This window comes from Gossypium hirsutum, chromosome D05 (assembly GCF_007990345.1).
Source record: "Gossypium hirsutum isolate 1008001.06 chromosome D05, Gossypium_hirsutum_v2.1, whole genome shotgun sequence".
NCBI lineage: Eukaryota > Viridiplantae > Streptophyta > Magnoliopsida > Malvales > Malvaceae > Gossypium > Gossypium hirsutum.
In genome coordinates, this window is record NC_053441.1 from 34992995 (window position 1) to 35065083 (window position 72089).

A 72089-nucleotide genomic window follows, 5' to 3' on the forward strand; every position below is an offset into this window, starting at 1 on the left:
ATTCTTACTAACTCATGTGGCGGTCACTATATGCCCACATGTATACGCCAAAATAATCATTTAGGCTGATAACACTATGTCAGGCAGACTATTTACTGATATACTATAACACGCCAAACCCGATCCTTCAGGGGGATCTGAGTATAACGCTTCATTACTTAGAAGTCATTATCTTAAACTATTTCTAGAATAAACTTTGTAAAACCATAGTGTTTGAAAGAAACCTTTACTAAATATGGGGGTGAAAGAAACCTTTAATAAACCATAGTAGCTCAAAAGAACTTAGCGAGTTCTAGAAGAAAGCATAACAATAGTTATTAATACTTTGAACAGATCCTTTCAAGATTCAAACACGATCACACAATTCGCCAGATAGCGAGTACCATACATCGACAAACTATACGCCGATTTATTTTTCCTTTAGCGTATACAATACACCCATATGACCATTCAGACAAACCTTTTTCATGTTAGCCACGTACCCAAATCCATAGTCAAATTCATATCATTCATTCCATTCATATTCCTTTGGTTTGTATCCTTTTTCGTTGTTACCAGTCCGATTTGCAACATACATTTTCCCTACCAGAAGCTACACAACCCTTTTCATGTATTTCAATCTGCCAATCCAATGTACATTCCATCCAAAGCAATGCCATGAATATATTTTTTAAACACTGTTTTTAAGAATCAATCCATATAATTTTTGTCAGAAGCAAAATGTTGTGGTTTAAGCATGAAGAATGGTTCTATGACTATATTTTTTAAACACTATTTCTATGAATCAATCCATATATTTTTAAACACTATTTCCATGAATCAATCCATATAATTTAGTACTTACTGGAAACACAAAAATTTATGTGTTTTTACATGCCCTTTTTAACTTAAAATCATGCTATTTCAGTTAAATTCTAGTTGAAAAAAATTAAATATTATAAAATAATTAAATTATGTTAAAATATGAAAATGATGAATTTTAATTAATTTTATAGTTAATTTTGATTAATTTTGACTATTTTCGACAGATTCGCACAAATGGTGAAAATTGGCTCGGTAGACAATGCTAGAAGAATAAAACTGAGAAGCAATTTGAAGCATCGAGGCAAATTTATTTCTAGCCTAAGATGGTCCAAAAATGTGTGTTAATTCATAATATAATTAATTTTAATTTATTCCCAATTTAATTTGGGCTAAATAAATTATTATTAATTAATTATGGAAAAAAAGGGTTCAGTTGAACTACATTGGGTGAACCGAATCTAGTGAACCAAACCAACCACCAATTGGGCTGCCCAGAACCGTCCATATGCTGACCCAAATCAGCATTTTAGCTGACTAAATAAGATTGCAAAGAATCCCTTGAAGAACTTTCAACCTTGCATCCAAACCCCTCCAAAAAATGTGGCTTTATGGATTTTCCCCAGGCTATTTTTAGCAAAGTTGAATCTCTCAACTTTTCCATGTGTGTGGCCAGCCAAGGGGGGTCTCTTTGGTTGATGGAACTTTCTATTTTTATCAGCCAGAATCAACTATAAAATCCACCCCTTGCTGATCATTCAACTCATCCCTCACACTCTCATTCTCTCTTCTCCTCTCTCACTTTCTCTCAACTTTTCCTTCCCATTTTCCCTTTTGTTCAAAGTGTCGATTTCTTCTATTGGGAAAGAAGTTCTCATAAGCCATTGTTGAGAAGAAATTAAAGCATTCATAATCCACCTTGATAGCCGAGGACAACGGAGAATCAAGAACGGAGAAATCAGTCAAGGCACAGAGAAACACTGGATTTGCTTCTTGTTCCCTATCTCTTTAAATTTCGTTGTTGTTTTCACAAGCATGTTTATGAATATTTATGCTATTGAAATGGTTATTTTAATCAATCTAGCTTGAATTTAATCCGTGTTAGGTTGATTATATTTTGCCTGCTTGAATTATTGAAATTGTGTTTGTGCTGTTATAGGCCTTGGTAAGATGTTTGATTAAGTAAAATCATGCCTAAGTTATTCTTGAAATATTAATTGTTAGATAACTAATGAATTAATTATTAAATCGTATTAAAATTGTAATTAATCGACACAATACTTAATCAATGCATGTTTATTCTTCTAAGGTAGCTGAAGTTAATTTAGCATTGTATTTGGCGATACATATGCCTTGCATAACTTGCAAGATTATTGTTATTAAATTGTTTTAAGGTAGAAATACCCTGTTACCTCACTTGATCTTTTATATGCTTGTGAAGATTGATTAATCGCTTGAATTGAGATTGAAAAATGTTCAAGAGATTGATTAATTTAATAAGTATGTATGAGCAGTAGTTACCAAATTACCGAGTTGCCATGAATTTGTTCGTAGCAGTATAAACATAAGTTTAGTAATTCTAAGTTAAAGGAATGTAATTAATCCAACACAATTATATCATCTTGATTAAACCTTATTTGAAATTGTGCAATAGAACCTTTTTATTTTTAATTTTTTTACTTAGTTTTTAACCCTTATTTTTTAATCATCTTTAAACCAAAATATTTTCCATCTCCAAAGTGTTTTAAAATTAATTTCATAAATATTCTTTTTTACAGTTCTTGTGGGTACAATAACTCGACATTTACTTGTCACTTTATTACATGTTGCAATTGTGTACACTTGCACATTTTCGTCGTTCCACTTACCTTACATGAAATATAAAATAAGAATATTACACACATGGAAGTACGAAGGAACTCACCAAAAATCCAACAAAGTCTAGATGGCAGGACCTTTGCCTTTGTCACGCGGACCTTTTATAATGCCGTGAGCTAAAATATGGATAATTAAACTTATTAGATCATTACACTATTGAATACAAACATGCATGTAAGAATCATTAACACATAACCCAGAATCAAGAAGTTTCCTTCCTTACATATAAATCTAACACTTATGCATGTAGAACTAACAACACATATATAACTATGAAAAATAACCTAGGGTTCATCAATATTTACCAGAGAATTAAAAAAGAGTGTGGGAGTTGGTTGAGTACAGCAAACCCAACTTCAGAAAGATTTCTGGACTTAAGCTTTTCAAAGCGAGTGCAGAGAAAATCAAGAAAAGGATGAATACAAAGAAAACACAAAGTGTAACGACCCGAAAGTCAGTAGTGTAAAAAATAGTAGTTTCAAAACCTCATTCTCTATTGATCAAGTTCATTAATATTATTTAATAATATTTATGAGTTAATTATAATATTATATTAAACATTGGTCTGATGAATTTGTTAATTAGATAATTAGTTAGGGCACAAGTGTAACAACTCGATTTTAGTAGGACCGGCAATGGCAATCTTAGTACCCTAAAATCTGATAATCGAGTCTGTAAATATTATTCAACAATATTTATGAGTCTACCATAAAGTTAAATTGAATTTAGATATGATAAAATATCTAATTAGAACCACTTGTACTTAACTAACTGTCTAATTAGATATTTTTCTCTTTTCAACTCAAAATTTCGAAGCTAAGTAGGGAGAAAGGAAGAAGAACATTTTGGGTTCTTTGATTTCAAGCTTCAATTGGTTAGTTCAATTTAGTAATTTTCTTGTAATTTTTATATTTTCAAAACCTCGATAATATAAGCTAGCTAACCCATATAGTATTTTTCATTATTGTTCAAGATTGAAGATGTTGCCATTGTTAAATAATTGAATTTTGAATTGTTATTTTGGTAGATTTTAAGTTTAGTATTGAAAAAGGATTAAATTGTAAAGTTAATTAATGATTTTGTGCAATAGGGACTAAATTGCACAAATTTAAAAAATTAGGGTAGAAAATGAAAAATAGGAAGTTAAATTAGGCCTGAGTGAAATTGGTATAAAAATCAATGCTTAAATTTGAAAGTTATGTTAGTCCCGATTTTAAGGACCAAACTGAATAAAATGAAAAATTTGTATAAAATAGAAATTGATTGTGAAAATTGTTGTGTATTGATAATTTTATATGTTTATGCCAATCTGTAGCTAACATTGACCTGAATTTTTCGAAAAGGAAAGGAAAAGAAAAAGTCATCAACGAATAGCTCGGAGTTTACAGTTTGTATTTCTATAACCCGAACCTTTCCAAGTGATGCATTCACAAACTGTGTAACATGTTAATAACTTAAGGTAAGTTGGAAATGATAGGACGAGCTGAGTTGAACTGATTAAAATTAGTTTTTTGTGATAAGGACTAAATTGAATACATTTGAAAATATGATATATTGTTATAATTGTGCAATTTAGTTCAATTAGTGATGAATTATGCTGTCAGATATTTGATTTAATGATTGGTTGGTAAAATTATATTGTAGAACTAAGAAATTGAGCATAAATGAAATTGAAACAAGGGTGGATAATGAATATAAGTTTATAAGCTCAAAATTATGGATTTGATATTGTACGATTTAGTCAATTCTATTGAGATAGGAAAAAATGTATATGCTGCAACTATGATAGCTCGGTTTAATATATGTAAATAGATTTAATAATTAGGTGATGTAATAGGACTTGTAGATTGACATGTTAAAATGCATTATAGAATTTATATTATGTTTTAATATTTGATTATAGAAATACCACTGAGTTATACTCATTGTACGGTTATGTTTTATGTATGCAGGTTAGGTACTTTACAATTTTCTCGTCGACTTAGCATCCAGTGGCAAATTCCAAACTCACACGTTGGTGATGTGTTCATTTTGGTATTGGTATGTACCTAGGATGTCTTATGTTTGTATAATGTTTATATGGATTGTGTTGGTATTTTGAGAAATTATATGTATACATATATATATGTATAAGTAATGACAATGATCATGTTAATGGTATTTGGTTGGGTAGTTGGATTGAATAGTTCATAGCTTAATTTGTAACTAGGTAAGGTGTTATAAAATAAATGTGCAAAAAGTGAATCTTATGCCCATATTATGCTAGAAATGGTTTGGTCTTTTTGGTGCAAATAGAATGAAGTTGAATAGGAGTCAATTGGAGATTGTTTCAAATGGTTATTTTGGTGTTAATTGAATCAGAGTTTGAGGTGCCTTGGAGGGCATATTGAAATGGTATGCACATAATGTTTTAGTTTATTTTGGATTATTGATTGAGGTGTCAATTGTGGCATATTGGTTAGGCACATATGTTGGTTGTTATAAATAATTATTTTGGTTTGAATTTGATGCTTTTGAATTTGTTTTGATATGATTAAATGGTTGTTTGTTGCTTAAGTGAATGTAGGTTGAATGGATTGAATTGGAAGGTATTTTTCAGGTACACAGAGCTTGGCACACAATTGTGTACCCTACACGACTTAAGACACGACCGTGTGGCCTATAGGTTTTGGTTGATTTTTGCTAGTTTGTTACACGGCCCAGAGACATGGTCGTGTGATAGTTTTTTTGAATATTCACACTTTTGACCCAGATAGCTACGACCATTTCACACGGTCAGGGAAGACGACCGTGTGACCCCTATTTTTAAATGTTTCTTAACTTCTTGTTTGTGATTCAAATTGATCCTTGTTTAATACCAAATTGTTTTTAAGGTTCTGTATGCTCAATATAAACCCGAAATAGATTGAATAGCTATGTGATGCACTGATACTTATTTGAGATTTTGATAAATAAATTGCAGGTAATTGTTTGAAATTTGTTCGTAGCATTCTATTACTCGGGTTCGACGACCGAATCAAGTAAGGGTTACTACACAAAGTTTATCAGTAAAGACACCAATACCCTTATATACATAAGCACAGAAATAAGGTTTAGTGGAATATTCAGATTATTCCACTAACACCCTTGATTCTCATGATTAAGTGTGCTTATCATAATTTAAGTCTTACCAACTACTGTATCATAGTTCCATTCTAACCAATTCTCACTGGACTAACAAAATAATCTTACTAAAATAATAAACAGATCTATTAAACTATGGATTTAGCGACTTCGCCAAAACATATGGGGTGGCATATACACAATAAAAGAATTCGCCAAAACACAGAATTCACCAATTGGCACATATTGTGAATCCTATACTTAGTCATAACTAATACTTTACTTACTCAAAACTACACTTAGTACAATAAAAAATAACCAAATATAAGACTTCGCCAAGTGGGCTGTTATATATACACCAAAACTTTAGACCCGCTAGATCTGGGATGCTATACCAAATCTAGAAATGATTTTAAGATCTATTCTACTTGGGTACTATCTGATTTACTGTCAATCCAATCCGTCACATTTAGGTGTCTATATTTTAGGAGTTATTTGTTCTGATGCTCAAGACAAAGCATCTCACTAATTGGACTTGGTAGACAACATATTAATCTTTTTATCGGTTTGCTCATTTCTAATTAGACTAATGACATCTTTAGTTTCATCTACTAATATAAGTTGTCTTCTCGTATTACGACTCAACCACATTGTAACACCCCAAACCCAGCCTAGGAGTTATGGCCAAATCTGGCGGTGTCACATTGAGTTGTTTAGCATAAAACTTGTTGTCAGTGAAATCTTTAAAATCAATTAATCATTTTGTTATTAAACGGTGATTCCAAAATGGGTTGTTCATTTCCAAGCGTGCATCATTAAAAGCTAATACTTTTTAAACGTTATAAATTTTCCAAAATCTCATTTATTGCGAAAGTTTTTTTTTGGAAATGTTGCGAAAACGTGGTGTCTTTGAAAACAATTACCTTTTGAAAACCCGTCTTTTTCTACAACTAGCAGTTTATATCAGAGTAATTAAATAAAGACCTCAATTTAAAGTTTATAACTTTAAAGAGGCCTTTTTACATAAAAATACCCAAATTCAGTTACTTATAAATCAGAAGCTAAAAACGAAAGCTGATGCGGTTGTGTAGCCATCATCGAGTACCTTGCAACACCGACCTGCCTACAACTGGGGATTACCTGTACAGTTAAATAGAGGGGTGAGTTTATGAAAACTTAGTCTATAATCCCCAAACAAGCAAACAGTCAATTAAACAGTAGATAAATGTAGTTTGGGCCTGAGCCCGTTACAATAATAGTCCAGCTTAGTGTGGGCCTAAGCCATTTCCCGTAATAGTAAACGATTGGGCTTGAGTCCATCACAATGCCAATAATCAGTAGGTCATTTGCCCAATTTCAGTAATAGTATCAGTGAGGCCTTGGCCCATAACAGTAACAGATATCAGTCATGCAGTGAACAGTATGTAATATCATTAATCGATGTAGTAACAGTACAAAATCATTAATCAGTACAAATATGCAATTAGAAATCCTACCCAATCCAGCCTCTACACACCACTCCGTCCCGCCAAACACACCATGTGGGGATAAAATCGACCCACCCAGCCAGACACACCAAGATTAGCACTGGTTGCAGCACTAAACAGTATTGCATTAAAACTTCCAGTAAAATAAACGGCATATAGCCATCAGTAGGTCCACAGTCGTCTTAGGAGACTCGTGCAACCTTATTAGTATGGTACAGTTCCTCCAAATATAACAACTCATCCCCATAAAATATATCATGACATAATATCATACGTGTATACAAAATGTCATGCTCAATCATAGTCATACATATCATTGAGCAAATCAGTCATACATAACATAAGACCATAACAGTCATTTCATCTCCTAGGGGTATAAAAGTCATTTTACCCTATGGGGGTATTTCGATCATTTTATCTTATGGGGGTATTTTGGTCATTTTACCCTATGGGGGTATTTCGGTCATTTTACCTTATGAGGGTATTTCGGTCATTTTACCTTATGGGGGTGTTTCGGTCATTTTACCCTATGGGGGTATTTCGATCATTTTACCCTATGGGATATTTCGATTATTTTACCCTTAGGGGTATTTTGGTCATTTTACCTATTTTAGGGTTTCGGTACAAATATCGACCTCTCAAAAGGTACGTAGTCACCTCAAGCGACTCAGGTAACCTAAATGGTTATAATAGTGTAAATGGGCCCAAGGCTCATTTCTTGGCCCAAGTGGGCCCACACGCTCATGTAGCCTGTTCAGCCAAGATTTCACCATGGCTATGAGATCTACATATCCCAGTCCAATATTTTCCATAAATCGTGGATTTTATCCGTGTGGGGCCCACGAGCCCATTGAGCCCACACGGCCCATTTCGGCCCAACGTGACCTATTACGACCTAAGCCCATGAAAATGCTCATGGAGGCCTCCACAGCCTATCGCCCATGATTTGTGGGTTTGGCTTTCCACACAAGCGATCGCACACTGGTGTGGTCTCAAACGCCGTATTTTCGGCTTTTCGGCTTTTACCGTTCTACAGTTATAGTGGGGTGTTTACACACCTGATGCGATTTGTAGATTCCCTTTGTTCCGAACACTCTTATTCCAAAAATCAATGATCATCGCACCCTTGGTTCCCAGGCAATGTGCCAATCAACCTTGACCACCACCTACACAAGAGTCACCATCTTTATATTAGATTCATACTTGACAAACCATCTCAATTGCACCCCACTTACCACTCAATACTATTTGTCAAAAAGTAACAGATGACTCATTACCATACCATAACCACTTACCAACAACAATAAAACAGATTGCAAATTAGAGATGTAGCGTACAAAGAACCGAGGATCGGGATTAATCTATCAGTATTCGGCCAATGGAGAGCACTTGAGGGAGAGGAAGAGAAAAACAGTGCGCTCCCAATTGATCAATGAACCCTTGCTAAAGCCGAGAGCTATTGAGAAGATCTTAAAAAAAGAATAAGGGAGAATCGACTAGGAGAGAAAACTGAAAAGAAAAATGGTGAGGGAGGAGAGAAGCTGCATTCAGCCAAGGTTGAAAGAAAAGGAATGAAACCCGACTTCTAACTCTCATGAAATCGGCAACAACCTCAAATCCCAAAAATCCCTCCTCCAATTCGGCTACACACTCTCCATCCATTTCTTATCCCTTAATTTTCTACTATTATCTCTCCACAACAACAACCTCCCCAAATCCCAATATTCTCTCCTCAAATCTCTCCAAATATCCCTCCTCAATTCTCTCTATGACTAGTTCAAACTCCATTTAGCAGTATTTCAATCCAACTCTACAACCCACACGAATTAGGCAGCAAAATAAATACTCCCTTTTTGGTGTGCCACCACTCGAACCTTAGACCCTATGTACACTCCACACACCCCTTACCACTAGACCAACAACTCCTTTGTATCATATTTTAACCACAATAATTTAAGAACCTACTATCTAGATCCAAGGATTTTATTCACTTAAATTAAAACATTTGCATAAGCCAAGGCTTGAACCCCTAACTTCTCAAACACTTCCAAACACTCCTAAATCACTTGCCACTGAAGCAAACATTCATTTATGTCACTTCCTTGCACAACTAAAGATTTATGTGCAGTCTGCTAATTGTTCCCTTGTTCAAAACCTATTTCTTCTCGGCCCAAAATTCGGGGTGTTACACACATAGTACCGCTTAGTATTAGTTAAACATTAGATAATCAATGAGCTAATATTATCTTCTATTTTGCTTTGCATACAAAAACCACATGAGGATAGCATACAAAAGGTATTAATGTAATTCATGAATAATTTTATTAAACCAATCTGTTTGAAAAAATTACAAGTGTGCATTAACGAATATACTACACTTAGGGCACCAGATCCAAAACTTGGGCCTTATCCAATTTACTATCAGTCCAGTCAGTCACATCTATAACGCCCCAAAGTTTTTAATTTCGTTATTGTAAAAAAATATGACACAAATATTTGTTTGATTTAGTGGTTAAGTGTTCTGGGTGTGTGTAAGAGGTCCCAAGTTCAAGCCTTGACTTGGGAAAATTTTGGTATTTTTATGAATAAAGCCTTATCTCTCGTTAATAGGCTTCTAGTTAAAATTTGGTAAAAATATATCAGAATGGGCATGTTGGTCTGGTGGCTAAGGTGTGTGTTGGCGGGTGGGAGGTCTAGAGTTCAAGTCCCTGCATGAGTAAGGGAATTATTTTTTGTTGCTTGGCCGTGTGGCATGGTGGAGTCCTAGTCAAATTGAAATTTTGAGTAGTAGAGTTGTTGTGGGAGGTTAGGGAGAGAAGTAAGGAGATGAGTTACCAAATTTTTTAGGCATTATCTTTTTGTTTAGTTTTTTTTTCAAATTTTAGACTCTTTTCCACCTTTCTGATGTTTTCTCTCTTCTCTCTCACTCTTAATTTTCAGTTTTCCTCTTTTTTCTAAATAATAAATCATTGCTGCTGAATTTCCTTTGAATTCCCCTTCCGTTTTCGTTGTCTTTCTTCATCTTTTCCCCTTCGTGCAATCGTGCAATTGTGTTGTACGATAAGTTTTCATTTTATTAAACTCGAATGTTACTCTAGATAAGGGATTAAGGGGTGTTTTGTTGACTGTTTAGGAGTCGGTTGTGAGGCTGGAATTAACATTCGTCGATTTGACTTGAAGTGGTGATCGTTTGGTAAGCGCATAAGGTATGCGTTTTCTTGTGTTGTTTGGGCGAGGGGTTTTGGCTTTGAATTCGTTCTTAACTTTTTGAACTCTTCGTTAATGAGGAATGGTTAGTTTTACAGCAGCGAATCATTTCGGTTGCTATCTCCCTCGTGTTGAGTAGTGGTGGAATTGTGTGAAGTTAGAAGGTTTTTGGTGATCTCGGGATTGCGTAATCAGTGAAAATGATACAGGTGTGTACCCGAAACGCACAAAATGAGATTCGGCAAAAAGTTGAAATTGCTTGCCATCGAGAAATAAGAGAAAATGATGAGAAAAATTGTAGAGAAAGGAACTAAGGGTGTTATAATCTTGGAAATCAACATTTTGCACTAAAATAGTTTTAGGCAGCAGCAGTAGTCTAAATTTGAAAAATCATCTAAAATACTGGAAATTTAGTTAGAGGTTGAATAAAATATGAAATTAAATTTTTTTGAGTCTAGTTTTTCATGGAAGAAACAGTGTAAGCAATGAAGTTGTAAGTTATGAGATATAATGAATTTTGTGAGATAAGGTCAGAATGGTTTCGGGTTCCCCTGTTCTGACTTCAGAAAATCATCAAAAAATTAAAAAAAATAATTAAGGGCTTAAATTTATATTTTTAAATCCTTAACAAGTCTATTTTCAGGAAAAATAAATGGAAACAACATTCGAATTTCGTACTAAGAGATAAACAATTTTTAGTAAGGAAAGGTTGAAGTTGTCAAACAGAAAAATCGAGATAGATTTCAAGATTTTACTGTACTTATTTGATGAACTATAATATCTAAAAATTTTATGGTAGAAAGGTATTTGAGTCTAGTTTCGAAAACATCAAGCGGATCTTAATTTGGAATTATGTAGCTCAAGATATAAATAATTTACTGACAATGACTCAAGTAGACAGCTTTGAATGAACATATAAGTAAGTAGTGAAAACATATATGAATATTTAGCTAGCATGGGCTACATTAAAAATGGATCACATGGCCAAGGCCAATTTGGGCCGAGTGGGCCACACGGGCACACACGGGCGTGTGGGCCCATTTTTACCAGAATGTTTCTAAGGTTACACGGGTCGCCCAAGTCAACTGTGAACCTACTGTAAGGTCGATAAGCGCTACTTAGACCCCTAAATGTGTGAAATTGACTGAATGATATTTGTACTGAGCATGTTAATATCTGAACTGAATATATGTACTGAAATTGCATAATAGCATATCATTCATAGTATGTTGAATTGCATTGGGTTGGGGGTTGTTATTCGAAGGAAGTGTACTGAAAGGCTTTAAGCCTAATTTACTGGCAGCTCAGCTGCAAACTACTATTTTGTGCCGCATTCGGTACTACTTGAAGTGTATGGATGGGTTGGTTGATTATATCCCCACATGGAGTGTAGGGTTAGATGGAGATGGCGTGTAGAGGTTGGTTGGGTAGGATTTTGCTATTGCATAGTTGTTACTGCTACTGATACTGTGATGGGCTAAGGCCCTACTACATTTTTTTTGACACTATACTGAGATAGGCTGAGGCCCAAACTGTCACTGATACTGAAAAGGGCTTAGGTCCAAGACTGTTCAACTGTGCACTGTGAATACTGATTGTTTGTTTGTTTGTTTCCATGGGATTACACACTGAGTTTACGTAAACTCACCCTTTTTGTTTAATGTGCACAAGTAATCCCCAGACTTAGATGGTTCGGTGCGATGGAGGACTCAGCGGTGACCATAGTAATTTTTAGACTACATGGTTTTCAATTTACAATTTATGATTGATTATTATTGATTATTTGAGTTGTAATTTAAGGGCTATCTGGGACTTTAGTTTTAAATTTTGGGTTTTTATTTATTTATTTATTTTACTTTATGGATTTATATCTGCTGGTCATGGGAAATTCGGTTTTCAAAAAGTTAAAGTATTTTCTAAACGAATGATCACTTAGATTGTTTTATTAAAGCTTCCGCAATGAGGGATGTTTCAAAACAAATGTTTTAAATGAATAAAGGTGACTTCCTAAGTTCTAACAAAGGTTTACTAAAAATAATAGCATGAAATGTTTTCATCGTAACAATGAGGTTTCAAAAACACTATCATGTGACATTGCCAGATACAGCCATAATGTCTAGGCTGGGTTTGGGGTGTTACAACATCTATGTCTCTATTTTTAGGGAGTTAACTACTCCGATGCTCAAGACAAAGTATCTCTTCAATTGGACTTGATAGACGACATAATAACCTTTCAATCAATTTGTTCTTTTCCAATTAGACTAAGGACATGTTTAGGTTCATCTATTAATATAAGTTTTCTTTCATTATTACAATTTGACCACATATTACTACTTAGTATTAGTTAAAATTTAATTAACTAGTGAGCCAATATTTTCTTTCATTTTTCTTTGCGTGCAAAAACCATTGAGGACAATATATAAGGGTATTATTGTAATTTATGGATAATTGTATTCAACCAATTTGTTTGAAAAATACTTGTACATAGACAAAAATACTACTCTTAGGGCACCAGATCCAACATTTGTATCATTACCATATCCCAAACGTCACGAGGAGGGGTTTCAAAAGCTGCAAAACCATAGTCTATGCTTTCGATTGGTGTATGTCAAAGACCAATAATGAGATGATTGTAGTAGCATACTTATTTACCTCATTTACTAATGAAGTCATTGTCATTATTATTTTCTTTCGTTATTTTTTTGCATTAAATAAAATAATTAATAATAATGTTATGAGAATAATGTGGTTATTCTTACAGCTTCATCAGTCAAGTATTATTTTGAGCTTCGACAGTAACAATACATTGAAACTAATGTGTTGTTGATTGATGAAAACATGTTGTCATATATAAGAGATATTAAGTCAACACATGGGTATATGCCCGTAGAATAGTTTACTAGACTGACCCACCATTAGAATGTTTCTTGGATTATTATGTAATAATTACAAAAGTTCTCATAGTGACAATGGTGTATATGACCCTTATACTCGAGGTCATCATAATTCCAATATAGGGAGTTGTATACTTTGACACAGTCAAATGTTTTCCGTAAGTGGTTGTACTATAAAGATTTTTTTCTTTTTCTGAGGGTCTCCTAGATCATTTCTTAACAACCATCCACGGCTTATAATTCTCACATTCAAACAGACATGACCACTATTCCTTCATTACTGGCTCATTTTGCAGCATCTTGTTAATCCCTTTTGGTGGTGGTACCATCAGACATGCCTCCTTCAAATGACCATAAGTACCATAATGGAAGAAAATGTATGAAAATTTTTCATATTCAACCCTTTGTAATAAAGTATCAACCTTCATTTTGGAAACTAGTAGCTTTCTATAGGCACTGCCAATATTGCAAGTTGGCCTCTCATTCCAATATTCATCTTAATATAACTTTTATAACCTTACCAATAGTCTCCCTAATGGTTCTTGACAAGCTTTTTGTAATATAACTCACCAAGTAGAGTTAGTAATTTGATCCAAGTAATCACGTTGTGAGGGCATGGTTGCAATGTAGAGAATCTTGGACACCATGGTTGAACACAATTAGGTAATGGCCACAAATCACCCAAGACCCCTCTAATAAGACATTATATAATCATCCATCGAATTGAATTACGCCATGAAGTGGTTCTTTTCAATGTCCATAACCTGCACTGATTGTATAGGCTTCCACAACGTTAAAATTCTATTCAAGAATGTGTTAGAACCTATTCTCGTACTCAATAACAACTATCCAAGACATGCTTATTTCTACCAAAGAATGAACTCGTTCAGAAAACCGGATCGATGTCCATTGGAATTGAATTCATTAGTGCATCCCTAAAAGATGCCTTCTCACCCTCCAAAAGTATCATTGTTGAATCTCCATCATCAAGGGGATTCACCACTCATTTCTCAATCTTTTTTGTAGCCTTATCGATACTCCTTATAGAAATTGTCTCCCTCCCGGAATCATAAGCAGCCTTCCGTCACCATTTTACTATTTTTCCTTTCTATTCCAACCCTAAATTCAATTTGGTTCTTAAATATGTCTTAGGTTGTTGTTAACTTAGTGTTTAGGTAGTGTTTGGAAAATTGCTAGTAATTGGATTTGAGTGTAATTGCTTTTAATTACACATGGGTGACATGTTTATGTAATCACTGTAATTGGTGGATCCCATTGAATTTGGGTGTAATTAGAGTACCCTAATTACAGTTTCCAATTTTTCGGGGAGGGTGAGAATTGGAGTAATTATGTAGGTAATTACACGCAAATTCAATTTTAAAAAATATTTTTATACAAGTTTAAGTTATTAGTATTTGGGATAGTTATGGCCAAAAATTATTATATTATAAATTTTTAAAAAACAATTTAGGTGTATTTTATAACGTTATAATAAAAAATGGTATTATTTAAATCTTAATTTCTTTTTAAAGTTATGGCAAAAAAATTATTATAAAAATAATTTATATGTTATAACAATATTATAATATATTTATTTTAAAAAGTTATAATTTTTTTATAAATGCTATAATTATAAATTATATATATTATAAAATTATTTCTTCAATTTAAGTTTATTTAAGCTTTTATGATTAAAGGTACATACTATTTGCACCGTGAACTTAGATATTACATGGTAGATGTTAGTTATGCAAACTAAAAAGGTTTTCTTGCACTATATATTGGAGTATGATACTATTTGAGAGAATAAAACTAGAAACAAGCACTAGAGACGGCTCGCGAACACTTTAATTTGAGCCATTCAAGATTTCAAAATGTAACTGAGAGGACATTTGTTATTCTAAAAAAACATTTTCTATATTAATAACATCACCTTAGTATAGCATTAAAAAAAACAAAGTTGGATCGTATTAGCATATTGCATACTTTATAGCTTCATTCATTGGTGGATTTGGGATGATCCATACTTCGAAGAGTACATAGAAGAAAGAGATCTTGATAATCTTAATAATACAGATTCAAATGATGAATTTGACAACATTTGATGAAAATGAGCTTATGTTAAATGTTAAAGAGAGAATAACCCAACAAATATGGAACACTAGCACAATTAAATATAATTGCTTATGGTGTTTGTTTTTTCTTGTTATTTTTATGAGTAATTATATTATCAACTACTATTTTGGACCAACATAATAAATATGATGATTTGATTTTAATTTTTGTTACATGTTTAGAAATTTTTTTTATTGTGCTAATAATTTTTTTATAATAACCAATATTTTAAAAAAATATAAATTATGTAAGTGTTTAATTACAATTTGTACTACCAAATATGACATAAGAAATTACAATGTAATTACAGTTTGACAACCAAACATATCCAAAGAATTACAATTCTTTGTAATTATAAGAAAATATAATTACATTTTGTAATTACACTTTTATTCAATTACTCGATGTTTTTCAAATATATGTTAAATAGTTTGTTCCTATTAAAAAAAAGAAAATAAATATTACCATATGTAGATATCACAACTTCTTATATGAGCTAGCCAATTATAATCAAGCTAATAGCCGAGTTGACTATTAATAGCTATATATAATACAGATCGATCTATCCTCAAAATACCCGGTCAAGCAAATGAATCTAGTAGGGTCTAGTTCCCAAGGAAAAGAGATGGTAGGTTATTAATTTGGACAAGCTGGGATATAATATAATATAGAAGGATTGTGTTAATGGGATACTAAATTTAAGTTATTATTTTATGGGTAATTGTCTGCTCAGTTTATGGTTTACATGCTTTGAACCAAAACAAAGGAAAGAAAAATGAAAGAGTTGGTTACATTCCAGGTTCCAGCCGTCGTCAGCCACACTCCCGCACCCATGCATGGTTTTGACATTTAACAATTCGGAATCTCTTTCTTTGTGATTTCTTTGACAAAACTTCAACTTTTACTGTTGCATTTTCTTTGACATACTAATGAACCCCGAAAAATAATACTTGTGCACATTAATTATTTTCATTTCAGCTGACACCAATTCCATGTCCACTTTGATGGAAACATTGACTAGGGCTTAGCTATCTTATTCAATTCTAATATTATTTACTGTATTTTTGGTTCATTTAATTCAAATATAAAATATTCTTTTGTATAATTGATTAATTTTAAGATTATTTAAAAATATATTTTACAATTGTCTTTATTATAGAGTTTGCATTTTATCTTTTTAGCATTTATAAAGTTAAGAAGTTAAAACAATTTCAAAAAAATCATCAACATACTAATTAATCATATTCATATATTAGTCATGCATAAAGGTGCTTATGTACCGGGCCGGGCTTATGTAAAGTATTTATATTACTTTTTGAAGCTTGGGATCGGTTCGACTCAAAAAATAGGCATACTTTTTTGTCCAAGCTCCCGATTTAAGAAAAGTAACACGGATTCGACCCGGTCCGATCATATTTTATTTTTTAGATTAATTTTTATTTAAAATTGATTTTTTTTAAAATATATATAATACACTAAATCCACTAAAAATGTTAAAATAAAAATTTTCTAGCACATTAAAAAGTATTTATATTAAAAAATACTACCATAAATATAATAAATGTCTTATTATTTTAAAAACACGAATAAATATAATAAATATTTTATTGTATTAAATATAATTTTTATATTTTGGGTCGGATTATTTGGTTGGGTAAGTTATTTTAGGATTTGGACAACGGATTTAACTGTTATTAGATTGGTGATTTAATATAAATATAAATATATATAATTATTATTTAACATATATAATTAATATAATATTGTTTTATAACATAATATTTAAGCTGGGATAGGGCTAAAAACTCCATATAGAAAATGAGTCTTAAAATTTACCGAAGCCCATTTTTCGAGCAGGCCTTCGAGTTTGAGCGAGTGACCCAACCACTAAGTAAGTTTAATCATATGCACATATTATATTATCGGGTACAAATTGCATTTAAATTAAATAAATTTAGTTTTTGTAAAAATTTAAAAGATCAAAATTACTTTAAATAATATGAACTCAAGATATATGAGGTATGCATGTGATACATAATTTTGAGATTGTCATAAATAAGAATAATTTGAGCACATTTAAGCTACAAAAGCTATTTTAGCATTAGAAAATAAAATGGTTTAGTGTTGTCTAGAAATAAAGCTGGATGACTTAACTAAATCAAAATTTTGATACTAATCATCATCCATAATTAATGAATCAAATGCAATTAATGATTGTAATTACATGGACCATATAGATATTTTAAATTTATCTCAATTATTTGAAAATTTATAATATTTATACGATGATAATTGTAGTGAAAACTGTTATAACGGAAACTAAAATATTTTTAGCTATGAGATCAAAATATTTTTTTTAAATCCTAAATTTATCATTTAGCTATCTCATTAAAATAAAATAACTAACACTCAATTTTCTATTACAGTGCGAATAATGAAGAACAGATAAAAAAAAATTCAGAAAAATGAAAGGATAAAATGAATTTCACAACTGTATTCAATTTCCTGTATAAGAAAAGTTCCATGAAACAATTCAATATATTGAACATATATCCAGTATATGTCCTATTAATTCGTAGGTGACTTTTTTACTAATGCAAAACATTTTAATCGTTTCGGTGACTTTTCAAACAGTCGAGATATTCAATATATGAAATTGAATAATTATTTTCCATGAAAATTCGGCATACACATTAATTTCAATATTTATATTTGTGGAGTTATCTATCTTATTTTTTGATTTTTTTCTTCCCAGTTAAATTATGTTTGTAGCTTTCCACTTAAACTTTAATTAATGTAAGTTTTTTTTAATATTAGTTTCTCACAAACTCTTATCAGTGTAAGTTATTTTAATATTACTTGACCTACGAATTTAACTTATAAATAGACCCTTTTTCACCATAGAAAAGTAACCCATTACACATTTAGGTATTAACTTTTACAAGCTTTCAGAGAATTTTGTATTTATGTTTTTTAGGGTTCTTATTTCGGGTTTCAGGGTTTAATTTTATCTCCATATTTTGTACTCTTCGTTTTTTCCGTTTTGGCGAATTTATTTTTTCCCGTGATTTTTTATCCTCTTTGGAGGGGTTTTTCCACGTAAAATATTTGTGTTCGATCTTCTCAATTTCTTCTTTATTTTACTTGTTTGTTGTTTAATCGGGTTTGTCCTCAACAAACTGGTATTAGAGCTAGTTCGATTTCCGCATTCAACCTGTTCAGAGATGAAAACAACAATGTTTGATATTGATAAGTTCGATGACTTCACAAATTTCAATCTGTGGCAAGTTCAAATACCAACAATTTTGATTCAGAGCAATCTTGAGAATGTTTTTATAGAGAAGAAGGCTGCATACATTGATAAATCAGAATGTGATAGGTTAGATAAAAAAAACTTTATTCATGATTCAATTATATCGAACAAATAATGTGTTGCAAAAGGTTTTGATGGAGAAAATGATATTCACTTTATGGAAAAAGTTAGAAACCATCTATGCGAAGAAGTTTCTAGCTAATCGATTGGTGTTGAAACAATGTCTATACACATTCTGCATGACGGACGTGAGCACCTTAGAGGTCACAACAGCCAATTTATTACTTTTTTGAATGATTTAAAAAATGTTGAGGTTCAGATTGACGATGAAGATCAGACTATGCTGTTATTGTGCTCTTTACCCCCTTTATACAAGTCTCCATGGTAGAGATAATCTCTTATTTGAGGACGTGAAAGGTCATCTGTTGAGTAAAGACAAACTGGACAATGGGTTTGGTTCAGATAGGCAAGCCTTGATTTTGGTAGAATCAAGGAAGTGAGACAAAAGATGTCACTATTGTAAGAAGCTAGGTCACGTCAATGCAGATTATTACAAACTATTAAATAAAATGGTTCTTGAGAGCAACGAGGAAGATTTAGCTAGTGCTAATTTGGCCAATGACAAGAGTGATGATTTCTTGTTGGTGTCAACAAGTGAAAGCTTCAAGCTTACGTCCGAGTGAATCCTAGATTCAAGGTGTTCTTTCAATATGTGTCCCAACAAGGACTGATTCTCCATATACAGTTCAGTTGAAGGTGAAGTTGTGTGCATAGGAAATGGTTCACCCAATAAGGTAACAACTATTGGTATTGTTCAGATTAGGATGCACGACGAGACAATTAGGAAACTGTCAGATGTCAAGCATGTGCAATACTTAAAGAAAAATCTAACCTCCTTGGAAAATTTGGACTCGAAGGGTTGTAAAATTAACATCGAGTCAAGCGACATTAAGGTATCTCGTGGGGCTTTCATTTTGATGAAAGGTAAAAAGATTAACAATTTTTATGGTCTGGAAGGATCAATGGTGATTGGTGAAATTGGACGTCCCTCATCCGTTAAGGAGTTGACCCGTTTAATGCGAAGACAACTTGGTCATAAGAAGGAAAAATGTATGATCATTTCACATAAGAGAGGTTCTCTTTTGGATGCAAGTTTTGAAAAGATAGGATACTGTGTTCGTTGAAATCAGATCCGGGTCAATTTTGATTTGGCAATGCACAAGTCGAAGACTAGAAGTCTTTCAACTTCTAAGCACAACTTCAACTCAGTTAATAACTACATAGTTCGAGATACGCCTGTGACGGGCTTTGGCAAAGAAGACATTGTGAAAATACGAGTCAATGTGGAGATTTGTGGAGTTATACCCCATATTTTTCGATTTTTCTTCTCCCAGTTAAATTATGTTTTTAGTTTCTCACTTAAACTCTGATTAGTATAAGTTGTTTTAATATTGGTTTCCCACTTAAACTATGATTAGTGTAGGTTATTTTAATATTATTTGACCTACAAATTTAGCCTATAAATAGACCTTTTTCCACCTTAAAAAAGTAACACATTACATATTTAGATATTAGCTTTTACAAACTTTTAGAGGATTTTATGTTTACGTTTTTAAGGTTCTTATTTTGGGGTTTGAAGTTTAATTTTATCTCCATCTTTTGTACTCTTCGTTTTTTCCGTTTTAGTGAAATTATCTTTGCCCATGGTTTTTTATCCTCTTCGGAAGGATTTTTCACGTAAAATATTTGTGTTTGATTTTTTCAATTTCTTCATTATTTTACTTATTTGTTGTTTAATTGGTTTTATCCCCAACAATATTTTTTATATAGGGAATTGAATATAAAAATCGAGTGCTAGGTATTTTATTTTAGTAAGATATGATAAATGATAAATTTAAAGCTTAGGAACATTTATTATAATCTAATGGTTAAAAATATTTTAATTCTCATGTAATGATTGAGAATATTTTAATTTTCATAATTCTTATAAGCACTCTTATTTAATTATCACCTATTTATATAATATAAGTTTTTTAAAAAACATAAAATAAAACATAATATTTTATTTAGTTTCATGGGTAAGGCTGACAAAAATTATGAAAAGGAATGTTAAAATTGTCAAAGAAAAATGAAGATTATCCCATAATTTTATTACCCAAAAAGATGTGGTATTTGAAATTATTTCTTATATTTCAAAATTTTGATATAAATGAAAATGTTAATTCTCAAATTAAAATTTGAACATAAAAATATTATACTAAAATCTCTCATTACTCATAAAAAATTTACTAGGTTTTGCGGTCCAACCAAACTTAATTAGTCTTGAATTTAATTTAGATCGGTCCAACGATCATTTTCATTAATATGTATTTTGATAAAATATTTTTAATATTAAAAATATTTTATTAAAATATGGCATAATTTTTTATATTTTTAGAAAATTTAAAATTTAGTCTTTATATTTTTGTTTTTAAGAATTTAGTTTCTCTACTTTTTATATTTCAAAATCGAGGTCTACTTATGAACATTGTTAACATTTTTGTTAAATTTGTTAATGTGGTAATTTGAAATAAAAAGGGTAAGCTACAATAGTAGTCACCCAATTATGAAAAGTTACAAAATGGCCTGCCATCTATTCAATTTTGTCTTTTTTCTCACCAGCCGACTAACGGTGGTAGCTTTTAAAATTGGCATAATAGTAACTTTAACCATCAACATTTATATATTGTGCCAATTTCTTAATTCTAAAAAAATATAATGCTCAACATTTACAAACGGCGTAATTTGGTTTTTTTTGCAGTTTTGTTTTTCTTTGTGACTCACCTAAAAAGCTAAAAAAATAATTGCACAATGTCAAAATATCCAATGTCACAAAAACAAAAAGAAAAAATTACACAATGTGTAAATGTTGAAGGTTAATTTTTTTAGATGCAAGACTAAATTGACATAATTTATAAATGTTGAAGGTTAAAAGGACTATTATCTCAATTGTAAAAGTTGACACCATTAGCCAAACTGCTAACCAAAAAAGACAAAATTGAATAGTTAGCTGACCATTTTGTAAATTGATATAATTGGGTGACCAAAAAAGAAATTTTCTATTGGATGATCATTTTGTAACTTGTCATAGTTGGTTAACCAAAAAAAGAAATTTACTAATAGTTGGATAACTACTAATGTAATTTACTCTAAAAAAAATACTCATTTGATACTCATGTAACTAAAAAATTGATTTTGTAATGAACTTGAATTCAACAAAAATAATATTAACAATGAATTTTAAAATCTGAAAAATGTAAATTTCAAATTCTATCATTTTAAAAAATACACTAAAATATTTGTAAGAAAATTTAAATCTTTTAAATATTTAAATCAAATTTTGTACGGGTCAAAGTCATCAATACGACGAATCATGGACAATTCTAAAAGTACATAAAATGGTGAGTACGGAAGTGGTATGATTCAAAAGGATAGGACGGAATTTGTCGTCTTCGATTTGGAGCAATCATCGGCCCACGTTATCGGTCGGGTACTTCTAACCCCAAGTACACATATAAGCTATCAAAATCCGAAACCTAAATTTTATCTACACAATCAATTAGTAAAATCAATTAAAAATATGGAATAAAATCAATCTGTTACCAAACGGAAAATTAAGCTAAAATCAATGTTAGTTTTTCTTATAATTTTAAGATTTAGCATCATTATTCATTCTTAAGGAATGCAAACAAATTAATATTATAGGATTGTAATGTAATTTAATCGCCTCTTTCAAATCTATCCTCCTATATCAACTCCTTATATGTCTATAACAGTTAAAATTGGAATGATAGCCTCGTGTGTTTAATTTTTTCAAATTTAATTTTTGTTTTGTCCGCGATAACTCGGTTTTTGAGTTGGTTGTTAGTTGTATTTCTTCAATTCTAATCTGTAATTTTTCTTTTGTTTTTAATTCAATCCACACTTTCGTGATTTTTTGTTTTGTTCACTCTTTTCTTTTTCTTTTTCTTTTGAAATCAGTGTAGTTTTAATTTTTAGTTCCTATAATGTTATGGTGTTTATATGAGATTTACCAATGTAAGGGTATCACTAAATCTATTGAGAACCATTTTTGGATAGACTTATCATGATAGAGCACACAGTGATGATGTTTCTAAAATTGAAATATGAGATGAGGAATAAGAGGATAGACCATATGAACTTGACATTATTGATGCAGTGTTTTTCTTGGGGCTCTTGGTAGTGATTTCTTTGATAACCGAAGATCACCGTAAGATTTAGCAGATTATGGTGAGCTAGGATGCAATTTTCAGCGATTTCATCAAGGTGATGCATCTCTAATTTGTTTCAAAAGTTTATCAATGTTGCGATTATATTATTTTACAGACATGACATTTGTGCATCAATTTATAGTGTGTTATTTATCACTTGCATTATTTGTTATGTCTTTTTATATTCTTATTATCCATCATTTTTATCAATAATAATATTTTCTTAAAATTGAAATAATATTTTACAAATACATTGTAGTTTTGATTGCATAAGATTGATGAGTATAGTCATATCTTATCAACAAATCATTTCATCAAGATCATTAGTTGTTTTGATGTTATATTGTTTATTTCTTTTCTAACCTCTTATATCTTTTCCTTAAAAATTCCCACTCAATCTAAAAAGATGGCTAATCAATTTAAATACATGCAGTCCAAATAAAACAAATATCTCAAATTGTTATGATAAAAGTAAAGCATTAAAAGAAATGAACTGTTCAAAAACTATTGTAATTCTAAAAAGAAAAATTAGCTCATGATAGTCATTGAGAACAAAAAAAAAAAAGTCTAACCATCATCAACCATACAAGAAAAATAAAGAGAATTAAAAAAGAAATAAAAGATTAAGGTTTATTTTAGTATTAAGAAACATATGTTTTTTTTTTTGAAAAGTAGAAAACATTGAAAAACATGTATAGTTGAATTTTTTAAAAATTTAAAATATATGAAAATTAAAAAAAATTGAGTTTCACCATCATCAACCATACAAGAAAATAGAAAGAATTAAAGAAGAATTACAAATTTAAGGTTTTTTCTTATTGCAGGAAAAATATATTATTTTTTAAACGTAGAAATCATTGAAAAACGTTTTTGATTGAAAGTTTTTTAAAATGTTTTTTTTTTAAAATAATATATAAAAAATTAGAAAATAATAAAAAATTTATAAGACTCAAAAAATTGAAAATAAAGGTTTTTAAATTTAAATAAATTAACTCAAATTCAAAATCAAAAATACAAAAGTATTCAACTTTTCAATAATTTAATATTAAATTTGACCTAGGCTCAAATTCATATAAATATAATTATTTTATTTTATTTTTTATGTTTCTGTTATAAGAAGATAGGTACCAAGCATGTTTTAGCCTGGCTCATTTTCGGTTAAATTTGTTTGTGAGTTGTAATGTGTTGATTCTACTTTATGGTTGCTCAGACATATACTAGTGTTAGAAAAACATGTTGTATGGTTTGTTTCTACTTTAATAAATGAAATTACTGTGAGAACTGAGAATAATATTTACAAGAATATTTGACTAGTGTTACGAGTAGTGCCAACTGCTTCAAGGACCGTTGATGAACAAAGATGAACACAATAGTATATTTATGTAGTTTGGTTTCTCTACATCTGTGAGGCCTAATCTAGAGAGATAATCCACTTTCTTAACATCTTGTACAACAAGTGATCCAACTTTTAACATTCATCAATTTGGCCACCTCACTTTTGCACATAAGATCTAGATCTCTCTCCTCGAAGTTCACCCTGAAAACTTCAGTTCCAAACCAAGTAATTCACTTGTGTTCACACTCAATATACTCTCAATTACAACTTCCTTACTGAACTAATAATTGCTAAAATTCTTAGTACAAAACCTATACAAATCTCAAGTATTTAAATTGCTTTCAATTTGCTAACTTACTCGATCAATTACAATAAATCTACCTATCAAAGTAGCAAGATAATTAGCACGAAGAATTTCTTCAGTAAGTCTAGGATACATCTTGATGCGACGCGAAACTAACTAAAAATTTGACTAAGACAAGTGCACCTATCAATTAATAATATAGCTACGGTGAGCAAAGATATCGTTCCCATGAAGACTAAAAGTACTCGTAATTACTGTTTTTCTATTATTTAACCGAATAAATCGAGTGATTGATTAAAAATTAAAATCAACTAAATCAATTACCAAACGACCGCGACAAATAACAAAACACGAAAATGATCGAGTAAAAACCAAGAAGCGAAACAATATTCAAGAAAGATTTCACCTAGATTTCATTTGTCATTATCAATCTAACTTACACAGTTTTTTTACTTGGTATCTTGATTCATACAAATCTATGAATTATGCAAATATCTCTTTCGAAAGTAAGAACAATTGACCCTAAGTTGATTAATTGAAATTTCTTTCTAATTAAAACACCTATTATTGCATTAACTCGATCTATGGATTTCCCTATTATATTTTACCCTAATCCAATAGATTTATGTCATCTTATTTCTAGGATTGCATGCAACTCCACTAATTACGCAAGATCTACTATTAAATAGGGTTTATTCCTACTCTGATTTAAGCACATCAAATATAGATCAATAATCTAGAAATATCAAACCAAGAATTAAGCACACATAATTGAGAACAAGATCTAAGTATTTATTGCGTAAAATAAAAATCAAACAACAAAATCCATTATAGGATTCATCTCCCTAGGTATTTAGAAAATTATTTCATGCTTGAAAATAAAAACATCCAAGACACAGTATAACCGAAAGAAATAAAGAAACTCATGATAATCTCCTAAGAAATCAACTGGGAATCTTCAATCTTGCCTGAAATATGCTTCAGAGTTGACTTCAATGGCATTTTTTGAGTTGTTTTCTTGAATATTCTATGAAGGCTCACTCCTATCTTCTTATTTTTGTCATATATACGTCTTAGAATGCCCGAAAAACCTAAAAATTGTGTTTTTCGGCTATTCAGAGTGCAAGTTCGCGAAATCGACACGGCTTGCCACATGGTCGTGTGGCTCATACGGCCATGTGTCCTAGCTGTGTGGAAAGGGTTAGACTGTGTGGCTCTTGTACCTTTGATACGATCCGCCTCGGTGTTGAGTCGAGTCGTATTTGAGTTGCCCGATCATCGAAAAGGAAGTTTCGTTCAGTTTCAAAAATGGATAAATTTTGGTTAAGTATGAAATTGTATGTTGGAATAAGTTCAAGGTGGCTAATAGATAGATGGATTTTAGATGGAATATCTTTGGATGGGCTCGGTTTAACAAAGAAGTAGGATAAAAAAAGTAAGTGATGGAGATGAATAATAGAACTTAAACATCAAGAAAGATTCGATACTATAACGAGTATTGCCCCAAATCTTATATGGTTTAAGGTTACAGTTGGGAATAGGTTGATGGACCTCAACCCGTTACTTAGCAAAGTAGGAACCGTAGGTATATTTAAATGGATGAACGCTACACCAGGGTTGGTTTTAAGTTCAGAAACAAGTTCAGGATGACGCCACTAGCTCGCTAGATAAGTCACTCGAGACTCGTACGGAATTGGAGAGGAAGTTAACCTCACAGAAACAAAGTTTCATTAAAAAAATTGGCAAAAGTTTAGCAAAAATCCATTACAAAATCTGATTTCACCTATTTATAGTGCTAAAATAGGGTAGTCAAATAGTCACAAGAATTCAACTTAATGTGCCATTTAAAAAAAAACTGAAATAAAACTCAAGTCTTTTCACATTCTTAAGCCAAATAACTCCATTTTTAAATTCACTTCAATTTAGCTGAATGAATGACTTTAATTGCTTGAAAAACGACTCTTGAGTTAGCCCTTGGCCAGCCGAATAGACACCAGCTCATTAATGGTATCTGAATGCTTGAATTAACCTCCTTTGTAACAGCCCCTTTACTTTGTAACCGAAAATGACTTGAACAGCCACTTTATTTAATTTGTAACAGCCTTGAATTGTAACGGTTATGACTTGAAAAGACTCCTGCAATAAACACATTAAAATGAGCTTATTAAACACATGTAAGCACTTATTAAACATAACACACATAATACTTAACTTAAGTTAATGAACTAAAACATATGCATCAATTATTCCAGCAGCTAGTTAATTAAAGAAGCATAATTAAATGAACTTAACTCATGCATCAATAAATAGTCCTAGTAACTAGATTAATTAAGAGCAACACTTATTAAATAAAGTTCAACAAAAACACTTATTAATTATTAAACTAAGATGAGTTGAATAAATGTCTAGCAACTCATTTATTTAAACTAAGATGCTTAAATGCATGGTTTGAAATGCAAACTTCACTAACATGAAAGTTACATAATTAAACTAAATTACTTAATTAAATGATGCAAACTTAACTAACATGAAAGTTACATAATGCATGACTTTATTAAATGTAGAACACATATTAATGATGTGCAAACTATGACATAATTAAAATCACAAACTAAAATAACTAAAAATTAATGAATCAAAGTCCTTATTTTCCAGCAACCAAATTGACAAACTGAAATTAAAAGCTTCATTTTGCACTTGGGCCACTCGAGTTTGGGCCAATCTTGGTGGCATCGAGTTGTGTCGTAACATGTTGCGGCCGGGATCACATCAACCTTGCTCTGATTTTTTTTTCACTCTTTTTGCTCTCAAATGCTCTCCTAAGTATAAAAACATGAATTTAAAGGACTGGGAGAATAAAATTCACCATTAACATCAAATAATCACCCAAAAACGCATTAAGAATGAGATAAAACATGTTACTTTTAACACTTATCACATTTTTAAATATTTAAGAATGTTACCAATTTACTTGATTTGATCCAATCTCTTTAAAATAAGAAAGTTGATGTACTTGATCTAATCCAAACCAATCTTATAGATATGTTTCTATAAAAAGTATGGTCTTCAGATATGGGCTTACACACATCCAAAATATCAAGAAATATTTTAGCCCAAAGATATTGTTTCCTAAGATTGTCAACTTTAAAAATCGCAAGTTATGAGGTTAAGTAGTACTAGACTTGGTGGGCGCTACTCATGGCACTTCTCTTGACACTCTTCTCATAACTGCCTCAACAATATCTCCTTTTGGTAATTTTTTTGAATAGAACAAAAACAGGGAGACATATACATCAACAAAAATAATCTCCATATAGAAAGTTGCCCTTAAGAAACTCCCCCTTAATCAATGAAACTAAACTACAAACATATGTATTAACAATCAAAGTACTTAAAGTATATTATAACAAATTGAAAGATAAATGTTCAAATAAACACCTACCACATTAAGTAAGTTCATCAATGAAAAACCTCCCCAAGTAAACTCTAAAACATCAACAACAAAAGAATGCATCAAAAGCACCATGTCATCATCATTAGAGTTTTTGTCATTCAAGTCCCCTTTTTTGTTCAAACAAAGAAGCCATGGTGCTATATGAATTTCTAAGCCAAAAGATCATTCCCAGAGCCTTGTCACACTGAACATTGGCCTTTAGTTGAGAAATGACCTTTTCTTGAGAAGCAATCTTAGCATCTAAATGGTGAAGCTGTAGGAAAACTTTGATTAAGAAAGCAATTTATTGTAACAATGGTAGTTTAACTCTTTTTTTTTTAAATCAAGCCAACTTGTGATATTTATAATAATAAACTTTTACTGAAAATTACTTGTGATTTGTGTAAAATGGATTTGAATCAATCTTGGCTTTCAACCGAACGATCTTCTCTGCTATCATCATTCCCAGAATTGCACCAAGTGTGGGCTTGAGCAACATGAACCAAACACAAAACAAGAAATGACTTTTTTACTTTCAGCGAAAAAGTGATTCTCTCAATAGAAATCGGTAAAAATCATAATTCCCCGAAAATAGAATTTATTCTAAGAAAATAAATTATCACTACTTTCTAGCAGAATAACGATATACTAAAATTTTGTTAATAGCTCTACCATTTTCATATATTTATAGGGAGAGATAGGAGAATCCTGGTTGAATAGCACTTATACAAATAATATTTATTTAATAGAAAATGCACTCCTACTCCAACTAGAGAAGGGGTGGATGACACACCCTAGTAAAAATTACTAGTGTTATCGCCCCTCTTATCTTGAATGAGGGGATTTGGACCTTATTTGTATTGGGTCTAATTATATGTGCTTCTTAGATTTTTAACCCAACACATTATAATTTAATCCAACTCAATACTTGTTTTCTATTTCTCAAAATAAATATTATTTATTCTAGTAATTTAATTAACTAAATTAATTTCCAACTAACTAATTTTTTCAAACAAATTCTAATTCTGTTAAAGTCATAAAAAATTTACCATAAAAGAATGTATGAGGAAATATATTTAATTTCCTTATTCGATGGATTCATAATGACTAATTAATTTAATTCTATTTTTGAACTTCAATTATTTAATTATAATTACTTAAGTAATAATTCGAAACCTTAAATTAATTCTCAAGTGATTTTTATACTTAGTGAGAAAGCACTTTCATTTATAAATATGAGCAATTTCTTAACTTCATCATTTCCATTCATTTTTGTTCATTTGGTTCTAGATGCAATTCATTTTTTGTTTCAACATGCTAGTGGAGACACCAATTAGACATATATAACTAGGGCTCAAATAATAATTTATAGCTAAGTTTCAGCTTTTCTACTATTAATTATAAACTTATTTAGTCACGAAGTCATTCCACTATAATATTGTGACTGAGCTCTTTATAATTACATACCATTACGAAAACTACTTAATAAGTGATCGTCCAATGACCTTGTTATTAGTGTGTTACCCTCATAGAATATCCTTAATTTGTTTTGGGTAAATCATTTCTTCCAATATGATCTCATTCTATCTCATAGAAACCATTACATTTTCTTTAATGAAAAGTCAAACACTATCAAATAGTAATAAAGCCTTTTATCACAAAGACAAACGACCCATGATCACGTTTACTTTTCATCTATCATGTAATGCCAATGAGAGGATATCATTTACCCATTAGTTGGGTTATGAATTCCACTATTGTGAATTATGCTACATATTGCAAAAGTTATATACCCAATGCACTAGCTTTCAGTTCCTTATCTATTTGAACTTAGGCTTTTACTTACATCAAAGTATATGAGTTATGCATACATAGTCCATCATCCACTTAGGATTAAGGTATGTCATGCTATGAACGTCACAAGTGAATAAATATATAAACGGATCTAGGTCAGTTGGGCCGTATGGGGCAAATAGGTTTGTTGGCCCAAATTCTAAATTTTTTCCCTTGGGTCATATTCGTCATGCGAATCGAATTAGCCCTTATGTAAGGTACAAACTGGTATATAAATCATTATTTCTGATGCTCTGTTAGTTATGATTCATGAACACCCAAGTAATATGTTATATATGATAGCATGATCTGTTATATGTTAATATTATCTTAATCTGATGTGTAAAGCATGTATGTCATACACGTATCCATTATCTGTTTAGTTCTATATGTGCATTAAGGTGGGATTGTAATTATGGAGGAAGAGTGGGTAGTTCAATTTATCTATCGTATTTGGTGGCTCAACCACATATTTCTGCTTCAAGCGGGTTACTGCATTTTGATTTGGCAGCTAGTCTACATTTATTCTGTAAAGTGATATATGATCACATAGCAGTGTGTGGGGTTTGATGGGTAGTTAATACCCTAATTGGTGTGTAAGGGTGGTCAGTGATGGTGTGTAGCGGATAGGGGTAGGGTCTGAATCTGTATCTGTTATGCATTGATGTATGTATCAATTCCGTAATCTATTTAAACATGTTATCTGATTTATTGTGTGTAATGAGTTACACACTGAGCTCATAAGCTCAATTTTTTTTTTGGTTCTCAGGTAATCCTCAAACATAGGACGAATTGGTGTGACGGGAGCTCGGTTTTACGCATTTGCTTTGCATTTCCTTAAATTTCATTCAGTTTAGTCTATTTTCATTCCGTGGGATTGTTTTGGACTTTTGGGACTATTTTAAAATCTGATTTTATTTTTATTTTTCATTTAAAGCCGTTTAAACGTTTTAGATGACACCATATCTTTTTTCAAATGTTGGATTTCAAAATCAACTCGTGTTTTCCAAAACTTTACTTAACTAAGAAATTATGTTGCGAAACTAAGTGATTTTACTAGTGATCATCGGCAAAACTAATAAATTATTTAAAAGGAAGTTTTTCTCATATAAACTGGAGTTTTATTCACTGCATGTTGACTTAAATTATTTTTCTATTTCGAAATGGGTTATGGATTTTCAAATGAATTTAGATAACACCTCTAGATTCGGTCATAATGTTTAGGTCGGGTTTTGGGTGTTACACAAATTTTAAATGCTACAATTAAATCAATGTAAACAATAGTTGATTCGGTTTTAATTTTATTGGCACAATTACTACTATAACAATAAAGAAGACTTGGATTTAAACTCGATGGAATACATCTTCCCTCTAATTTTAGGCTTTGAGAGATTTATGAATCAAAGTAGTTATTGTATAAAAAAAAAGAGAGTAAATAACCATTTCTATAAAACATTACTAATAATCCAAAATTATATTTTATCATTTTATTAAGAAATTTATTATTTGACGTTTTAATTTTTATTAATTTCATAGGTAACAAATACCCCCAAAATTTTGATTATGTATAATATGTTTAATCGCAATGTTATATTCTCACATTGTCGTGACAATGACAATTATATTTGAATATAAAAACATTAATTCTAAAGTCACAATTACATTATCCAAGGACTCAATCTTACAATGATTATTACTTTTAATCTCACGGGAATAATACCACCGCCCACGGCACATTAATCTTTGTTTTTAACACAAATTTATTTTGAACATTAGCTGTAGGGAAAAGAATACAACTAGAATCAACAAACATGGCAGGTCTCGAATCTAACTAAAATCACATGGCACAATTAAGTTTTGACCACAGCACCATCTTTCATGACACCCGCTTTATTTATCCGAACGAAACAATCAGATGAATAATCTCATTCCAAATTGCGTTTTTTATAATGACCTTATGCATTTCAACAATTCTTAAACTTATGTTATGAATCCTAACATAAAGGCAAATCCGACGGTGGTGCTGGAAGAGAGTGTAATTCTCCAACTCCATTCTCAACCAGGAAAGCCATAGCCAAACCCCATGTGATGTGAACATCCAAGTGACAATGCATTAGCCACACACCTGTTAGCAAAAGAGTTTAGATTCAACTATCAAATGAAGGATTCATTGAGAGACCATTTGAAAGAATCTGAATACCTATTTAGTACCATTATTACCTGGGTTATCAGCAACAAATCTAATGACCGCCCATCCATTCGCAGGGACTGCAACCTTATTCCTTAAAGGTGGATCAACAAGGTTGAACTTAGATGTATCTCTTTTGGGATTGAAGTTTCCAAAACCTTCTGCAATGATGTAGAAATCGTATCCGTGAAGATGAATAGGTGGTTCTTGTTGAGTGTAAACTCATTTCCATTCATCAGCAAGAAACATACACATGGTATTTAATGAGCAGTACATTAGCAGCAGTTATTAATTGAATATTAACTGCCTAACAACTAACTTCCTTAGTTAACAACTTTCTTATTCCTAACATGGCCCATGCATCTTGACTTTCTCCATTCCTGTAAGAGACTTTTTTTTCCTTACTTCTGTACAACATCTCTTTCCATGGAAATTACTCTAAGTTTTCTTCTGAACTTGTCAAATAACCCTGCTGACAAAGGTTTGGTCAAAATATCAGCCACTTGCTCCTGTCCAGAGATGTGACAACTTGCAGCGAGCCATTCACCACCTTTTCCCTTACAAAAAACAAGTCTAACTCCACTTGTTTGAATTTAGAATGCATGACTGGATTGTTTGCTACAGCAATGGCAGTAGAACTATCACACCAAACCAATGTCTTGTTGTGAATCTCAACACCAAGTTCTATCAGCAACGATCGAATCCATTCTATTTCTGCAGTGACATGAGCTAAGCTACGATATTCAACCTCTGTTGTGGATCTTGATACTACCTGTTGCTTCCTGGAGCTCCAAGAAATTGGATTCCCACCAAAGAAAACACAAAAACCAGATGTTGATCGCCGGTCATCAATGTCAGACCCCCAACTTGTATCAGAATAACCTTCGAGAAGAAGTTTGGAGTTGCGAGTGAACTGTAATCCATACTCTAGTGTTCCTTGTAGGTATCACAGAATCCTTTTTACAGCTTTGAAGTGTGTATTGAGAAGCTTGTGCATGTACTAACATACCTTGTTACTGAAAAGGCAATATCTGGCCTTGTTATAACCACATATTTTAGGGCTCCCAGAATACTCCTGAACATACTTTCATCCTCTATTTGATTACCTTCATGAACAGACAACTAACATGTAGTCACAATCGGGGTAGGAGAGGCTTTGGACATGTCCATAGACGCTCGTCGAAGTAGCTCCAGAATGTACTTTTGGCTGAGCAAAATACCATTCGAAGTGTATGTTACTTCGATCCCAAGAAAGTAATTCAAGTGACCTAAATCTTTCAAGGAAAATTGAATATCAAGACTTTTTACAAACTCATCAATAGCAGGAGAGTTGGTGCCAGTGATTATTATATCATCAACATATATGAGGACATATAGAACTTGAGATCCTTCTCGTCGAATGAAGAGAGAACTGTCAGCCTTAGACGCAACAAAATTAACAACCACCAAGAACTCTCGTAGCTTATGAAACCACGCACGAGGGGCCTGTTTCAATCCATAAAGGGCCTTTCGCAATCTACAAACGAGTGGTCGACCATCAGCTGAGTGTTGCTCAAAACCTGGTGGTTGAGTCATGTAAATCTCTTCATTCAGGTCCCCATTCAGAAACGCATTGTTAACATCTACTTGTCTGAGAGGCCACCCTCGAGACACAGCGAGAGACAAGATCACCCTGATCATCGTTGGCTTGATCACCGGACTGAAGGTTTCGAAAAAATCAACACCTGCTTCCTGTAAGTAACCTTTGATAACTAATCGGCCCTTGTAACGAGCGACTGTCCCAACAGCATGTCGTTTAACTTTGAAAATCCATTTACACCCCACTTCTCGACGCCCTTCAGGTAATGTTACAAGGTCCCATGTTTTTTTTGCTAGCAAGGCTTGATACTCTGCTTGTGTAGCTACAGTCTAGGCAGTGCTTTTAAAAGCCTTAACAATAGTAACTGGTTCCTTCTTCTCTATGACAGTGGAAAACACTTTTGGCTTAAAAAATCCATTCTTTGACCGAGTGCACATGGGGTGTATGGTAACAATAGGATGCACTTGTGCAATAGGTAGAGACACTCGTGAGGATAGGTCTGGATTATAGTGTGTAGGTGAATTGATCACATTGTCCGAACCCCTTGGTACAGAACCAGAACTGGAGGATTGGTGACACCCTGAAGACTGTGTGGACGTGGAACCATGAGGAGCTTCAGGTGTACACAATGGTCTTGAGACCAACTGACCATTTGAGTCAACTACTGGGACAGAGGACTGTTGGTGACAAAATCTGGCACTAGTGTTGATCTTTGATAAGGTAAACCCATTTTGAAATGGAAACAGTGTCTCGTTGAACACAACATATCTTGAGACAAAAACTCGGCCATTTGGAGCCAGACACTTGTACCCCTTCTGGTTAGAACTCAGTCCAAGAAAAACGCATTGTTGATACCGAAACTGGAGCTTATGTTGCTGAAAAGGTCATAGGTATGGAAAACAAGCGCTCCCAAATACCTTTAGCTGATAGTAATCTGGTTTAGCTTTAAACAGTTTTTCATAGGGGGTTTTACGCTCCAAAACAGGTGTTGGTAACCTGTTGATAATATGAACCGCTTGAGAGAAGGCAGACACCCAGTATCCTAATGGCATTGAAGCACGAGCTAGTAACGCTAGTCCCATATCAACTATATGACAGTGCCTGCGTTCAGCTACCCCATTCTATTCTGACGTGTGCGGGCATGTTACCCGATGTTGAATTCCCAGACTAGCAAGGGTGTTAGACAATGACCTATACTCACCCCTTCCATATGTCTGCAACATTTTGATGGATGTCCCAAATTGTACTTGAACCATCTTGTGAAAATGAAGAAAACATTGAAACACTTCATTCTTTGATTTGAGAAAATACAACAAAGTAAACCGACTGTACATATCTACAAAGGACACATAGTAAGAAAATCCATTTGAAGTCACATGGGAGGGTCCCCAAACATCAGACACTACTAACTCAAAAGGGACTGAATATACTGTTCGAGAGGCACTAAACGATAGTTTGTGTGCCTTGCCCATCTGACAAGGTGTACAGACAAAGTGTAAGTTGTTGCGTTTGAATGGAACATCGCAAGACTTCAAGACACATGCAAGAGTATTGGAACACGGATGTCCAAGCCTGTCATGCCAAATTTTAACAGAGGAGGTCGTCTGAACATTGCACACGCGAGGAGACTCGAATCTTTTGGTAGAGGGAAGCCTTTGTGAAGTGGAAGAAGAAACATCAAATCTGTACAATCCATTATGCATGTGGCCCTCCAGTAATATCATCCCTGTCTGTATGTCCTTCACAAAGCATAGAAAAGGATGAAACTCAAAATAGACTGCATTATCTCTTGCAAATTGTCCTACAGAAATTAAGTTTTTGTAGACTGAGGGAACATGCAGTACGTTCTTTAGATGCAACAACCTAGAACCAGCTACAAAGGTTGAAGAACCAATATTAGCAATGAACACTAACTCATCATTACCCATGGATACCTTGTTGGTACCTGTGTAAGTTGAATTATTTTAAAGACCAGTTACATTCAGGGTGATATGGTTGGTTGCACCAGAATCTGGGTACCGCATTTGATTAGGCACTTGCAGAATAAGATGGACATGCATGACAACAGCTCTGGGAGGGGCAACAGTTTGCAGGAGCATCATAGAATTGATGATAGTTAACAGCCACCGATGAACTTGAATCAGGACGAGAAAAGTTTTCATCAAAACGATGATAACATGTTTGCACCAAATGTCCTATTTTACCACACAACTGACATTGTGGTTTTGACCAAGACCACCCTCGACCCGAGCCCCAAGTACGACCACGAGACCACCCACGGCCTAGACCCTTTTGTCTATGATTGGAGTCACGACTAGAATCTGAACTCGACTTCAAGGTTTCAGAAGTACCTTGTTGTGTACTAGATACCAGATTGGCTTGTAAAGGCGCATCAGATAACTGAATTAACTGACGTTCTTCGCAGTCGAGGAGCATTTCAGTGATAAGATCAAGGCTCAAGGAAGTAGCAGCAGCAAGAACCCGAATAGGTTCAAACTCAACAGAAAGACTAGCCAGGATAACACTGATCTATTCTTGTTCAGAAACTGGACTCCCTGCAGTAGTTAGATTATCACTTAAAGTTTTGACCTTGGAAAGATAATCTTTAACTGAAAGACCGGCTTTCTTGATCGAATATAGAGCATGCCTTATACTAGATAACTTGATGTTGGACTTAGCACCAAATCGTCTGTCAATAGTAGTCCAAATATCGAAACTGGTTTTAGCTGCGGTTAAGTGTGTCAAAATATCATCAGAAACTATGGATAAAAGCCATGATGCCAAGAACTTATCTTGTTTGTGATGAATAAGAAACGCTGGATTTGTCACATGCTGACCATCAGAATCCGAAATTAATACAGATGGAGGGAATGTGGTGCCTAGCACAAACCCTTCCAGGCCATACCCTTCGAGAATCAATAACAATTGATGTTTCCATAGCAAGAAGTTCTGATTGTTGAGTTTAATGGTGTCATGCTTGGAAAAGTATTGAACAGTAGTTGAACTTGAACCTCCAGAATCTAGTGGATGAATTGCTGCACCAGAGTTGCTAGAGTGGCGAGGCGTATCATCTGCAAGAATACCATCCGTAGCCATGCACACAGTCAACAGAAAAAAATTTATACCAGAAACACTATGGATCTTGATACCATGTTGAGTGTAAACTCATTTCCATTCATCAGCAAGAAACATACACAGGGTATTTAATAAGCAGTACATTAGCAGCAGTTATTAACTGAATATTAACTGCCTAACAACTAACTTCCTTATTTAACAACTTTCTTATTCCTAATAGTTCTCAGGTGCGATAATGCTTGTACCTTGAAGCACAACCTGTAACCTTGAACCAAACTTCAATTTGTACAATTTAGTTTTGGTAATAGGTTGGAAGAGAGTTCAGCTCACATTCCCAATATAATCAAATTTCACTGGTGGGGTTCTTGGAACATTGTTGGGGATGAGGAGGAGCAAAGAAAGAAAACAGATAGCACAGAACAATGAAGCAAGATGCAAGAAATATTTTTACTTGCTCACAAATGTGCAGCAAGGGAGCTTATGGCTGATAGCTCATTTTGCTCATTCATTCAACTAGAAAAAAAATAAATTTATAGCCAAATACATCACCAAATACTATCCACTACCACTAATCATACTTTGAAACAAGTAAAACTTAACTTGCACACAAGCTGATTATGTCAATCAGCACCTAAAAACATCAAAAAAATACCAACTTAGTTTATTTTCAACTAAGTAGCTTAACAAAGTAACTAAATAACCTTGTTGTTACAGCAAGCATACGTGCTGCAGCATGTTTACAAGCTACATGCACTTAACCAAAAATATAACAGCAGCATGGTTGGCCAATTTTCAACAAAAATCTGTGGTGAACACCCCTGGAATTCACTGTTGGTGAGCTTGTAACAGTGAGATGCTCGTAGGGAGCATGAATGAGGCATTGTTCATGCTAGCAGCCAAATGTGTATCGTTTGGTCCTTGGCAGCAACTTTTACGAAAATTTGGTGGGTAGTTGTTGAGTCCTAAATCAACTGTGAAGAAGATACTTTCGTCGATCTCAGTTGGGACTTAGACCTTTCGGGGACTTCTGAAGCTTCAACTGAAGGCTGTAACGGTATTGGTATCATTGTAGGCTGGCAGAGAAGACATAATTAGTTTGGGTGCATTTCCCTTTTTGGAAGACTTGTATTCAAGAATGGCTATTGTAGTAGGGTTGTCGAAGGGTACGTTTTGGACGCTTTGGTAGGCTCGGGCTGCCATGTAATATCTAGCCGGTCGCTGGTCTGCTTTGATCAGTACATCAGTGGTTTGACCTGCACCTAGCATGAGTACTGAAGTGGTGAAGGGTTTGATGTAAATGGCATCAGCACCAACAACAATGAGCATATGGTTTGCCACTGCAAAGAAAAGCGGTTGGTTCAGGGCTGCATTGATGACTCTTAGGAGGTTGGTCTCACTAGCGTCTATGGGGATGATTGTGGCGTCTGCAAAAAAAAAAGAAAAGCATGTCAATCTTATGGGAAATCATATCATATATATATGGAAATCAAGTTCGCAATTTGAAGAAGCAAACCTTTGCTGGAGCATTTGTAAAGATCACCAGGTTGAGCATTGATGGTGTAAGCATCAGAGACATTTGGAGCTGCCCCTGTCCTTGTTGCTTCCCTCACAACATCAATGGGGTTTGCATCCCACCATTCACCTTGTAGTCATAATCAACAATAATTAAATTCATTCAATCTAGGCATAACCCTCATAATCAATTATCATTTCTCCAGCCTGGTTGCTAATTAGGACTCAGCATGTTGTTTATAAGTAATTAAAAGCTTATATATTAATTAATTACCTCGTACAATTGGTGTTTCGAGGTTTGGCTTAGGAAAATGGTAGGATTTGCCTAGTCTGGGACGGATGATAAGAGCTCCATAAATAGTGGCTTTAAGCCATGAGCTGTGAGCATGCCACCACAATGTTCCTTCTTGTCCTTGAATCGTGAACCTGTAGGTGTAACTTCCTCCTGGTCTAATTGGGCATAGAGTAACGAATTCTGGTCCATCTGCCCATCCGATTCTCATTTGCCGAACACCATGCCTATAAATGAAAGTGGTTATGGTAATTCATAATATATACATACCAGCGGCAGATACAAATGTGTAAATGAGTATATATATGTTTATAGACTTAATTAGTGCTACAATAAATTATATAGTTAACCATTTTCATGATATGAAAATTTATAGTAATATTTCCTGTTAAAATATTAATTTCGAAACCAATACTTAGGCTATACTATATTATGTATTATTGAATGTGCAATAATTGAAATACCAGTGAATGGTGACACTGTATCTGGCTTTGTTAACAACTTTAAATTCAAGGGAGTCTCCATTCCTGACCTCTAAGGTAGGTCCAGGAAACATGCCATTTACAGTAATCCTGTTGTGAGTGTTGCATAGCCTCTTCACTGGTGTTGCTTGGATCAGTTTCATTCATAATTTAGTTAACTAATCAAATTAAAAGACAAGAAAGACTCGCTAGAAAATATAAAGAAATAACAAAGAAACAAGCAAAACCACTTGATAAACTAGTTAGGAAACGAGAGGATCAAAGAATAAGTAAAAGAAAACACACGACAAATTGATGTCGTTGAATTTCTCCACTTGTTAAGGAAATAATGCAGAAGAAATGAGAAGGAAAAGGCCGAGGAACATGATGGAAAAGTTCTTGAGATTCTCCATATGTAGCTAAGTAGCTAGATCAAAATAATTGCCTATTTTGTTCGAGGATAAGTTGCTCACAGAGATAGGTGTTTTTTATAGGAAGATACGTTGTTTGAACAAAATGGTTCCAGGCAAATATAGTCAAGTGGTCGACCCCGGCTTAAGTGGTTGTTGCACCCACTAGCTTGTGTATTAAAAGTGAAAAATTAGTTTCATGAATGGAGCCTTTGCTTTCTTCACAAACTATTTTTTTACTGTTCCTGTAAATCAGAACTTTTAATTAGTCAATTAATTAAAATCAGCTGGTTCTCTATTAGTAATATTTTCCATCTATATTCTAACGCACCACCCGTTACATGATAAAACTAGAAAAGCTTCAACATTAGTGAACTGGAAACATATACAGCATGTTTGGTTGAAGGTAATGGCTATGCCATTACCTGCCTATTACAAGTTTATTCTGCTTCCCACTTAAACAGAGGTTTGGTTGAAGGGAATACCCTATTACGGGTGTATTCCATTCCGGCCTTAAGCAAAAAAAATTTGAGGATTTCTACTCACTTCCCTCTTCACCGTTTACCCATTCCGTCCCAAATCAACCCTATTTTACCCTCACAAATTCTCACCTCAAAAACACTCAACGGCAACCATTTCATGCTTCCTCCGACTCTGGCATTCCTCCCCTTCATCCAAGGTCAGGTGAACATTTTTTGGCTTTCACCATCTTTATCTTCATCTTCTTTCTAGTTGAACCTCCTTATTTACAGTAAGTGCCTTTGATTCCTTAATCGACAACATTTCTAGTGGAACTCTCAAAAGCCCTCACTCTTATAAACCCTTTAGCTATTGCAGTCTCCCAAATCAGTCTACTCCGATTTTCTCTTCTTTTGCCAAACAAACACAAGATTTGTAGATTTATTTCTCGTCTATCTGCCTCCGAATCAATGGTGAGCCCCTTGCTATTTCTTTTCTTTTTTTGTTGTTCTCGATTTCTTAACTATAATATAAGGTTATTTTGTAAGAATAAAATTAGGAAGGGACCGTGCATATATTTGTATGTGGTATAACCTTTGTTGTTTGAGCCTTTCACTTAGAATAGTGTTGTTTATCCTCATTTATACTAATTAAATCATGTAATTTTGCAATCACTATGTACTAGTCTTCTAAAATCAAATATTTTGCAATCATTATGTTTGAGTCTAAAATTTTACTTTTTATTAAGGGATAATGATATATTTTGCAATCATTATGGACCTGGGCAACTAGATACAAGAAGGTGTATGCATGGACACCTTTCTACAAAGATCTGAGCAGACACTATGTACTGTGCTTTGCTTCCTGAGCAGACACCTTTCTACAAAGATCTATTATCTTTCATTTGAATTTTGTATTATCTCATCCTAGTTATGTGGATTGGGAAATGTAGCATTGACAAATGTTACAGCCTGCTGTGGCTGTTCAAGCAGGTGTATGCGTGGACATTTTGCTGTTACAAATGAGTATACAGATTTGGCATCTCTTAAATTTCTTAGCATAGAAAGTGATGGCTCTTTGTTCTTATATGCAAATACAGATGATTCAACACTTCCTCAGGACATGTTAGTACTATAAGTTCCTCAGATTTATTCTTTTTTAAAGATGATAAAGTATATGTTTATATGGATACGTCATATCTACTTGAGTTAATTATATGGATATTCCATTTGAGTGCTGTTATTGATCTTACTTTGCAGGTACCGAATGCTAAGTCAACCATATGCTTTTAATTACGTACTAAGATTCAGGACATCTACTGACTTCAAGCCTGGCCATTCTGTAAGTTTTCCTCTTTCTACTTTCAAATTTTCTTACTGGGGAAATATCATCTAATAATTTTTGATTTCTCACTTCATTCAATTCCACCTTTTGTAGTATGGTCACTTCTTCCCAGATCCACAATATGAAAATGTTCAGCACATCATTTGTTGTGATTTTTTTTGCAACATATGCTTATGATTTTGATTTCGCTAATAATGTTGGATTTTATAGATATTAATTACTCATTACAATTTCTTCTTTGGCTGCCACAGTCAATATTACTACTATTTTTTATTGTTGAATCTGATGGACAAACATTCTGGACTATTTTGCTCTAGAATGCAGGGGCTTCATCTGGCGTAGAATCTTATAGCTTAGTATTCTACTTTCTTTGAGTTCTCTTTATTCAATAAAATATATTCATTATGCTCAGATTTGTAATATGTAAATTTTTGATTATACAATGTTATTATGATTATATTTTTTTTCTCATTGTATTAGTTTCTTGCCTGCACCAGATGGGCCCACCTAAATGCTTGAAACATGCTCCCTTTAAGTGTTTTGTGGTTGTGCTACCTTTTTTTGTTGATAGCAATTTGTGGAGCATTACTGTTATATTATTTAGATATTTTAATCTCCTTTTTCCCTTGCAGACATTCTTCTGAACTACCTATAGTGCAGATTGCATTTCAGTACACTGTTTTTGTGCCCCCTGAGGAACTCTCGAGTTTAGGATTGGTGTCTTCTAGTATGACTTAACAAAAAGTCCGTGTTACATGGATCATTGTACATATTCCCTTGTTCTTTACCAAATTCCAGTACTCCCCAAACCAAATGGTTGGAGTTGGTATTAGAGTTTAATTTGTAAAATATAGATAGATGTAGGCATTGAGAAACCATTTTTTTGGTTAGAACATCAAATATATATGTAACTTTTTGTTAATATATGAATATTATATTTGGATGTGAAATATAATTCTCAAGTTATTTATTACTTCTAGTATTTGTTTTTTATTGTAGAATAATTAAATTATTTGTTTCACTAATTATATTTTAGCACATTAAATATATATTACAGTTTAAAAATAATAAAGTAGATTATATATTATTTTTATAGTATTATATATTATGATTTTAGTAAATTCATATAATAATAAATATATTAAGAATTTTATTAAATTATATACTTTTTTATTAAATCATATTTAATAATAATTATGTTAAAATATGGTTAAATTATTTATTATTTTTATTAAATTATTTTTAATAATAATCTTATTAAAATTTAATAACAATAACAATAATCATCTACTTAAAAAAAATTCTGCTAAGGGTATTCTAGTCATTTTAGTTTTTTTCCTTATGCCATTACAATATCATTCCATTCAACCAAACACAAGAATACTATTACACTTCTATTCCATTTCATTCAACCAAACAATTGATTACTGATTACAGCTTTATTACATTACAGCTCTATTCAATTACAGTTCTATTTCATTACAGCTCTATTCTATTACAGTGAACCAAACGTACCCATAATATTCTTCTGACTTGGATTTCAAAAATCTAGGTAATGTTTCCTAAGCCATGGAGAGAATGTTCTTGAATTTCAAAAATTAAAAGTGTTCAAGACTTGGCTATTACCGATTCTTTTAAAAAGCTATTTGCTCAAAATCGACCTAGGATGATCTTGAGTAAATATTTATTTAATAATTCAAGATGATCTTGAGTAAATATTTATTTTAAATTGTGGTTTCTTTCAGTATTCAAAAAATAATGAGTTTATTTAATAATTCATTATAAGCCAACTCAACTATACCTAAAAAAAATTAATAAGAATTAATATCTTATAACTTAATTAATAAATGTTTTACTTAATTCAAGCTAAAATGTGTAAAGATCTTTGAAGATTTGAGGATGAAAACTTAACTAATCTTTAAAATTGAACGAGGATTTTGCATTTGGAGAGCTGGAAAATAAAAAAGAAATAACTAATTTGGAAAGAAAAACATTAATTTGGTGTTTGGCAAAATTTTTAAAAGAGATGTAGAATGGGAGGGAAGGAAACGGTGGGTTGTTTAAATAACCAGCCAAATTTTAAAAAATTGGGTTTTTCCCCCTTTGACCACCTACAGTTTCTTCCCTTCTCCAAATTGGTCTTTTTTTTTCAATTAAAACCATTTTCAAAATTATTTTCAAATCAAATCTCGTTTTTAAAATTAGTTTGAACCAAATTAATTCTCGAGCTCTGAATTTTAACCTCTTAACCTAAAATTTTTAATTCTAATTATTTTAATATTTTATTTAATTATTCCTAATTATTTAATTATTTAACTTAATTAAGGCTTCTGGTTCACTAACCCCCGGTTCACTAACCCAATTTTTGGGATGTAACATGTTTATAAGTCAGGATGTATATAGCTCATAAGAGTAAGATCTCCTCTGAAATACACAATCATATAATCCATCGTTCTCCATAAATAGTTGAGTATATTCTTAACTGGTTGCTAGTGTCTTGGATCGGGGTTTGCCTGATATCGACTCACCAACCCTACTGCAACATAAATATCTAAACGTATGTATAACATAGAATACATGAGACTTCCTACTACTGAAGCATAAGGAACCTTTCCCATGTATTCTCTTTCTTCCACCGTCTTAGGACAATATTCTAAAGAAAGATGAACGCTCGATACAGAGGGTTGAGTTCCCTTCTTTGAATCAGTCATTACATAACGTTCCAATATCTTGTCTATGTATGAAGCTTGTGATAATGCTACACCTTGTTATTTTGATCAAAAGTTTGTTTCTCCCAAGTCATTCATGCTAAATTATTGAGTTAACCATAGTTTAACTGATGACATTGTCAATACATCATTTTCAATGAGTAGAATCTCATTGACATATAAAATGAGAAATACCACCCTTTCATTCCCAATATGCCATCGACATATGAATCGCTTAATCAAATCTTTGATTCCATAAGTCGGATGCTTGCTTAAGCCCGTATATGATATAAGATGTTAATCTTTTTTAGCTATATATTTGTCGGATTGCATCATATAAACGCTCTCTTCAAAATATCCGTTCAAGAATGTTGTATTGACATTCATTTGTCAAATCTCATAATTAAGAGTCGACGCAATGGATAATAATATGCGGATCGAATTGAGCATGTCAACTAGAGAGAAGATTTCTTCATAATTGATACTTTCTTTCTTAGTGTATCTTTTTGCTACAAGTCTAGCCTTTATAAGTTTCGACTTTTCCACTTGCATTTCTTTTCTTCTTGTAGATCCATTTACACCCTATGGGTTTTATCCCTTCTTGTAAGTCTACAAGTTCCCAGACTAAGTTGGATTTCATAGAATCCATCTCATCTTTCATATCTATTTCCAGAGCTTAAAGTCAACTCTTTGCATCACTTCATCAAATGTAAGTGGGTCATCATCTTCTTGTTCGACAAACTTAGTGTTTAAAGCACTTTTTTTAGACTAGAAGAACTCAGGCCTATGAGAGATCCTCCCACTACGATGAAGCTCCTTATGTTGTTGACCGTTTACAAGTCTACTATTAGTAGTTGGTTCCAGAACCGTTACTGTACAGTTTTGTGTATTTCCTGGGAGTTCCTCAAGTACTTCTTTACTTTGAGGTTTAAAGTTGTTCATGTCACTCTCCTCAAGGAAGGTAGCATGAGTCAATATTATAATTGTTTGCTTTTTCGAGTTATAAAACTAACCACCTCGTGTTTCCTTAGAATATCCCACAAACATGCACAATTCTTTCCATGAATCCAACTTCCTTACATATTTATCCAATACGTGTGTAACATCTTAGAATTTGGGGTTAGAAGTTTTGAGGTTTATGGTTAGGGTCGGTGAGCAGGTTGAGCAATTGGGTTTATTTTTGTGTTTTAATGTCAGAATGAGCCTATTGGTTCGGTGGTAGTGGGTGTGTTAGTTTACCTTTAAGTCCCGGGTTCAATTCCTTAGGTGTGTTTTGAGGAATTAATTTTATTTTTGATTTGTTTTTAAGTTTTAAAATACTCATTTATTTTTAATTTATTTTTGAAGTAGGCCTAAAATCTCTCTCACGTTCTACATCTTCCACACTCCACTGTTGCATCATTTTCTTTTGTATTCCTTTTTCATCTTGTTTCTTCCCATTGTATTCTGCAATTTTTCTTTTGGGTTTCAAATTATGGTTGCTAGTTACTGCTTTCCAAAGTTGATATTTGTTGTACCAGGTAAGTGTCATCCATTGGGTTTATTGACTGATTTATTTTTGTTGTTGCTTTCAAATTCGTTAGCCAAATTCTTATAAATTAGTATGTTTGTGGAATTGAGGTTTCTGTTTGGTGGATGGTGATGTTTTGATTATTTTGGGCGTTTTAATTCGTGAATTCAGGTGTGTGTTCTGAAACTGACTAATTTTGATATTGAACTGGGTGAAATTTTGTGTTTTGGTATATTACTAAGTTACCAAAGGTTGGGGTCTATTCGTTGCCAAAAGCACATTTTTTAGCCTGTTTCAGTGTGATTTCATGACCACACGGGTGGCCACACGGTGTGTGCCGCACACGGGCGATTCACACGGCCGTGTGACTTTGAAAATTAGGGTTTTTGGGCAATTTTGATGCCACACGATCTGGCCACATGGTTGTGTGGCTACAATTTGGGAATTTTTGTCAATTTGCACATAGGCGTGCGCCTTGAGACGCACGGCCGTTTCCCTTAGCCACACGGGCGTGTGGGATTCCACACAATCGTGTCTACTCTGCACCTTATTTTGTCACTTTTAGACAGAGAATTACATGGGTTGCTCACACAGGCATGTAACTCGGTCACACGGGCGTGTGTCTCCTCCACACGAGCGTGTGTGTCCTGCACACAAGCGTGTAGACCACCACATGGGTCTATAGACCTTCACATGGCCTAGGCACTTCCATACGGCGGGGGCACACTGCGTGTGGCCCTGTTTCGCAATTTTTTTTGCTATGTCATAAATTGACTCATTTTATGTTTCTGTGTATTCTGAGCCTCGGTTAGGCCTTAGTTATGGTGTTTGGGACCCCGTTTTAGCTTAGACTTGTGCGTTATTTGTAATTATAGAATTAATTTAACGGTTTGTTTAAGTGTTAAGGTGACTTGTTAATTGGATTTGAGATGTTACCTAGTAATTGAACATGGGTATAATTGATTCTGAATCTGATCGATCGAGTATGTGCATTTCTATTTCTGTATGATTGTTTGCATGTAGTGTGCATTTTGCATTTGCATGAAAACTTTGAAAGTGACCAACTGAATATGAGTTTTCATATCTGCGAGATTGTAGTGTTTGGTGTGTATTCATACATTTGCATAAAATTGGGGTTTTTGGTTGCGAAAAGTAGGGAGTCTGATTTGACAGTCCAACTGTAATATATTTTTATAGCGGTTTACCACATGATTCTATACATATGTCAGCTCTGCTGCATAACGTTACTTGAGTGGCTTAGTTCCACAATATGTGGCGTGTAAGGTGGATGGGCCTACCATGGTCCTATGTGGTGTGCAGGTTGGTTGAAGTGGTGTTTGGATGGTTGGGGTGGGTTTTGACTCGCTACATACATTACGCATCTGGTTATATGTCTAAATATATGTGTCTGATTATGCGAGTATTGAGATGTTTGTGATATGGTAACTATGAAATAATGTGTTTTTGTTAATACGCGTTTTGGGATGTTTTGGAAACACCTTGTTAATTGGCTTATCAGTTGGGTTTTTCGCTTATAATTTGTGTTCATATACTGTTTTCGAATTATTTTCGTGTTACTCCACTTTTCGCCATTTGTTTATGTTTCGGACTCACATTGAGCTCGCATAGCTCACCCCTTTAATTTTTACCCTTTCAGGTACTCTCATGTTTTAAAGCTGGACTTGGCATGCCGGAGGTCTTGGAGTGATACGTTTTGAATTGGGCCAATAATTTTTTTTTTCAATTCTTAATTTATTAGACTGTTTTGGTCCATAAATGTTTTATATGAACCGTGGTATAAATCTTATTTTGGACTGAATTTTAGAAACTATGGATTTATATTTGTGAATGTTTTTAACGTAACTTAAATTATTGTTTTGAATCCTTAATTGTTAAACAGACTAGTTCGAATTTAGCAAATTGTGTTCGAAATGAGATTTTAACAATTCTTTTGTAAAATTGATTTTAGATCACTTCGGTGATCAATGTAGCCTCTGAGATCTGGTCAAAACTTCTAAGCTAGGTTTTGGGGTGTTACAACGTGGGTTAGACATCCCCAAATCCTGAAATGCTTTAAGCTTGGCTTCATACTATGCTACAATTCACATGGATTTTTAGGTGCAGCCTTAATTGGTATATCATCGATCAACCACACAAAAATTCTATATCTAACAAAGTTTAATTCATTCTCTCTACCACGCCATTCTATTGTGGAGTTCTTGGTATGGTTAATTAGGATAATATCTCATTCTCTATGAACTATCCTAAGAATTCATCTAATAAGTATTCCTCAACTCTATCAAATTGAAGTGTATTTATGGATAAACCTAGTTGTTTTTCCACCTCCACACAAAAATTTTTGAATTTATCAAAGATTTCACTTTTGTGGTGCATTAGGTACACATACCCATATTTGGAAAAGTCATCTATATAGGTCACGTAATAATTATAGTCACCTCGTGCACTGATGTTCATGGGGCCACATACATCAATGTGCATAAGTTCTAAGGGTTTAGCAGCCCTCGTTCTTTTTGCATTAAAAGATCGCTTAGTCATCTTACCTTCCAAGCAAGATTCACATCGTGGAAGATCAACTTCCTCAAGCAAACTTAAAGATGTCATCTTTCGTAAGTCTAGTGATTCTTTATTGGTTAATATGATCAAGTCTTAAATGCCAAAGATACACCTCATTAGAGTGAGAAGTCTTAAGCCTTTTATTCATTTATTTAGTAGAGATTATTTGACATTCATCCATTATAGATAAGAATATGATTTCTAAAAATTGCAATACTATTATTAAAAGTCATGGTCAATCCGTCTTTAAATAAATTTGCAACAAAAATTAAGTTTCTCTTGAAACTAGGTACATAAAAAATGTCTTTAAAATAATCTTCCTAAAATTATTAAAATAAATATGTACATCTCTCACTACTTTAGCTGCCACACTTTTCCCATCTCTGCCCGCAATTATAGACTCTTATCTCTAAGATCTTTATTTCCTTTAACCTCTATAGAGAAACACACACATGGTTAGTGACTCTAAAATCAATGACCTAGTGCTCTATCAAATTTTCCACTAAAAAAATTTCTATCACAAAGAGTTTTATACCTTTTTCCCTTAACTGCTAGGTAATGCTTCCACTCTTTGCAGTTGGCTTTGAAGTTTCATTTCTTATTGTAGAAGAAACACTTAGATAACTTTTTAGGCTTATTTGTTATCTTCCTTTCCCCTTTAGGTGGCCAAAAGGAATTATTGTTTCTTTTAGCATGTTTTTCCTTCCATTTAGAGGAAGAAGCAAGCACTAAGTTTGCTTTTGCTTCTTGGACCGATTGACCTCCATTGTAATAACTCGATTTCTAGTGGTTTCAGAAAATATGATTTTGAGACCTTATTTTGATAAACCAAGTCTGTAAATAATAAATTAGGATATTTACAGAGTTAGTGTATAAATGAATTTAGATTATATTAAGTAATTTAGTTGAAATTATGGTTAATTAAGGCCCAGGGACTAAATTATAAAAGTTTAATCACTATAGATTTTTAATTAGAAAAAGGATTGAGGACTTAAATAACAATTATCCAAAGGGACAAAATGCTAAATAAACCAATTTTAAATAGTGGATAGTGAATGATGATAGGCATCATTAAATTTAAGTAATGGTTGATTAAAACTAATTAAATATGATTAGATTAATTAATTAAGTTTAATTAAATACTAATGTAACTATATAAGATAGAAGTTAGTGGAAAAGATGATAAAAATCATCATCTTCTTCCTTCCTTTGTCATCTTCCATAATAGAAGAAAAGAAGGTTTTTGTTTAACATTTGGCCACCAATAAGGTAAAAATTTCAAGTCATTTTCTTGTAATTTTTATAGATTTATGATCATGGGAGCTTGATTTAGCTAGCTCGTGTACTAATTTGTAAAATTGTTGAAATTTTTTAAAGTTTTCATTGTTGAAAATTGAATGAAAGTGGTGTGAAATTGTTATAAATTAAGCTTAGTACATAAAAAGGACTAAATTGTAAAAATTAGTTGTTAGTTTGGCACATTAGGGACAAATTTCAATAAAATTCAAAAATATGATGAATTGTTAGTAGGAATAGAAAATAGAAGGTCCCTAATGAGTTTTGATGAAATCAGATTTTAATCTGAGGCTCTAAATTGAAAGCTATCCTTATTCTAATTTTAGGGACTAAATTTGAATAATTTTCAATTTTTATGAAATTTGGTATTTGATTTCGATTTGGTTGGAATTTGATAATGTGATATGTTTTATGATTATTTGTATCTGACAACAACACCAAACTGTCGAGAGGGAAAGGAAAAGCAAAAATCGCCAACGAGTGACGCGCGAATCTCGGTTTATACATTTATGATTTAAAGACATTTTAATTAATTACATTTACATGTTTTTTGCATACGAGAGTGTGAAGGTGAGTATTTAGTGATAAATTGAACTATTGGATTGAGTTTGAATATTAATTACTGAAATAGAGAACTAAAGTGAATAAAATGTAAAATAGCATGAATAGCTTGAAATATGATATGTGTTGTGGAATTGAGTGAAAATAGCTATTGAATGATATGAATTTACATATGACATGTTAATGATTTGAGTTATGATAATGAATATGTTTGATAAATGGTAATTGTAATAAATTGTAATGAGTTGAACATGTTACCCTATTAGTTGTTCGGGCTATGTCAAATATAGTTAACATGCTATAAGATTGGATTGAGTACAAGATTATGTGCTTGTGCAACAAGGTGCACCTTATATGTCAGGATGCACTTCGTATGCCATATATGTGCTTTGTGGCACTTAAGTGCCAATTTACCCTATTTTGGTTTATTCGATGATGAACTTCAGTGCCAATTTGGCTTATTCGTTGGACGATACGACCATTCGTCTAAGTTAAATTAATAAGGGTTATGAATCATAATTTAGTAAATAATCTGGATATGGTAATATTCAATACTATTTGAGCCAAACTTGTAACTATACCTAAAAGAATAATTCAAAAAATAATAAATTTATTTAAATTTCATTATAAGCCAACTCAACTATACCTAAAAGAAATTAATAAGAATTAATATCTTAAATTTTAATTAATAAATATTTTACTTATTCTTTTTGAATACTTTATTTTTTATTATCATAATTACTAATTTATATTTTTTTTAATTTTTAAGAATCCAACAATTCAATCCATTCAACCAATTCAATTTATTGATTGAGAACATTGCTTTTTCATTTTTACAAACGTGTCTATGTCATTTAGTAAAAAGAAAAATCTTAACAGACAAGTATTACATGTAATGATAAACTACATTTCACTTTTTTTTTAAAAAAAAAATTAAATTTTAAAAATAATATTATTTAAAAAGATACATACAAACTTCGAAACAAAAACTCATCAACAATAAAACAAGTATAAATTATTATTAGTCATTTAAAAAAGGGTAAACTACACCCATGGTCACTTTTGTTTACCTCAGGTTACATTTTAGTTACTTATGTTTGAAATGTTATGCTTTAGTCACTTACGTTATCGCGTTGTAACATTTTAGTCACGAAGTCGTTAATTGTTGTTAACGGTATACCAGTAAGCTGACGTGGCACATTAAATCATCATTTCAAACAAAAATTTTACAATTGGTCCCCATATTTTTTTGCTTTGAACAATTTAATTTTTTTTCTTTTATGTTCTTTTAACTTTTCCTTTTTCTTTTTAATTCTCTTATGTTTCTCCCTCTATTTTCCTACATTCTCCATTTCTTTTAACATATCAAGAAGTCGAATTGGCAGTGAAGAAAGAAGCATGGTATGGGTTTATGAGTTTTGATTTTAGGCAATGATGACTTGTGACTTTTTACTTCATTTTTCACTGCTAATTTGACTTCCTGATATGTTGAAAAAAATGGAGAAGGTAGGAAAATAGAGGGAGAAACAAAAGAGAATGGAAAATAAATAAATAAATAAACAAAGGAACGTTTAAAGAACATAAAAAAATTAAATTGCTCAAAACGAAAAAAAATATGGGGATCGATTGTATAATTTAACTTATATTTTTTGTTTGAAATGATTATTTAACGTGCCACGTCAACTTACTGTTACACCGTTTAACGGCAATTAACGACTCAGTGACTAAAATGTTACAACACGATAACGTAAGTGGCTAAAACGTAACATTTTAAACATGAATGACTAAAATGTAACCTAAGGTAAACAAAAGTGACCATGGGTCTAGTTTATCCTTTAAAAAAATATTAAAATCTTAACATCTTGGTTTCTTTTTCTTTATTGGCCAGTTGTCATCTTCATATTAAATAATGAGAAAAAAAAGTAATAAATAAAACCCATTAATGGCACAGTAGAAAGGTCAAACTACATAATTGGTTACGTTGGAACTAGAGGTGTCCATGGGCCGGGCGGCCCGGCTCGGCCTGACAGCCGGCCTGAAATATGAGAGGGTTCGGGTAAAAATATAGGCCCGAAATATGGGTTAGGGCAAAAAAATGAGGCCCGTTTAGAAAACAGGCTGGGCCTTTGGCACCACTTTTTTGGCCCGGTCCCGGCCCAGTCCAGAGCATCTACCATTATACCCACAATGATCGGCCATACTATCGCTATCCATAATGGAAAAGAACATTTGCCCATTTATATAACGGATCGTATGGTAGGACATAAATTGGGAGAATTCGCACCTACTATAAATTTTTGCGGACACGCAAAAAATGATAATAAATCTCGTCGTTAATGTTATTATAATTTATTATAATAAAAAAATAGAGATTAATTAATAAATATTTATTTTTTATTTTTTATTTTAAAATATTTTTAAAATACTTTTTTTATTATTTTATTATTTTTAAAATAAATTTTTTTTATTTTTTTATTATTTTAAAAATATTTCGGGCCGGGTTGGGCTTGAGCCTAGGTTGCGGGCCAAAATTTTTTATGGGCTCAACCCGGCCTGGCCCATGGACACCTCTAGTTGGAACCAAAGATAAAACATTAGCAAATGGGCATCGCGGTTAACAATTATTTTTATTTTAATTATTTAATTTTAATAAATTTTCATTTGATTACTCCGGTAATTAAGCTTTCATTTATTAATTTATTAAAATTAATTTTAGTCATTAAGTTTTATTAAGCTTTCATTTTAGTTATTTTTAAAAAAATTACTTTTATTTTTAAAAAAAATTGAATTTTTACAAAAAAATTGAATTATTCAGTTGTGAAAATGAAACCTAATTTTTTTTCTCTCTAACTCAATTCTCTGTAAAAACTTGACTTTTCTTAAGAAAACCCGAGTTTCTTCCTTGAAGAAACCTATGTTTTTCCCTTCCTTATTTGAAAAAAGTAAAAATTAATTCGAAAAAATTTTAAAAATAAAATAATTTTTCCCTATAAAAACCAAAACAATTTTCTACTAAACCTCATAGTTAAAATAAATTCAAAAAAATAAAGGGAATTAAAAAATAAATAAATTTTTCTTATAAAAGCATAAATAAACTTATGTTTTCCTCATAAAATCTTAGTTTTTCTCCTTTAACTAGGAAAAAAACTAAAATTAATTTTAAGAAAAAAGAAAAAATAAAGGAAATTAACGACACAGTTGACTCATTGGAATTGAATAGGGCTATAATGGAATAGAGCTGTAATCAGTAATTCAATTGTTTGGTCAAATGTAATGGAATAGAATCGTAATAGTATTCTTATGTTTGGTTTAATGGAATAGATTTTGTAATAGCAAAAGGAAAAAAACTAACAAAAGTTCTCTTAGCAAAGTTTTTTTATTTATTATTGTTATTGTTATTAAATTTTAATAAGATTATTATTAAATATAATTTAATAAAAATAAAAATAAATAATTTAATCATACTTTAATATAATTATTATTAAATTATATTTAATAATATATAATTTAATTACCTTCTTAATATATATTTTATATTAAATTATTTCAAATATATTATTTTTATATTTTCTGAGTCCAAGTTTTAAATGACTAATCTAGAAATTAATCTTGTTTTGTTATTCAATGTTGCATGGACTAGTCATTCTTTAGTTATACCAAACAATAGCTATTATGGAATGACAAGTAATATGGAAGTAATAGTCATTCCATTGAATGAGTATTACGTTTGACCAAGTAAAGGAATGGTTTACCATTCAATGAATAAAAGGGGAATGCTATTCCATTCCCCCCAACCAAACATGGTGTAAAAAGATAAAATAAAGCTTCCCTATAAAAATTTAAGGTCTTCCTATAAAACCTTGGGTAAATTCCTTATAAAATCCCAAGTTTTTTTTCTTTTATTGAAAAAACTAAAATTAATTCTAAAAATTATATTTTTTTTAAATAATATAAAATGAGTGACCAAAATGAAAACTTATTAAAGTTGGGTGACTAAAATGAGTGTACAATAACACTAAATTAACGATGGTTAATCAAAATTAAAACTTATTTAAGTTAAGCAACTAAAATGAAAACGAGTTTTCAATGATAATGCTAAATTTACAAAAAATAAAAAATTCGATGCCCAAAATAAAAACTTATGAAAGATGGGTGATCAACTGTATAGTTTACCCCATTAGAAAATATGAAGGACAAAATATAAATCTATAATATATATATCAAAGCGTGAGTTTGGAGAATGAGTTTAAAGAAACTTTTGAATAGATGAGAATACTCTTTATTGTGTATTATATTCTTAAGTTGACATAATTTTTTTTTAAAATAATAGAGTTTTTATTCATTTGAACTATATGGTTGAGTTGAAAGAAAATGATGACGAGAATGATAGATTGAAACAAAAGATTAAACTAAAAAATTAAATATATTTGTAATATTATTAGTATTTATTTTTAAATTATATTTTGTTCTAATTTTTTAGGATGTTGGATTATATAATTTTTCTAAATATACTTTTATTTTAGTTACTTTTAGAAAAATGAAGTTTTTTAATTTGTTTTTAATTTATTTCATACTTCTTTATAATACAATTCAATGATTTATAATCTTAGTAGTTGTTTCAGTTATGAAAATGAACTATTAGAAATTATGAAAATACATTACGATAATCAATTAGATAAGTAGATTTTGAAAAAAAATGATACGGATTGAAGTGGAAGAATGATCGAATTCAAGTTGTTTGACTCAAAAAGGAAATATTTGGATATGATCTAAAAAGAAGAAATAAAAAAATTTAGTAATAAAGAAATCAAAAATTGTAAAAGAAGAAATTTGAAAATAAAAAAATAAAAATCATAAATAAATAAGAAATAGAAATTAAAAAAGAACAAAGTGAAATATGGACGAGTTGACCGATGGATATGATGGATAGAAGTATAAATGTCCAATTGAACCCTTTGAGATATAGATCCCAACAAACTCAATTAATGGCTCTAATCAATCCTCCAAGAAATAATCATTGGCAAATTGAAGGGTGAAGAATGAATTCCTACGACTCATTGAAGAAAATCGAGAAGAAAACAACTAAAAATCACAAGAAAGAAATCTTGCACAAAGAAACAAACTCCAAGAGTTGGAATCTTTATTAATGAAAACCAAATTGTCTACTTAATAAACAATGAAGAAGCCTTTATATAGGCTAACTAAGTATATCCAAATAAAACTTTAAAGTATACTAAAACTCTAATTACTCTAAACAAGAAGTAGTTTTAAACAAAATTTTCTTGTTAACATAAAACTCCTAAATAACTTAAAATACTTAATAATTGTAAAAAATTTGTAATAAAAAATAATAAAATAATAAGAGCTGATAAATATAATATTGGGCTCATGTATAATAAAAATTAAGCCTAGAACTCGAACCCAATATGAAATGCCTAAGCTTTTAGGATTGATTAGGGTCCTTGAAGTGAAACGCCTAAGCTTGTTAACATTCGCCACATGGGCTTGTCATCATAGATTGAGAGTTTAGGCCCACAAACAAAATTAATTCCTTCTAATTCATCATCGCTCTAAAATCCATCGTCTTGAAGCTTCAACTCTTCTTTTTGAATTTTTTTTGTGATAAAGTCTTGAACGAATAAGTTGAGGTTTGACTTTACCTGCTTGGATTTGTATCTCGTGATTGGGCCTTGAGGGAAACTAAGCCCATCTCTATTATGGCCTTTGAATTGGACCGAGCTGCTCGTATCATTCCCCCCTTCCACAAAAGGATTCATCCTTGAATCTGCAATATCAAAAGGAGAAAGGTCAACGACATTAAAAATGGCACTAACATTATACTCACCGGGAAGATCAATTTGATATGCATTGTCGTTAATGCGCTTGAGCACTTGAAAAGGTCTATCACCACATGGGTTTAATTTTATCTTGCGTTTAGTTGATAATCGTTCTTTTCTCATATGAACCCAAACTCAATCACCGGGCTCAAAGATAACTTACTTGCGCCCCTTGTTAGCTTTGTTGGCATTTGCTTCATTTATTTTAATGATTCATTGTTTTGCATTCTCATGCATGGATTTCACCAAACTAGCTTTCTTCTCCCCATCTAAATTAGAAATGTTTTCTATAAACAATGACACAAGAGCTCAAATGACGAATAGCCAGTTGTAGAGTGACGAATAGCCAGTTGTAGAGTGAATAGATCGATTATATCCAAATTCAAAAAATGACAAAAATTCTTCCCAATTTCTAAGGTTCTTACCCACAACAGCTCATAGTAAAGCACCTAAAACTTGGTTGACTACCTCAATTTTTCCATCAGTTTGAGGGTGACATGTAGTACAATATAATAATTTAGTACCAAGCTTACCCCATAACACTTTCCAAAAGTAATTGAGGAACTTTACGTCTTTGTTAGATACAATGGTGCGAGGTATCCTATGTAGGCTGTAACATCCCGATTTTGGGCCTAGTCGGAACAGTGGTTTCGAGACCACAAATCCGATGAGGAAAAATTTATTTTTACTATATTTCTATGGCCTACAATTTCACGGGATGATTTCGTGAAAATTTCGTTCAAAAATTTTGACGTTTTGGCACTCAATTTAGTCAAAAGGACTAAATTGTAAAAAGTGCAAAAGTTGAGTTTTATATCTTAAAGGTATTTAATTGTTATGGAACTATAAATTAGAGGTCCTTATATGGTAATTAGACCATTAGTTAGTGATGGACAAAAATGGACATGAGATAAGTGAAATAGGATTATTTTAAGTAAGGGCATTTTAGTCATTTAGTAAATAAATAGAATTAAAAGGGAAAAAGATGTAAAACTTGTGTTCATCATCCTTGCTTGCTGCCAAAACTTGAAGGAAGCCATAGCTAGGGTTTCTTCACTTTCTCAAGCTCATAGTAAGTGATTCCAAACCCCGTTTTTAATGTTCTTTACGTTTTTGGAATCCCAGTAGCTTAATTTAGCTTATTTTAGCAATAATTTAACCTAGGGTTCATATTTGGAAAAATAACCATAGGTGAAATATGTTTATTTTGATGTTTTATGGTAGAATATGAAGCTAGGAATTATGTTAAACAACTTTTTCTAGTCGATTTTAAGTGAAAACGAGTATATTGACATAATTGGCAAAAATACCTAATGTTCATAAGTAAGTGTTAGAGTAAGAATTTGATGTTGTCATAGTGAGGAAAAATGTTCATAATGTTATAAAACATAAGAATAAGAGATGAAGTTTAATTTCTGAGCTTTGGGGAAAAAAGTGTAAATATGCAAAAGTTTAGGGGCAAAATGTAATTTTTCCATAATTGAGTCAAGGACTGTTTTGATGAATGTGAGTATTAAATAAGCTAAATTTGCTATTATAGATCAAGAAGAACGAAATCCGAAGCTAGACCGGGGAAAGAAAAAGATTGAGGACTAAAGTGTTAGATTTGATCACATTTTTGTACCGAGGTAAGTTTACGGTAAATAAATGCAATATTTCAATAATTATTATTAATGCTGCTATTTTCCAGCAATTATGTATTTATTTCATGAAATTATTTAATGTTGACTTAAGTATGAGATGACAGAGAATCAGTGATAAAAGCCTCGTTGAAATATTAGGAGTGTATTGGATACAAATGCCATGACATTTGGGTGATGAGATCCCATGTAAGACCATGTTTGGAACATTGCATTGGCATCATTGAGGTTATGAGAGGTCCCATGTAAGACCATGTCTGGGACATGGCGTTGGCACCGAGATGAGAGGTCCCCCGTAAGACCATGTCTGGGACATGGCATGGGCACCGATATGAGAACTCCCATGTAAGACCATATCTGGGATATGGCATTGGCAGTACAAGAAAAATCCCATGTAAGACTATGTCTGGGACATGGCTTTGGCATGTTATTATCAGAAAAGAGACCCAAGTATCCTTATTATTCCAATGTGGCTCAACGGGCTAAAAAAAACAGATTATGTTCTATTGGAAGTTCAAGTAAAAATATAATTAGCAACTTCAGGTGAGTTATAAGAGTTAAGCATATGTTATGATATCAGTGAGAACCAATATTTCAGCAAGAGAAGAGTAAGTTGTAATCTTAAGCTATCTAAATAGGTAAGTAAATAAACAAGTAAATGAGAGTAAGTAAGAGGAAACTTAAGAACATGATACTTGCATATCATTATTTGTGTTAAATGTTGTTATTTATTTACTTGTAAACTTACTAAGCTTTATGTTTACTTCTTTTATTTATTTTTCTTTCATATAGTATTATCAAGCATAGTCGGGATCTTGAAAACGTCGGAGAGCATTCACACTATCAACCACCACAACTTGGTATTTTAAGACGATAATTGTTTCAAGCTATGGCATGTATAGGGACTTAGTCATTTCGATTGTATATTCTTAAATTATGACCAAAATATAATATGTAAATATTTGATGATGAATAGTTATTAAAATGGCTATGTATGAAGGTGTTTGTTGTTATAAATGTCTAGGTGATAAATTATGCATAGAAATCATGAAAAAGTAAAAATTGGTAGTGAAACAGTTTTGGGACAGCAGCAGTGACGTGACTTTGAAAAATCACCATGGATAGAATAAAATGAATTAGAGAGTGAATGTATATATATAATTAAATCTTATTTAGTCTATTTTCATAGAAAAATAACATTGTAGACAAAGGAATTATGTATTCTAAGATATTTTCCTGTTAGTTAGACAAGGTCAAAGTGGTTTTCAGAATCCCATGTTCTGACTTTTAAAAATCATTAAAAATTTTACAAAAATATTTATGAGTTGTAATTTATATTTCTAGATTTCTTATTGAGTCTATTTTCTTTAGAAACAAGTGATAACCCATATGAAGTCTGTACAATGAGATAATTAAATTTTAGTAATGAGAGGTCAAGACAGTCGATCAGTGAAATAGGGAAGACTTTAACTAATAAACTGTACTAATTGGCTTAACCAAAAATTCTGAAAAATTTTGTGGTAAAAATATATATGAGTCTAGTTTCATGGAAAATTTATAGATCTAAATTTTGAGTTTTGTAGCTTGAGTTATAATTAATTTATTAACTACTGCGCAGGTGGATAGCTTTGTTGTGAATAGTGAAATTAATTTCAAAAGTAAAATTTTATGCCCCAAACTTTTAAGTTAAGTCAAGTAACGCCTCATGCTCGACTCCGGCAACGGTATTGAGTTAGGATTGTTACATAGGCGCACCACCTCTCTAAAGAATAAGTCAGCCACATGTGTAGCATCATCCGTTTTATGAAAAAGAATGAAGTGAGACATTTTTGAAAACCTGTCAACAACAACAAAGATAATATCTCGACCCTTTTTAGTTCATGGAAAACTAAGAATGAAATCCATGGATAAGTCTACCCATGGCGAAGAAGGAATTGACAAAGGAGTATAGAGCCCATGAGGCATTACCTTTGATTTTGCTTGTTTACAAGCAATACATTTAAAACATACCTTTTCAACGTCCTTCTTAATGTGCAGCCAATAAAAATGTTCTTATAGAATATCTAGTGTTTTAGCGACACCAAAGTGTCCCATCTACAAGATAAAACTTGTTAAAGGCACCATTGTGGAACATTGTGGAACACACAAGCTTTTTAGGCCAAAAAGAAACCCATCTACAAATAAAACTTGTTAAAGGCACCATTCCTACAATTGGAAAAAATATTTGCAAAATCAACATTGTTTAAGTATAAATCTTTTAAATGATCAAACCCTAAGACTTTAACATTTAATGTTGTTATCAAAGAATATCTACTAGATAAGGCATCAGCAACTACATTTCTCTACCTGTTTTGTATTTAATTACATATGGGAATGTCTCTATCAATACTACCCATCGAGCATGGCTCTTTGCTCAGCTTACCTTGTCCATGTAACCATTTTAGGGATTCATGATCCATATGGATAATGAATTTATGTGGCAGTAAGTAATGTTGCCAAACTTGTAGATCTCAAACTAATGCAAACAACTATTTATCATAAGTTGAGTAGTTTAATTGCGCCGTATTCAGTTTTTCGTTGAAATATATGATTGGCTGTTTTTTCTTGCATCATCACGACACCAATTCCAATACCTGAAGCATCACATTCAAGTTCAAAAATATTAGAAAAATCAAGTAATTTAAGAACCAGAGCAGAAAATAAGTTATCCTTTAAGGCTTGAAAAGCCTTTTCTTGAGCTTCTCCCCACGAAAAACCACCAGACTTTTTAATAACCTCAGTCAATGGGCGGCAATTGTAACACCCCCTAACCCTAAACCGTCACCGGAACTGGGTTACGGAGCATTACCGGACATATCGGATAACTTATAACTAATTCAAAAATAAATAACAAACATAGCATACTTTAATCATTAAGTCCCTTTATTGGACTCTCATGGCCCAAATTTCGTTTCAAAAGTGGATCGGGTTATTATCATTTCATACTTGTATCAAATATGTCATATTAGTTCCATTTCATATTTATAACCAATTTAAACATCATTCTACAACCATAATCACAAAACTCTTATACTTAACCAATACATCACCTAGATACATGTCACATTATCAAAAGAAAGGTACATCACTAAAATTTCTCTGAGGTCGAGAGATTGCTCTGGACGCTGGACCGGACACTGGCTTTCTACTAACCTGCACATGGAAACAACCGTATGCTGAGTATGGGTATACTCAGTGGTATTACCATAATTCAAATTTATAACATTAATTGATAAATTATATACATTCAATTTATGCTTACAATTATTCATTAATTATCTCATACTTTAAATCAACTTGATCATTAATATCAATAAGCAATATTTCACTATCTCAATTTCATTAGATTTTCCACATCTCATTCCAATAGTTCATTTCAATTCATATACAATTCATTCAATTTATCACTATATTCAATATCAATTCTATTGCAGTTTGTACTCATTAATATCATATAACAAAAATGTACTCTTAATTAAATCTTGAACTTTGGGTTCTTGTCTGCAAATCTCATATCTCGATTTCCAATTCACATATCAATTCACAATTTCACTTTCCCATTTCTTTCCATAGCTCAATCAATCACACTTATTCAAATTTTCTCATTTCAATTATTTACCCCTATTAACAAGACTCGGACATTGGTGGATACACGGATCCAACCAAACACACCAATACGACACATTGTGCCTAAAGCGGTACTAAGTACTTGATCAATATACGACACATAAGTGCCTGAAACGACACACGAGGTGCCTAAAATACGACACATAAAGTGCCTAATCGGTAGAGCCGATAAATCCCGTACTCTTCCAAATCCTATGGCATACCAACTATATCCAACTTAGCCAGACTAGTTAATAGGGTTTCTGAATCACATTTCAATCCAATCATTTTCTCATACTTTCAGTTCAAATCATTCCAATTTAATCACAATTCAATGCAATACATTTTCCACTTTCCAATCAATATACCATCAAATGCTTATACATATTCATATTGTTGAAACCATTTTTTGAATTTTTTTGAAAAAAGGGAATCGACTTTGAAAATGGAAATTGGGAGTCGCCACCGACCCTTTATTAAGGTGTGGTCGGCTCACCTTGAAAATGATTTTGGTCTGCGAAATTTGAAAAAATAGGTTCGGGAGTCGGTTACGCACGAGGAAGGATTAGCACCCTCGTAACGCCCAAAATTGGTACCGAATCTATTGTTTAATGTCTTAATGTCGAAATTTCGAAAAGATTTTAAAATACGATCCTTTGAAAAGAAAACTTGAGTAAAATGAATTGGGCGATGAGATTCACTTATTTCAAAGAAATAAATCGTCACACTCAATATGTTAAAGTGCGACATTTAAAATCCTCAAAATTAAGTTTATTTCCTGTCTTTTAAAACCTATGCATTTTGAGGAGGATATCCGATTATTTGGGTCAAATGAGAAAATCAAAACCCAGTAAGTTAGGGTTCAATTTCACAAAATTCCTAAATATCGAACATTGCCTTTATTTTTAAAATCCTCGTCTCGAGAAAATAACATGTCATATCCAATGCGTTAGGACACAACGTGTCGAATTCCCGAGAATGAGTTTTTATTTGAAATTTGTATGTTTTAAAAAAATTTTGATTATTTAGATTCGACGAGGAAAAATGGAACCCAATACATTAGGGCTCAATTCTCTTGAGGATTCCAAACTTCGAGTATTTTGAAGATTTTTTGAATAAATTGGTTTTAATACTCAAATGATATGAAACATAACCTTTTAAACGAATAAAATGCAATAGAATAATAATGTACAATGCGAATTGATAATTCGTAAATTGGAATGTACACCAATGAATACAACCAATCCATAGATAAATACAAACAAACATAATAACAATAGTCTCAATTATGTCAATTTCAACATCAACATTCAAAATAAACACTAAAAAAATAAATCAAAATGCATTAAATCATATACATATATTAATTTAAAGTAAGTAATACATAGGGAGTGAAAACCTTCATAATAATATACAATAGTATGTAAAAGGTTGGAATGAATAAAATAAAATTGAGACTTTTTAAAGAAATGAAATATATATATAAAATAGGTAAAAAAATGAAATTAATAGCATATTATGTATATACATGTGTATAATAAAAATAATTAAATATAAATTGTATATATATATGCATGAAATGGAATTATGAAAATGTTATTGTATAAATAAAATTACAAATATATAAAAATGGAATTTATGAATATATTGTAAAAATAAAATTATAAAAATGTGTACAAATTAGTCATAAAGAATATTTAAAATAATATATTATGTAATTGAATAAATAATAATACATGATAAAGGAATAAAATTCATAATAAAATAAAATAAAAGTAAATAAATATACAAACTAATACGATAATAACATCTATAATAATAGTAGTAATAATAGTAATAATAATAGTATTATAACTAAAAATAAGAATAAAAAAAGGACAATTTCAAAAAATAAAACAAAATATCAGGGTCTACTTTGAAATAAATATGGAGACGATCAAATTGAAAACCATTGCACACCAGAGGGACCAAAACAGATATTAAACACAAGGTTCTGGCATTCAAGTCCAAACAATGGAAACGACGTCACTTAACAGGGGGCTTAAATGCAATCGAAGTTAAATGCACAGTATAAATTAACAAAACAGAAGAAAACTGAATCGAAACGACACCGAATATAGAGGGGCCTATTGCTCAAATAGACCGTTGAGGAAAAACGCGCGGATCCTTCCCTTAGGTCGGGTCACCGCGCGGGTCGAAGGCACCGAAATGATACCGTTTAGAAGCTACTGATACAAGCTTCAAAAGGCGTCATTTCCAAAATCAGCATAAAAAAATAAAAACCTAAAACTAAACCTAATCTGCTATTTGAATCAACAACCTAAGCAGACTGCTCTCCTTGCTGCGCCGTTTCGTGCCTTTGACCTCCTTCCGGCTTCGATTGCGATGGAGTAGAAGGCAAGTCGGCCACCAGTTAAGTGTCTCCTCCTCCTATTCATCTTTTCTTTTTGTTTTAGCACATAAAACTATGAAAAGAGAAAAGAAAACAAAAGAAAAAAATAAAATAAAATAAAAAAACATGAAATCACCTTGAAAGACTGCTTTTTATTCTTTTTTTCAATCGTTTTTTCAATACAATCGTGTCCCCTGGTACAAAAGATGAATCGGCTTTTTATAGCCAAAGCGAAAAAAAAAGAAAATACATAAATAAATTCAAAATACATCTCTTTTCTCTGCTCTTTTCCTATTTTCCTTTTTCTATTGCCTTTTGTTTGCTATTCCTTCTTGTTTTTTCCCTGGGTACTGTTTGTTTCTGTTGCGTTGCTCGTTTGCTTGTCCTTTGCAGGTACGGGTACAGAGGCGCGTGGGCGCGCATGTACGGAGGCTCGCGTGGCACAGTGCATGTGGGGAGAGGCGTGCTCGTACGGAGTGGCGCACACACGAGAGGGGGGCCCATGTTCGATTGCGGCGCGGTAACTGCTACAAGCTGCTAGGGTTTCTGACTCAGTTCGGCTAGGTGTTGGGCTAGGTCTTCTGATTTAGTGGGCTAGGTTAAATTTTGGTTGTAATTTTGGGTTGGGCTGATTTAGGCTAAGTGTAATTGGGTTTGAGGCTCAATGTAATTTAGGTTTGGATGTAATACTGGACTGTTTAATTGTTTTTTTTTCATTTGGTTTTAATTTATTAACGGGCCGGGCAAAAATGGGCTCTTACAGTTGCCCCTCTTTGCTCATTGTCGTGTAACAAGAATAAAGCAAAGACTAAAGAGGACCAATTTTGCCCGGTCGTGCTTGGACCTTGGTGCTCTTCTTCTTCAAGTGGCTCCATTCCATCCTACTGCATCTTCAGAGGTATAGGAAATAGTGCTTCGATCCACTCCACTACAACGTCAGGGAGATAGGATTTGTAACTCGTAGCTTCTAAAAAGAACAAAATTTTCTATCTCTAATCGGCAGGACTTGATGCGATCTGCTCTACTGCAACTTCAGAGAGATAAGATCTATTACTTTAATCCGCTCCACTACAACTTCAGGGAGATAGGATTATCGACTTCAATCTGCTCCACTGCAACCTCAAGGAGATAAGATTTGCTTCTTCAGTCTGCCCCACTGTGACTTCAGGGGGATAAGACTTGATGCGATCCACTCTACTGCAACGTCAGAGAGATAAGATCTATTACTTTAATCCGCTCCACTACAACTTCAGGGAAATAGGATTATAAGCTTCAATCTGCTTCCTTACACTTGAAGATAAGATTCACCATCTTCAATCTGCTCCGCTACTGCTTAGGGAGACAAGATCTGCAATTTCTAACCTATTCCACTGCTGGTCAGGGACATAGGACTTGTGGCTTAAATCTGCTTCTTTACACTTGAAGATAAGATTTTTCGTCTTCAATCTGCTCTATTACTGCTTAGGGAGACAAGATCTGCAATTTCCAACCTATTCCACTACTGGTCAGGGACATAGGACTTGTGGTTTAAATCTGCTTCCTTACACTTGAAGATAAGATTCGCCGTCTTCGATCTGGTCCGCTACTGCTTAGGGAGACAAGATCTACAGTTTCCAACCTATTCCACTGCTGGTCAGGGACATAGGACTTGTGGCTTAAATCTGCTTCTTTACACTTGAAGATAAGATTTGCCATCTTCGATCTGCTTCGCTACTGCTTAGGGAGACAAGATCTGCAATTTCCAACCTATTCCACTGCTGGCCAGGGATATAGGACTTGTGATTTCACCGATCTGTTCTCTAGGGAACATGACCTGTATAATTCGTTTATGAACTCAATTATGCCTAGTGATTAGGATGTCAAGATCAGAATGAATCAAATGCTCCTAACTAGACATGTGTGAATGGTGTTTGCATGAATGTAGAATTTTATTTTTCTGAGAATGATCCCGCTTAGGTTGTCATTACTCGAGGTTTATCAAGGCTTTAACACTGACGTGCTACAACGTCTTCTCGCTTGATGGACTTCTTCAAAGAATCACTTTAGTAAGATTGCCCCCACTGTGAAATCCACTGGGACACAAAATTTGTACCATCATTCTCCCACTGTAATCCAAGCGTAGAAATATGCGGCCTTCCCTCAATCCTTCCTTATCACAATTCAAGGATACAAGATCCGAATCATTCTAGTTCCTTACACCATTCCCAAGGTGTCGTACCAAAGACTTATGCGCAGATGAAGGTTCTCTTCTCCGAGGTAACCTCTTCCTATTGCCTGATGATCATTGCTTGCTTGTTCATTTAAGCTTTGTCATTAACTCGTCATCTTATCATTTTATTCAACCAATGCATTTGACAACAAAATCCAAAGAGAAATTCCAAATTTAGACTCTTCCTTCTCAAATTTCCAACCTTTACCTGGTGCGTTCTAAACAATAGTCCTATTTCAGGCTCCTATATTATTTAGAAACTTTTCAGAGTAATATGCAAAACTTTCCTTGTGAAAGTTTTATTAGTCCATTAATTATTATTCCAATGAAACATGTTTGCAAAAAAGGTCATAACAATGGATAAGAATAGAGTTGGTTCTGAGCATAGCTCGAAAGAACAAATTATAGAAAATAGTAAAGAAGGATGACAAAGAAAAAGTATTCCAAGAACAACAAATAATATGAGAATTGGGTGCCCTAGATATCGCAGCTTGAACTTCTCTATACAAACTTTTTGAAGACCATTTTGAGTTGGACATGTGTTTAGGAGATCTACAGTGCTCTGTCGATGCCCCAAGATGTTGCCTATCCTTTCCTGTTGATTCAACCATAGTAAGATCTCCACATGTCCCTATTCTGATCAATATTTGAGCCGCCCTTTTCGGGTTTTCAACTCAAATCCCCTTTGGCCTAAGGTGCCCTTTGCGGGTTTTCCCCTTAGCCTCTCCGTCATTACTTTTCATTTTTTATTTTTCATTTTCATTTTTAATTTTTCATCCCCCCCCTTTTTTTTGAAGAATCAAGGCACCCTTTGCAGGCTTTCATCTTGGTCCCTTCTCCTTCTTAAGGTGAAGTAATGCTCGACTGAATCTGTGTTTGCAGGATTCGGTGAGTTTTACCATCTATCCTACTCAAGATCAGAGCTTCTCCGAAAAAGGCGTTTGGCATCTATTTTGCTCTAAAATCCTTTTGTGTAAGAAGGATATTTCTCAACATTAGGTTTCCCTTATAGAATTCTTTGAGGTGAACCTTTTGGTTGTAGGCTTGCGTTATTTGCCTTTGATACATTTGACTGTGCTGCATAGCTTTTAGCCTTTTCCTTCTGATCAGATTGGATTCATTCTGCCTCATCCAACTCTTAGCTCAACTAATACATGGAGAGAAAAGATTTTCTGTAATGGGTAAAACTATCTCCATCCCTCCAACCAAAGAGAATGATGTTGCCCCAGTACAGATGTTCGATAAGCAATGAGGGCAAATGGTGATTTCCCATGCCAGTCCCTGCAAGTCTCAGTCATTTTTGCAATTCATTGCAGTGATGAACTATGGTATCTGATTTTGAATTGATCACAGACCTCAGCTATCATACTAACATTCATGATATCGTCTTCTCCGTAATTCCATACCGGCATATGATGGCATTGACGCATGAAGCAGCCTCTACCCGTTTGACAAAGTAACTAATGATCTCAAACATGAAGCAATGCCCATTAGAAACCTTCGATGATGATGACGGCCATACCCTATTTGCCTAAAATTTGAGTCGCCCTTTTCGGGTTTTCAACTCAAAACCACATTTGGTCACAAAGCGTCCTTTGCGGGTTTTCGCCTTGGCCTCTCCTTTTCTTTTCTTTTTTCTCTTTTTCATATTTTTATTTTGACTTTAATTTATTTCTCTTTTTTTCTTTTGACTTTGATTTTTTCTTTTTTTGTTTTTGATTTTGATTTTGATTTGATTTTTTTTATTGAATCTGAACCCTTTCGATCAGAATCAATGTTTTTATAGATAAGATTTCTCACTTTCATCTTGTATGCAAAAAACCTTCATTTCTTTCATAGAGCCTTTTGGGGCGCAACTATGACAGAAAACATCTTGAAGGGATGGAAACTCGACTTCAAATGGGCAAAGCTATGCTGACTTAATGAGAAAGGCATTGCCCCGGCAAAGAATTGCATCGTTCCTACTGCAAATTTCTAACATCGTGCTGTTGTGCAGGTTTCATTATCAGCGATTAACCCGGGCACATCCTGGTATGACCACACAAAGACATCTTTGAACTCTAGAGGTAACTTAACAAGGTCTTGCTTCGTCTTTGCAATTAGGTCAATTCTAATATTCACCAAACTCACAATTTCTAATGATTCCTTGTGAGGTAGGATCTGCCTATCCTCTTGTTCAACCATCATCAACAAGTACAAAGATAAGCTACGATCTATGTCATTTTCAAAGTCATGAGATCCCTCTGAACACATGCCTCGTTCAAAAGGGAGATCTGAGTCTGTAGCAGCGTCATTCATGTAATTGATATCTAGGGACCCATAATAAGTACCAAAGATTCATGAATAAGTATTTGTACCATATGATTATGAATGAATGAATAACAACGTTCAAAAGAATAAAAGGATCTAGAATTGTTTGTAAAGAATGAAAATATTGGCTCAGTAATAATTGCAAAGATGTTTTTCATTAAAATAACAACGTTCAGACATGAGCCTATTTCACAAGGAATTTCTATCATTTCTAGGCTAAAAACAACAAAATTTTCTGAACATTACTCTAAATAAGCTCAAAAAACTATAGGGATTTCTTCCGCAGTCTAATTATTTAGAACACTCTAGATTTATAAGGGCAGATATTTAACAAGGTCCCTTTTCATTTGTGTCTTCATATATGTCATTCATGTGAGCGTTTCCCAACACCTCTTCATTCACTCCATTATCAATCATGATTGGGAAGCGGGCTTTCTGCACTAGATGGGCGATCAAGCTTGACAATACCCATGTTGATGAGTCTTTCAACTTACTTTTTGAAGGCAGTGCAATTCTCTATTGAGTGCCCCGTAATTCCTGCATGGTAGTCACATTATACATTCGCATCATACCAGTTGGGGTATGGAGGTTTTAGAGGTTTCACATGAAAAGGGGAGACAACGTGTGCATCAAACAAATTTTGATACAGCTCTTTATACGACATCAGAATTGGTGTGAACTGGAGCTTCTCAGTACTTGGCTTCACTCCAGATTCTTGTCTCAATGAACTCTGATGACTAGTGACCCCTTTACCTGGATGACTTACTGACCTTGAGTCATCTATGTTATTCATCTCATCTTCTTTTCTCCTTGAGACTGATCTTTTGTTACTCTCTTCACCCTATATTCTTCCATTCCTGATGGCGTTTTCAATCATTTCACCATTCATGATTCTATCTGAGAAACTCTTTGAAGCACTTCCCAATATGTGCGTGATGAACAGGGCCCTTAGTGTTTTGATGAAGAGCATTATCGTCTCTTTCTCCAAGAGGGGTGGCTGAACCTGGACTGCAACCTCCCCCCACCTCTGTGCATACTGCCTAAAACTTTCATTCGATTTCTTTTCCAAATTTTGTAAAGTGATTCTATCGGGAACCATATCTGTCACATGACTGTATTGTTTCATGAATGCCTGTGCTAGGTCCCTCCATGAACCAATCTCGGTACGACTCAACTGATTGTACCATTTCGACATTGCTCCAATGAGGCTAACTGGTCCCACTATATCTCTCAAATTCAGGCATCTTAAACTTGTGAGGGAGTACTAAGTCTAGAACCAAGCTCAGATCTTTTGCATCGATTCCATGGTGACTATCGGTGCTTTCCAAGGCTTTGAATTTTTCCTCCAACCATTTACACCTATCCTCCCATTGTTTTGACAGTTTGACGTTTGCCTTCTCTTTTTCAGCCATTTTATTGAAATCAAGAATAACAAGATTCACTGGGTTTTCTCTAGGATTAGCACCTGATCCAGCCTGAAAGTTCATCGGCATTGAAACATCAATTTGAAACCGCTGAGGCCCAATTGAAACAGAGGATCTGCACGGAGGTACCTCGATCTGAATCTGCGCATGCAGAGGCGTAAAGCCTAGATGATAGATAGGTCTATCCTTGTCTTCTCCTTCATCATTTACTATAGGGCCTTTCCCCTTCTTTACACCTTTAGTCAGTAGATGGGTCAATTCAGCCATCGCATCTTTTTGAGCCTTGATCAAATTTTTCATCATGTCTTCTTGAATTTTATCTAGCCGCTCTTGCATTTGTACTTGTAACCATTCTTGCATATCCTTTGGTATTTGCTCCAATTTCTCTAATCTTTGATCCATTTCTTTAGTTTTGTGACGAGTACCGTAAGGATATTTGGTTGGTTGGTTTTCCAGATTAGCTGAAACAAATTTACTCAATTAGACTCTTTCAATGGACTTTAATGCATGTAATGCAAATGCATGAAATGAATGCCTAAAGAGACGTTGAATCTGATTCAATTACATTTAGAAAACTTTTCTAGAAAGCAAATTCCTTTATATAAAGCAGAGGAATGTATGGCTTTGCCCTTATATTCCGAGAGACAATATCGATCTTTTTCTTCATCCGCACATTTGAGGTAATCTCGCCAATTTCCAATATATGCCATTACTAGCTCATTTTCTTGATCTTGGTCGCGATCCATCATCTGTCCATCTTCATAAGGCTCGTCAGCTTCTTTAAGGGAGTTGGAACGTCGAAGGCTCTTAGACAATCGCCTTGAATCCTCAGGCCACAAAGCAAGATCACGAACTCTTCCATCGCCATTCTTGTGTTTCTCAGGATATATTCGGGAAGTCGTATTGTTTTCCACTTTATCAAGGAATTCATATTCCATGACAAGCTTTCTAATTTAGTAATCGGACTTGAATCAATATCTCTTTCCTAAGATGCAAATGCAATGCAATCATAATCAAAACACAACAAGAGGGGTTAGTACAAAATAGAAGCAAACAAGGAAAACAGAAAGTACCTAATCAGGTGACCACTAGGGATTTGGAGTGGCTCTACCTAGGTTAAGTTCCTAAGTCCACTATATGAGAGTTGGTTCTAAAGTCAAGGTACCCGAACCAGCAGATTCTTCGATCTTCACCTATTATAGGCTCATACAGACCGAGTTCGGTTCAGGGGAATACATTTCCCTATGGTTGCACGGAGATGAAAATCTCACGAAGACATAGGTACGGATGTATCCTGAAAGTGATCCACTATCCTGCACGGAGGTGAAAACCTCACGAAGAAGTAGCTTCTCACTCCCACTTAGAGAGGGTAAGACTAAATCGTCTTTATGCAATATGATGCCAAAATATAGAGCTCAATTTACAGTAATTATGAAAACAAACGCAAAGAGAATAGCGTAATTTTCAAATCAAATTTTTAATTTTCGATAATAAGACAAAAAACAATCAATTTTACGGCTTGACTCTCTAAAGGTCCCCAGTGGAGTCGCCAAGCTGTCGAAACCATTTTTTGAATTTTTTTGAAAAAAGGGAATCGACTTTGAAAATGGAAATTGGGAGTTGCCACCGACGCTTTATTAAGGTGTGGTCGGCTCACCTTGAAAATGATTTTGGTCTGCGAAATTTGAGAAAACAGGTCCGGGAGTCAGTTACGCACAAGGAAGGATTAGCACCCTCGTAACGCCCAAAATTGGTACCGAATCGATTGTTTAATGTCTTAATGTCGAAATTTCGAAAAGATTTTAAAATATGATCCTTTGAAAAGAAAACTTGAGTAAAATGAATTGGGCGATGAGATTCACTTATTTCAAGGAAATAAATCGTCACACTCAGTATGTTAAAGTGCGACATTTAAAATCCTCAAAATTAAGTTTATTTCCTGTCTTTTAAAACCTATGCATTTTGAGAAAGATATCCGATTATTTGGGTCAAATGAGAAAATCAAAACCCAGTAAGTTAGGGTTCAATTTCACAAAATTCCTAAATATCGAACATTGTCTTTATTTTTAAAATCCTCATCTCGAGAAAATAACATGTCATATCCAATGCGTTAGGACACAACATGTCGAATTCCCGAGAATGGGTTTTTATTTGAACTTTGTATGTTTTAAAAATTTTTTGATTATTTAGATTCGACGAGGAAAAATGGAACCCAATACGTTAGGGCTCAATTCTCTCGAGGATTCCAAACTTCGAGTATTTTGAAGATTTTTTGAATAAATTGGTTTTAATACTCAAATGATATGAAACATAACCTTTTAAGCGAATAAAATGCAATAGAATAATAATGTACAATGCGAATTGATAATTTGTAAATTGAAATGTACACCAATGAATACAACCAATCCATAGATAAATACAAACAAACATCGTAACAATAGTCTCAATTATGCCAATTTCAACATCAACATTCAAAATAAACACTAAAAAAATAAATCAAAATGCATTAAATCATATACATATATTAATTTAAAGTAAGTAATACATAGGGAGTGAAAAACTTCATAATAATATACAATAGTATGTAAAAGGTTGGAATGGATAAAATAAAATTGAGACTTTTTAAAGAAATGAAATATATATATATAATAGGTAAAAAAAATGAAATTAATAGCATATTATGTATATA

The 72089-nt window shown here is 32.8% G+C and overlaps 1 protein-coding gene and 1 pseudogene across 16 annotated transcripts; one reads left to right on the forward strand and one right to left on the reverse strand.

The window, feature by feature from the left end:
- Positions 1–31792: 31792 nt before the first annotated feature.
- Positions 31793–39245, reverse strand: LOC107902421 (laccase-12-like; annotated as a pseudogene).
- Positions 39246–39840: 595 nt separating this feature from the next.
- LOC107904060 (uncharacterized) lies at positions 39841–42262 on the forward strand. 16 transcript variants are annotated; one of them, XR_005913473.1, is made up of 5 exons: positions 39841–40242; positions 40320–40423; positions 40943–41074; positions 41210–41291; positions 41927–42262. XR_005913473.1 is itself a non-coding variant. In XM_041092906.1 (5 exons), exons 1-5 carry the CDS (start codon positions 40131–40133, stop codon positions 41936–41938), a joined length of 375 nt encoding a protein of 124 aa, XP_040948840.1. In that variant the 5' UTR covers positions 39842–40130; the 3' UTR covers positions 41939–42262. The 16 variants fall into 16 exon arrangements, 2 of the variants coding, with proteins under 2 accessions (XP_040948840.1, XP_016685819.1); XM_041092906.1 differs by having other exon boundaries at positions 39842–40175; XR_005913469.1 differs by having other exon boundaries at positions 39843–40242; positions 40921–41074.
- The last annotated feature ends 29827 nt before the right edge of the window (positions 42263–72089 follow it).

What these genes read in the sequence shown, in the direction of transcription:
- LOC107904060 (XM_041092906.1), top strand. Translation starts at nt 40,131, where the DNA reads ATGCTTCCTCCGACTCTGGCATTCCTCCCCTTCATCCAAGGTCAG. An exon ending in TCCCCTTCATCCAAGGTCAG is followed by an intron (nt 40,176 to 40,319) that starts GTGAACATTTTT and finishes TAAACCCTTTAG; the next exon opens with CTATTGCAGTCTCCCAAATC. An exon ending in TCAACACTTCCTCAGGACAT is followed by an intron (nt 41,075 to 41,209) that starts GTTAGTACTATA and finishes CTTACTTTGCAG; the next exon opens with GTACCGAATGCTAAGTCAAC.